Raw genomic sequence first — 54,508 nt, 5'->3', positions numbered from 1 at the left:
AAGCAGCTAGTTGGAGTATATAGTATTAACGGCTAAAAATTGTTTTTTGATTATAACCGTTAGATCTAGGGTGTTCAAAGGTCATTCTTATAAATAAGAGCAGTAACCTTTAACTAAATCACCCCTTCGCCTCAGGCGACTTCATCTTCTTCCCACTTCTTCTTTCTAGTTAACCTAATTTCGTGAGTATTTTTTCTTGTACAACTGATGAGTCTCATCTATAATATCTTATTCTGATCTTTTTTATAAAAGAAACTTTCTCTAATTTAGTATTTCTGTTTTGTGATTAACCAGGTTCTTAAATCTTCACCAGCTAGCATCTAAAGTAAATATTCTCTCTTCTTTGAGTCTTATATTGAATATTGTGTTCACATTTTTTCCATAAATGACCTATTACTAATTTGTTTTTGGTCTGGTATGTGAATAACTAGGTTCCTGAACCTTGATCAGCTAACATTAAGTGTAAGTTTGAACTCCTATTTTTCTCATGTTGAATATTGTGTTTTGATTTCACGATTATCCTCATGTGGCTGTCTGATTTTGGTTCTAATATCGTCGTATCTTCTTCTTTTTTATCTACTGATTCTCTTTTCTTATTGATAAATCAACAGAATGGACCCTGAAGCTGTTGTGAATGTGGCTGCTCCAATTGAACAAATTATCCCTCCAAACCCCAATGTTTCTGAAACTGTGAATGGACCTTCACCTGTTAAGGTTACCCTCAAGAGGAAGAGGACTTCTGATGTGTGGAAGATGTATGATTCTATTGATATACCTGATGGAGATAATATGGGTGCTTTGAAATCGGTTGCAAAGTGCAAAATTTGTGGAGAGATCAAAGACCCCAAATCTACCAATGGCACAAGCCACTTTTCAAGGCATACCAAGTCTTGTTCGAGGAAGCATAGAGTTGATTTGAGTCAGACAACAATTCTGCAATCTTCATCTGGTAGTATCTCTTCCTTTAAATTCAGTCAATTTAAATCTCGAAAAAATTTGATTAAGTTAATTATTTTAAGGGAATTACCATTTCAATTTGTTGAAGATCCTTTTTTTCAGTTTTTTGTGAACGATAGTTTTCATCCTGCCTTTTCTAAATTTTCAAGAGGAACAATTAGAAATGATGTCCTCAAATGTTTTAAGGAAGAAAAACTAAGTTTAAAAACTGTTTTGCAAAACTGTCCAGGAAAGATTAGCTTTACTTCAGATATTTGGCAATCAAATCAGAGTTTAAGTTATTTGTCTTTAACTGCTCATTATATAGACTCTAACTGGGTGTTACATAAAAGAATTATTGCATACTCTTTGCTTGATAAGTCTCATTCAGGTGAGAATATAGCTCAAATGATTTATGATAAAATTTCTACTGACTGGGGCTTATCTCAAAAAGTTTTCTATCTTTCCCTTGACAATGCAAGTGCGAACACAGTTTCGGTTGGTAAGTTGAAAGGTTTGCTCCCTACTCTGCCTTTGAATGGTGAATTATTTCATATACGTTGTTGTTGTCATATTTTGAACTTAGTTGTTCAAGATGGTCTAAAGGTAAATCAATTTAAGGAAATGCTACAACATATAAAAGGTAATTTGGAGTATATATTTGCATCTGGGACTCGATATGTGCAGTTTAAGAACCTTTGCCAATCAAAAGGTGTAAACCCGAAAAAACTACAATTAGATGTTAAACATAGGTGGAATTCTACCTACCTTATGTTGAAAGATGCATTGCCATATAAAAATGTCATTACCTCATTTCTGTCTGATAGAGCATGTCCTCATAACATAACTGATATGGATTGGTAGTATGCTGAAATGTTGTGTAATTTTTTATGTCCATTCTATGATGCCACTGTTTTCTTTTCGGGGATTGATTATGTGACTTCAAATCATGTTCTTGAATATTTAGTTCAAATTGGAACTGTTTTTAATGGATATCGTGATAATCCACTTTTTTCCGAGATAATTATTGTAATGGAGTCGAAGTTTGTGAAATATTGGGGCAATACACCATTACTGTTTTCAATTGCTTGCATCTTAGATCCTAGGATTAAATCCAAACTTGAATTTATCCTTGCTCAACTTGAGGCATGTTTTTTGTCTTCTGCCAAATGTATTACTTGTTCTGTTTCTCAAAGTGTAACTGCAACTAAGAAGTTAGAAGACTTGTTTAATGAATACAATGTTGTTTTAAATTCTCGTCGTGCAAATACAACTAGTGTACCTGACAACTCTAATTTGGTGTTCACTTTAGGTAGTAGTTCTTCCGAAGCAAGTAGTTCTTCTTCTAGTCGTGTTCAGTTTTGGGAAAATCTTGGTCGTCGTGGCAAGGATCTTGGTCTTATTGGTTCTGCACTTGGAGAACTTGCTCGTTTTTATTCTGAACCTGATCCCGTGGTCGACAACGTTGAGAAGTTTGACGTTTTGGGATGGTGGAAAGAGAATGAAAAACGATTTCCCACATTGTCTGCAATTGCTCGAGATGTATTGGCGGTGCCCGTTTCAACGGTTGCTTCTGAATCTGCATTTTCTTTAGGCAAAAGAGTTCTTGGTGATCATAGGAGTAGTCTAACTCCTGATATGTTAGAGTGCTCTGTTTTCTTGAAAGATCTATGGAAAGCTCAATTTAAAGACCTTCTTCTTGAAATTGATCCTCTTAATGATGACTTAACTCCTATTGAAGAGGTTGTGGATTCCATTGGGTGCTCCCAGCCTACTCATTTGACATAATTTCTCACAGGTTTGTCAATTTTAACATATTATGTCTTAGTATTTTACCTTCTCTATCATCTAAGTTTTAATATGTTTTTTGTCTTAATTACTGTTTGATCTTTTCTCTATTATTTTGCAGTTTTGGTGGGATGGTTATGGTGTTCATATGGTCCTTTTTATACTGCACTAATGCTCTGTGCTAACACCATCTTTTTGTGAATTCTAACTTTTGAAGTCTTTTGGATTGAACTTCTTCAACATATGATATACATGGAAGTTTGAAGAAGGAAACAAGATTACTTTCTGTCTTTTATATTTTTTTATGGATGTTTGGCAATGCAAGTTTGATTCATGGCTCATGTTACCACTTTTTATGCCATATCTAAACTGTTGAGGCCCTATGATGATGCTCTTTGTTTTTTGTTAAGGCTTGAAGGCAACCTTTTTGTAATTTTTGTTTGTTGTCTACATTCTGGACAAAAAGTTTATATCATCAATGAAGTCAAATTTTTAATTAAATTATCTTTAAATTATAATGTTACATGTTTGTACCCGTTACCCAGCCCGCCCGAGTTTATGAAAGACCGTCGCAATTAAGTGCCCGTGGCGGACTTTGAGCGAGATATTTCTACTCATGCCCGGCCCGAGCCCGCCCGTAAAGTCCGGTGGTTTTTACATTTTGTTACCCGGATTGCCCGGCCCGAGATCTAAGGTACCCGCGGGTACCCGAGCCCGGCCCGTTTCCCACCCCTAGTCCTACCAGATTATCAACTTCTCCAGGTGTTTGGTTGCCTTTGCTTTGCCCACAACGTTCATGCTACGAACAAAATGATCAACGAGCGAAACCGGACATATTTGGTGGCTACCCTGTCAGCAAAAAGGTCTACACCGCTTATGATCTCGAGAGCAAAACTCTATATGAATCACGAAATGTTCGCTTCTTTGAGGACAACTTTCCTTTTCCACAGCTTCTCTTGATTTTTCAGAATCACAGACTTACATCCCCTTTAATCTTCGTATTGTGGATGATCACATTGAATATCCCCTCCGACTTCTGCTTCACCTAACCTAGTCGTGCTTTCTCCGCAGTCTTCTGCGGGTTCCCTGCCACCTTCCCTTCCAACAGTGAAGCCCTAGACCTACCTTCCTCACCTACGTCCGTTTCAGTAGATTCTCCCACCTCTTCTATGTAGGTGGATAACCTACGCGATGATCCCGATTTGCATTCTTCTGCTTCTGCTTCCCCGCAGCCTGACTACTCGCTCCCTTTTGAGCAGGCTGATGAGTCGCTCCCTTCCGAGCAGATTCCTTCCCGTCCTGTTCGAGAACGACACCGCCAAGTTACTTGGCTGATTACATACTTGCAATATCCAAGTCTCACCCTTCACGGACTCCCCACCCATTAGTTGATTATATCACTTTTGAAAACTTTGATCCTCCTCATCTGGCCTTCCCCCACCTCCGTCATCACGACGGAGGAACCTAAATCTTACAAAATCGGCTCCTCTTCTCCAATCTAGCGTGATGCCATGTCAAAAGAAATTTCCACACTCGAGGCCAATAATACTTGGAATCTGATTCCCTTCCCTCTAGCACGCGACTTATTGGTTGTAAATGGTTTTAAAATCAAGTATCCTTTTGACGGTTCTACCGAACATCATAAAGCTCGCCTTATTGCAAAAGGCTTTACCTTAATAGAAGGTGTTGACTATCACGACACATTTGGCCCTGTAGCTAAAATGGTCATGATACATGTCTTATTATCCTTTACTTCCATTAAGGGATGACCCCTGCTTCAATTACACGTGAATAACGTTTTCCTACATTATGACTTGGACGAGGAGGTCTATATGATCATCCCACTCAGTTTCAGTAAAAGCGGTGATAATCGTGTTAATTTGTCGTTTGAACAAATCTCTTTACGATTTGAAGCAGGTCTTTCGTCAATGGTTTGCCAAATTTTTCTCTGGCTTACAAGATGAGGGCTTTGCCCCATCTTCCTTCGACCACTCTCTTTTATGTTATTTTCGTGGTTCGACTTCTATTTATATTCTTGTTTGTGTTGATGATATTATCATCACCGACAATAACCCTAAGGAAATTCATTCCCTTTGGCTCCGTCTAGAGAAACAATTTTCTCTTAAAAATCTAGGGAGCCTTCAATATTTCTTTGCCCTTGAGGTTTCCCGTTCTCCCAAGGGTGTTTTCCTATGTCAACGGAAGTACACCTTGGATATTCTACATGATTTGGGTCTCCTTGGTGCTAAACTTAGTTCATTTCCTATGGAACAACGCTTAACATTCCTACCTACTAACGGTACCCCTTTGGACGATCAGATTCTATATTTGTATATATATATAATATACCGTTTAAACCTAATGTTATTATATACTACATCTTGTTAATAATATAGTTTCATCTTTTCGACTTCAATTATTCTGTATTGAGTTCTTATAATTCATGAGAGAAGGTTATTTTCACACGTACTTAGAAAGTGAAGCAATAACATTTGAAAATGAATATAAACATAGAAGATAGATCAATTTGCGACGATGAAGGCCCATGATCCGAAACCCAGTCCTAACCGCCCGGACCGAGGAGACCCGACAACCGAGAAGAACCCGGTTCGGGCATACCCGGCCCGAAATACTAGTCGGGCGTGGGCGGGCTCGGGTAACCTTACCCGAGTTCCGACACGTTAGGCCCGCCCGATTCGCAACTGGTACCTGCCCGCCCGTTAGGCCCGTCCGATATCTCATCTGTAAAAGAGACCCAAAGTCCCAAACCCTTGTTCATTCTATTCTAACCTTAATGGTAGACTTCCAACAACCAACCTAAATCACCTCTCCGCCTTCATCCTACACAGAACCACCTCCAACCCTCACCTCCTCCATTATTCTTACACCATTTTCCACCATCACAAACCCTAAAGTTATTAACAACAAATCTTTAAACACAAGACAACCACCTCCACCAGTCACCTCCATCATCTTCAACAACGATTTATCTTCCATTCCCTCCATGACTCCATCAATACATCATCTTCAATAACCCTTACTTTATTTGGATGAAGATAATAAATGAAATCAAATCTATGTTTATGATCTATTTTTGAAACTTTTTTTGTTATGATTTATATTTTGAAACAGATCTGAAATAGATCTCTTTTTGTGTTATGATGTATATTGTGAAGCAGATCTGAAATAGGTATGTACTCTGAAACTTATCTAAAATGGATTTGATGGAAATATGTAACTTTTTTGTCATGATGATGGGTGTAAACTTGTTTAAACCAGACGAGATCTATATTCTGATCAGAATATGTAATTTTTTCAATGGTTGTGATGATGTAAACTTATACAATTTCTACATTGCTATTAAGTTATATTTCCTAACACAATTTCTCTATTTTTGCATATCAAAGTTGATGAAGGTTTTGATAGTTGGGACTTGAAGGGAGCCATATTTTGTAAATTAATTTTTTGTTTTATGTTTTTTATTTATACAATTTCTTTGTTTATTTTTTTTTTGTAAATTTTGTTTTATAATGTTAATTTGTAAATGAAATTAAGTTTATTAATTTATAGTATTTTTATTCAAAAAAAACCCGTGACCCGTCCGTCCGAGTCTGTTAGAGCCCGGTCGGGCTCTCGGGCAAATTCGGGCCGCAGGCACAAAATTATTCATATGTGTCCGGCCCGATCCACCCGATAGTCTGATTGGACAGTAGTACACTCTCGAGTCCGATCCGCCTGTACCCGCGAAAGTAAGAGCCTGAACCTGACCGAACCCGCCCGATTCCCACCCTACCCATGAGTGGTTACAACAAGATTAAATCTCACTGTTACAGAGAAGATATTAGGTCTCTATTATTCTTTTTTTGATAAACTATTACTCCAAATTTTCCACCAAAATCCTCTCTTACAACTCACTGTTACAGAAAAGTTATTAAATCTCTATTATTCGTTGGTGGCCAATACGTGGACAACCGTTTTTCTTATGTGGACAACTATCTTATGTGGACAACTAAAATAATTAAATTTATTATATGGGCATCAGTTTCTAAGGGGACAACTCTCTATTATTTTCACTCAAGTCATCTTAGAATTAAAAGTATTATTTTAACACCTCTCTCTTTTCTCCATAAACCCTAAGTAAGTTTGGCCTTCTTCTACTACTTCATCTTCATTATCAACCCAAAATTCTAGAGGGAGAATTTTTTTGGAAAAGATTATGACATCAAACAAAGGGAAGGGAATTGTTGAAGAATATCCCGAACCAGAAAGATCAGATCTAAAAACCCTAATATCTTTTAAACTTTTAAAACCTAGAAATCTAACATTTCAAAACCCTAGATTTTTTTTTACAAACAAGTAAAGTTGCTCGTGCTTCTTGGAAAATCGTCGAAACACGAGAGATCTTAACTTCTGACTTTTTGTAAAAAAAAAAAACTCCTGACTTGCCAATTTCGTAGATTTCCCACGAAAATTTGGCAAGACAGAAGGGAACTTGCCACGAAAATCTAGCATATTTTCGTGGATTTCTCACGAAATTCTCGGAATTTCTTCTTCACCTCAAATTTTGACCTTAAAATCGTTTTGTATTCTTTCAAACTACCCAAACGAAAATACAAAATAAAACTGAAAAAGTTAGAGTTTTACCTCATCAATGTAAGGTTTGATAAAAAACCATCTAGGGGTTTGATAAAAAGATAAAGAGAAGTAATAGAAACTATAGTTCACTAAAAAAACAAAAGGAAGTGGTAGAAACTATAGTTTACTAAAAAAAACAAGGGAAGTGGAGATTGATGAGTTTTTTCTTCTTCATCCATCTGGGGTTTGATAAAAAACAAAGAGAAGTGGTAGAACCTATAGTTTACTTTTAGTAGCAGTAAAAGAATAACTGAATAAGAATAAGACTAAAAAGGAAGAAGAACATGATGATGATGAAGAAGAAGAGAACTTAAGTTTTCAATTTTTAACTATTATTTTTGTTAATGGTCCACAAGTTAGTAACTGTTAGTATTTAATACTTTATAGAGTTGTCATCTTATTAAATCAAAGTCAACTAAGTCAAACATAATTAACTCGCACCAGACCCGAAAATAATTGTCCATATAAGAAAAACAGTTGTCCGCGTATTGGCCACCTATTCTTTTTGAGATACTAAACAAGATTAGAAGTTCAAAATGCCTAAATTTGTAAAAAGTAAATTATAATAAGGGTTATTTTCCAAATGACCCCCAACTTTGTGACCAGCTTCCTGCCTAGCCCCCTACTTTAGCAAATATTCCCATATGGCCCCCTTTTTCTGTTATCTTTAATTGTCCGTTACTCTCACTCCTCCACCTCATTTCTTCTCTCTGCCAAGTCACTTAAAATGCCACATCATCGTCTTCTCCGGTAGGGGTCGCCGACCGGCGACTTTCAAACATTAAAAAAAAAAAAAAAAATTCTCTCTCTCTAAAAAAAAAAATTTCCCTTTCTCTCTCTAGATCTGATTCATGGTGAACCTAGGGGTGGGAATTATACCCGACTACCCGATGCCTGCCATGGTTATCCGGGTCCGATAAGGGCCATAGGTGCCCGCGCCCGAAGACAGGTACTACCCCCCCAACCCGATGACTTTTCATGGGCGGGCTCGGGTAGAAAGTTCTGCCAGACACCCCGCCCATGCCCGAGCCCGTCACATTCACCCGATGGGTGTCTTTAGATACCCGCCATTTCTATGCCCATTATACACTAGGAATTCCAATGGTTGCCCACTTCATAGTATCCGTCAGATTTAGGGGGGAAAAAATCTTTTTTTTTTTTTTTATGTTTGAAGGTCGCCAGCCGGAAATTTGGCAGGCCGGCGACCCCTGCCGGAGAAGACGATGATGTGGCATTTTAAGTGACTTGGCAGAGAGAGGAAATGAGGTGGAGGAGTGAGAGTAATGGACAGTTAAAGATAACGGAGGCCGGCGACCCCTGCCGGAGAAGACGATGATGTGGCATTTTAAGTGACTTGGCAGAGAGAGGAAATGAGGTGGAGGAGTGAGAGTAATGGACAGTTAAAGATAACGGAAAAAGGGGGCCATATGGGAATATTTGCTAAAGTAGGGGGCTAGGCAGGAAGCTGGTCACAAAGTTGGGGGCCATTTGGGAAATAACCCTTACAATAAATCCTTTTTGTTGAAAAAGATATTTAAAGATGACGTTACTAGATTGATGTTTTAGTAGTCGTGACTGGATAAGAAGGGGAGTTGGCTGTTGGCCTTATAACCAACCTCCTTGATGATGCCCCAGCATACCAACTTATTCAATTCCCTCTCCTTCCCTTTCCATCACCAATGGCAGCAGCAACATCCACTCTCACTCTTAACCTATCCTTTTCTACTGCTGCTTCTTCTTCACAGCTCTTTAAACCTAAATACCAAATGCCTCCTACTCGGTATTCAGAATTGAACTCTAGTAATACCCAATTCCTTAGAAATTCCACCTTAACCAGTCCAAATTCACGGCAAAAGCAACCAAATTTGGCTATGGGTAGCGAAATGTTGGGAGATTTTGGAGCTAGAGATCCTTTTCCTGCAGAAATTGAGAGTGCTTTTGGAGATAAGGTATTAGGTAGCGGCAACACTGAGCACAAAATTCTGATTCCTAATATCTCTGCTCTCTCTCTTGCCGCCCTTCCAATTTCTCCTTCTCAGCCTCCCCTCACTCAACAAGAAGCTCAACAGCTGCTCAGAAAGGTAAAATTCTATATGTGAATATATATATGTGTGTGTGTGCGCGCGCGTATATTTTAGGCAGGGTTTGCCTCCCTCGTCAGAAAGGGAGATGAGCATGGTGGGTGTTGGTAGCATGTGGTAGCATGTAGGAGAGAGAGAGTGACCATAAAAGAAGGAGGGAGTATAGGGGCTCCGTCTAAGTTGGCCCGCCCTCACTCTTACCACCCGACGGATTAGACAGTCCGAGGACATTCAGACCGGCATAATTGGTGTTAAGTTTGAATAGCACTGAGGCACCCGAAAAGAATTTTAATTGTAAGGTCTTTAAAATTTGACCAGTCCGCGGCAATGCTAAATAGGGACGGGCCAAGAACAAAAAGATGGGAGGCCAATAGAGGCACCCAAAAGGAATTTGTATCCTGAGCCTGAGGTCTTTAAAATTTGACTGCCCTCAGATTTTATAAAGTTAATCGGGTCAAATTTGATTGACCAGATTCTTACAGAAGTCGTGGTACCTGTAACGAAATATTCCTTGCTCTAATGAAAGAAAACTTTAACTACTTGGGTCGGCAGTTTTTCTTATAATTACATTTTTGGCTAATTTTGCTACTTATAGATGATGCAAATTTTATGCAATTTTTAATTTATTTTCTATTATAAACTATAATTGCTGCTTGTGCTTGTATTGTTCTTGATAAACTGGATAACAACTGGCTAGTGCTTGTTTAGTGATTGTACTGAAATTCTTATTTTTTGTTTCTTTATCAATTCCATCAAATTCTAAATGTTATGGTCATTTGAGTCCACCTATGTCTAGATTGTATTTTCATGATGTTGCTCTATATCATGTACTCACGTTCATAGAGGTCTCTCTCTCTCGCATACACTTATAAGTTGTATCAGTGCACAAATAACAATGCAGTGCTAAAGCTGCGCAGGGTGCTTCCATAAGGCTAACAGTCGCACTCCAAGACATATGTGCCCCTATTTTTAGCTCAAGGTCTCTTCTGTCCAACTTTTATAATATTTAAGCATTTCGTTTCGTGTTCCATGTTTCACTGGATAACCAAATTTGATTGAACATGGAAAAGCACGATGACTTTGTTAGGATAATCCCACATTGGTTGTGGAAGGGGCAGGGGGTGTGTTAATAAGTGTGGGAGAAGTCTTACCTCTTGACCAAACTTTTTTTGAGCTATCTTTAGTGGTGAGAGCGGCCCAAGACCGAGTGACTGAGCTTCAACCATGTAAGGCTCCATGCTTTATCAATGCTTCAGGACCTCCTTTTAAATATAACAACCGTTTAGGCTTCGATTGCGTTGATCAATGTATCGATTCTTGAGCGTTTCTCAAACTTTTAAATGACCGACAAACCGAGTGACTGAACTTCAACCATGTCAGCTGATTCTCAAGCCCTTAACTTGGCGGGGTACCCCACTAAGTTGTTAATACAAATATGGGTTGTCTTTTTTACTTGCTTATTATTGAAATCTAAGAGTGAATATCATGACATATTTTAGAATCTGTAGATCTCAGATCCATCACTTATTCCATAGAAAAATCGAGTTGAACTTCTACTGATTTGGAATTCGCTCTAGCTGATACAACATTGCGTAGGAACTAAACTCTGTAGCTATTTCAAAAGCATTGTTGCTATGGTTGGTTCACAAAATAGGAAAGCTTTTGAGACATTCGTATAAAAAGAGCTTCTATATGGACCTATGCTTATTTGATTATCACAAAACTTTCATTTATGAGAAGGATCTCAATAGCCATATCACTTTTTGAAGTAAGAATATGTATCTCGTTTTGTAACCATTGGACCCGTAACATTTCATAAGTTGGTCTGAGCTACAGATCGAGTGCTAACATGAGAGTCCCCTTTGTTTATATCTCTTCTTTTAACTTCAATGCAGTCACTATTTTTCTTTTAATAATATGGAAATTTTTTGTTTATTTTCTCTATTCTGTCTGCATAATTTCCATCATAAGTTCTTCGATATATTTTCATGATTTCATGAAAAAACAGACATTAGCTCATAAAAATTCTTGTTGTCATTATTATCTTTGATAACTTTGTATTATCTGTAGGTTGTTGGTTGGCGTCTGGCAGATGATGCAGGGGTCCTTAAGCTTCAATGTTTATGGAAGTTGAGAAATTTTAAATGTGGAGTAGATCTGATCAATAGGATTTGTGAGGTTGCTGAGACTGCTGGTCATTACCCAAATTTGCATTTGGAGCAACCCAATCAAGTTAGAGCCGAACTATTGACTGCTTCCATTGGTAAGGAGAAGAATTTGAATAAAGGAAGAAGAAAGAAAATGCATGCACAATCTATTCGTTAAATTCTAAAATTGGATAACTTATGGAACTTGGATAATATTCTTACCAAACGAGCTATATTCTCAAAATTGTCGAGTAAACGTGCAGAGGCGCACTAGACACACTTCTTTTACGCATTAGTACTTCACTTTAAATTGATATGTGAACAGAAAGATCACCATAAACCTTCGGTAAGAGTAATGTCGTTTACTGAGTAACTTCCTTTATTGCTTTCTTAGTTCAATTCTTCTTTATTTTGCTTCCACATTTCTTACATTAGCACATCCTGACAGTAGCACAATACACCTGGAGCCCGAACTCAACACATTCCTCCAACAACATCTGACCTACATAACTTCAAGTTTCTAACGTTTTAATATTTTATTTATGCTTGATGTTATGGATAGTTGTTATTTTTAGAGGTCTTTAAGTTTCTTAAATTGAGTCAAAGTTGTAAGGTCCTCCCTATAAATAAGACCAAGAGGATTGAGTTAAAGGTAATTATTTGTAGAGTTGATAAATATAATTGTTAAATTAATTGAATGCTTATTACAATAGGAAAACTTGATACTACCATCACTTGTGAACTCCCGTATGGAGCTTCGACATAGGAGATCACATCACCACAAAAGTGTTTTCTTCTTACAGCCTTGCACCATCACCTAGTGTGGCTGTTCCATAGACAAACCTAATGATCAATCAACCTAGTTGAGAGACTACTGCGGGTCAGGGAGGACCATGTGACTACTAGGGACATCAGAAAGTAGAAGTATATTGAGACGAACATTTAGAACATGTAATAAGCATCTTGAGGGGTTCCACCCTATTCTGCATCAGCATAACGAGCCCACCGATAAACAGAACAAGAGCCAGGTAGACTGGATGCAGTCATGGGGTTTGAAATATGGTAAATTCAAGAACAATGTGTAAGTTCCTAGCGGAAGATGGAATTTCCAATAAGACATGATTGTAACTGGTCTAATTCTTCTTGTTTTGTGGGTGTGCAAGAGATTACAACCATCATGTTCGCAAAGATCTCTTGTATATTTCATTTATTCTCGTAAATGGTCTAATTCTTCTTGTTGCATGCCAATTTTCTTTTTGTTTTATCGGACAGAGTGTATGTAAGTCCGAAATTGAATCTTTTGTTAAAAGATTTATTTTGAAATTTGGTGCAGGTGGAGTGACTCTTAACGACTTCATTGTTGCTGCTAAAATAGATGAGATCAAGACATCTGATCTTGTTCCTAAGAAGAGAGTTTGGGCTTAGCTATCACTCCATGTGTATTGTCTTCCACTTCTCAGAAGCCATGGATTGTGAAGTAAGAGAGCTTTCTGCTTAGCTAAAACTCTACCAACACTAAGTTTGTTCTTCAGATGAATTCTCAGGCAATAAATATCTCTTTTTTTTGTCAGAAACAATTTTGAAAGTTTTAGTTGACTATTTGAAATGTTATTATCTTTTTGTAAGAAGTTAATATCACAATTTGTGTAAAGAATGCTATATCCATGGACGCAAGAAGAAAGGGACTTTAAAGCTACGGATATTCTGAGTCGTTTGGTACACTGTGTTTTTATATCTTAAATAGCTAGGATATGACATTCGGTAAAAATGTAATCTTCGTCGAGGCAGACCCTCGTAGGGACCTGTGGGGTCACGTGCCCCCACAGGTCCAAAGCTAATCTTCATTTGACGTAGAGGACGGACTAATAAAAGACGTTAACCGCTCATTATAACACCGACCAGTGGGGAGAGAGATTCTTACGCTTTGGAGGGCATGAGTTCGATTCCCTCTATCAACATTCATTTTTGTTTTTGGTTTTTTATGGCTATACATTTGTTTCTGCCCCCTAATTTGTAATCGATAACCGTTTGGTCCTTTTATTTCTCCCTTTTTGACTCTTTGTTTTCAAATTAGTTTCATTTCCAGTCCTTTTCTCTTTGTAAATTCATTGATGTTTTTCCCCTTAACTTTGTTATAGCATCTCTTTCGCTATATCATTATTACGGCTTCTTATTTTATTTCATTTTCTCATATATACATTCATTATATATATATATATCATTTCTATCTATTTTTTAAATTTAGTCACCTTTTTCTTTTCTTAACTTCTTTAAGAACGTAAATGGGGTGATAATTTTTCAAGACAGCGACTCTCATTCTATTGAAATAAAATTTACACATAAATTTTTCTAGAATTCGATTGTTTATAAAATTATTTATTTTTATTAAGACTATAGTCAGTGCAACTCACAAGTTAACGATACGAGTTGCTTGAAAGTGTAGGTAGAAGATACATAAATCAATTGCTTGAACATCATATTATATTACACAATTTTTTTGGATCTGCCACGGTTGGTATTATAACTATTACACAATATGCTTGTATCATTACATTAATTAAAAAATATATAAATATTAAAAAATAAAATAAAATAAGAAAAAAATTAATTTTTCATAAATACAAAGAACAAAATTTGAGAAACTTGAAACTTATGTAGTGGTGATAGTGCTCAATGGTGGTTGATGTGGCGTTAAAATGCCACATTTGGATCGCTTAACTTCGATGAGGTAGTTCTTTTCGTGTTTTATTTCTAACTATTTATAAGTTTTTCTTCGTAGGTACCTTATTTGGAGTTTGACGCTTCATTCGGAATAAAACGGAGCATTTATCACTTTTTTATCTCATGTGGAAGAGACCGGAAGGAAAGAGAGACCAGGGAGATTTTGGTAATTTTGGCAGAGATCAGAGGTTAAGTGGCAAGTAGAGTCGATGGATCTTGACTGATTGAGATGGATCTTTGACTGATTGAGATGGATCTTGATGTTTGTGGGTATCATCTCTGGAAACCCTCCACGAGACAGAACTCGTGCTCTTGCGAAAGCAAGAGAATCAACGGCTAATTGCATAGCTCAAGGCAATCGTGTTTACCCGCGTTAGTGGTCATTTTTATGGTCATGATCTTATGTGCTTCATTCTCATATCTCTTGTTGATCATAGGAGCATTTCTTACTTGTTTTGCTTCTGAGGCATAGTTTGTTCCAAGTTTGGGGATGGCGACGAGCTCGACATCAACTTGGAACCTGTTCATACACGAGTCTCGGTAGTAGTATCTCTTATCTCCTCCGGCTATGGTAATATCTTTCCATTCTTCTCTTCAAATTAATATGTCTTATCTTTTGGTGAGTATACGGTTGAAACATTGAGGACAATGTTAATTTTAAGTTTGGGGATGGGGTATGACTTTTAGCCATGACCATAGGGTTTCAAAAGACAAGAGGGTTCAATAATTCGACCAAATTTGAAAATTTTTGGGTAGATTTGATATGACTTTAGTGGTATGCTTAAGTATGTTGATGCATGTGTTTCAGTTTTGATGAATGTTATGCATGTTCTTAGTCTTTTTCATGAATGTCGAGTCCTTTAGCGTTTGTTGTCTGATCATGTGAGTAGCATCCTAAGGAAGAAGAAACATTTCTGAGGGACCTATACTAGTCATTAGTGGAGACTTAAACCCATGTGAGATATCAGAGCCTTTATATTGTTTTCGAGTGTACTCTTCTGCGCTAACTCCGAGTAGAATGAAGAGCTACTCAACCTCGTAACTTTTAAAAGAGCTTAGACGATCTCATGAGCTCAACTTTCTTAGCCACTAGGAGTGACATCAGGATAGCGACCTTACTCTTGTAGTCCATGAAACCCGATAATAGTGTCAACTTTAGGAAAACGGAAACTCCACCACCTAGTCATCATCTTACTCCCGAGAATGAAGGCATGATACTTATAGAAAGAAGAATGTGAAAGCAAAGTGTGAATGAAGAAAAAAGTTGTTTGTTGAGAATACTAGTGTTAGTATTTGTTTTGTTACGAAAAAAAAAAAGGAAAAAAAAAAAGGAAAAAAAAAGAAAAAAGAAAAAAAAAATTGAGTTTATGGGTTATTTGTGTTTTTTTTATGTGTAATTGTTGTGAGAATAAAGTATTCAAAGCAAAAAGCTAAGTTTAAAAGTTGTTTGAACGTTCTTTTTATTGAAGGCGCCGACATTCTCGGGATCTCATCACTTCCATCTCATTACTTGTATCCGTTGACCTTTAGGAAACATTGTTAGAGGGTAGATTGGGTGAGAAGGGTGAGTGAGCTTCCCCATTCCATTTTAGTGGTTATTTCCATTCTTTAGAGATCATTTCGTTCTAAAATTTGTTATCCTCATTTGTTTGGTATGTGTTGAGTTTCTCTTTATTCCATGCTCACACATTAGAGTGAACCGTATTATCTATTTTTGAGTGATTTCATGTTTAAGAGTGTATAACCGTGAGGCTAAAGTCGAGGCGAAATGTACTAAGATAGGAATCGAGGTTTTGCAACTTTAGACTTAGATGATGCTCATTATGATTGGACGCTTACATTTTAGGATGAGATTACTAGTGAGGAGACTTTTAACATTTATATGCGTTTATCGATTTTGATTTGCTTGTTTAGCATGCTTGAGGGTGTCATTTGTTGTCATTATCTTATTTACATCGATGTTGAACTCTTTTATGTCTTTGAAATCTTGAATTTTGTGGGTATATTCTCTGGAAACCCTCACGAGACGACACTCGTCCTCTAGGGGTAACCTAGGGGTTTAACGGCTTATTGCATACGCTAAATGCAATCGGGATTCCTCCGAAAGTGAGTTAGGATTTTACTTTGAGTTTGTTTGCTCGAGGACTAGCAAATTCTAAGTTTGGGCATGTTTGATGTGGCGTTAAAATGCCACATTTGGATCGCTTAACTTCGATGAGGTAGTTCTTTTCGTGTTTTATTTCTAACTATTTATAAGTTTTTCTTGGTAGGTACCTTATTTGGAGTTTGACGCTTCATTCGGAATAAAACGGAGCATTTATCACTTTTTTATCTCATGTGGAAGAGACCGGAAGGAAAGAGAGACCAGGGATATTTTGGTAATTTTGGCAGAGATCAGAGGTTAAGTGGCAAGTAGAGTCGATGGTGAATCCGGCGGCGAAAACGGAAGTCGAATCGGAGTTCGGGCGAAAAAGTTATGGAAGAAGGAAGTTGAGGGTCATTTTTGTCTTTTCTAAAAATTAGATGAAGTAGAGACAATTATGAAAGCACCCCTTGATTTCTAAATGGAACTCAAAACCCAAAGTCCAAGGAAGTGTAGGGATTTACACCCTTCTACTAGTGTTTATAGCGGAAATATGACTTCTAATGTCTACACTAGTATTCCCAGGATCACATGCAAAACTAGTAATTAATCTAATGGAGATAGTAGATTACCTTAATCGCTTTTCCCTCGAACTAGTTGAATTGATTGAAGAAGACCAAGAGCTTCAAGTGTAGCTCCTCTACTTGGGACACGAGCAATCAATTTGATCTCCCACCTTGTTGTATAGCTAGCACACCAATGGTGGTTGGAAGAAGAACTCCTTTCTTCTTGACTAGATAGATAGTTAATGGGAATTAGCTCACTTTCTCCTCTCTACTTGATGTGGTAGAGTAAGAAAGCTTAGAGAGAAATTCCACACCTTATTCTCTGCCCTAAGAGTGTTTATATAGAACCCTAATAAGAATCCACCTCCTTTTAGGTTTCCTAAAACACCCTTTAGAATAAGATTTAGGGAAATAGTCGAAAATAGCAACTATTGGTATTTTCTCAATTCCCAAGGAGGAGGTGCCCAAACACCACGAAAATTGGCAGATATAATGTTTATTATATCAGCAACTAACCCTCCAAAATTCAGCCCAATCCGAGTCCTAGAAGTACCCGAACCGGTCTAGGCCCAAAAACCCTGTTTTTGGCCTTTTTGTACTATCTTTGCCTAATTCCTTTTTAGGCCTATGAGATATGTTTATGGGACACTCCCATGATTATATCTCACTCCCACTAGTCATATCCTAGATCAATTTGTCACTCTTATGTGTAACCCGTTGTAGGATCCGATCGAAGTTAGCCGCGAATTACTTCGTAATTCGACGATCGTAGTTGGTCTCTAGCTACAACTCTACGATCCCTAAATCAATCGGACTTGATGATCTTCCACATCAATTGTCCTATCCGACAAATTGTTCGCATTGTCACCTTGGTCGAAGGACATCTCCTTCAACTCCTTCAGACTCCCACTTGGACTTAGAACAAGTGCAATGCCTCGATTCCCGTGTCAATTTAGTATCCCATCTGATACGTCACGTCATTCAGACTTTCTTGATATCCGAGTACAACTGTAAAAGACAAACGATTAACTTTAATCCGTTTGAGCGCGGCCACGCATTTTCAGTTGCTACTCATCAAGTGGCCTTGAGACACTTTGTACCTAATGTGATTAGGGTGACACAATCCATTCTTGCGCTCCCACTTAACTTCATGTCTATCCTGTCCTTCCCAGTATCCGTCTTTATAACCTCCTTTTACGGCGCGGCGTTTAACGGAACCAAAGTCGGGCATTCCTTACATAAGATGAGTGGAGCACTCATGTTTTGAGGAATCTCTCCAATTGTCTTTATGAGAAGTATTGACGTTCATCACGAATGATGTACTTCTGATTTGAGGGTTATCCAGTGTATAAACCTTTTACACACCCACGTAGTCGAATAGAATATACTATTCATATAGCCCATGAAACTGCGCTATCCCATCGACTCCCGTGCTAGTCTTCGTGAGTCATTGTTGTCCATGCAATGACCTGGACCAGGGATTTTTGATAATAATTATTCCAAGTTCACTTAATAGGGTTTCATTCATCAGATCACGTATCTGACAAACCTATTCGGAACGTTTTATTATCGATGGACTGTCGTTTAAACACTAAACCAAGTTTAGACGACTGGTGAAATAATTCTTATTATTTCTGATAACGAGAGTTGTAAATCTGAGCCTCTTCCGTAAAACTCCTTTTACCCACTCAGTTTTACTTGTCGAGGTTTAAAATTATACCTCATGCCTTAGACTGTGTATGAATCTCATACTATGTCTAAGGTGACAGTTTAGTTTGACTACCGTGGTAGTCGGTTTTAAACTTTGCTTATTATCAATTAATTTGAAGATTACTATCTTCAACCTTGATAATATCTAGTAATCTTTACTAGAGTTAAGGCCTTTAATTCTTTGTGTAGTATTTGCAACAGTTCCCGGCTTAAAACACTTTTAGCCTACTTTCCTTCCATGTCTGGAAGTTTGCTACGATGACATGTTCAACTTTGTACTACTTCATCCTTTAACCTTCTAGGATGTACTAAGTAGTGTTTCGGTTTTCCAATCCGAATTCGGATGTTTAAATGCTAATCATGTCCAACATGATTGACTTTATGTTTTCGAACATAAATGTCTCTCTCATGCGTGCTAGCTCATCGGTGTCTTTTAGACTCCGAGTTTTACAACGCCCTCTGTCATGAGTTTTTGGGTCGAAATTCTTTTAGACTTTCCGAGTCTTAGATTTTCTGTTTCGGATCTCAAGCATCTCAGCGTACTGAGTCTCTCTAATCCTATCATCCTTTTGATCTATGCTTATAGATCTTCAGATGCCCAAAATGGCATTTTATCCTTTTGTGTGTGGTCCTTTATTGAGTCAGTTCGTTACTGTTATACAACACCTTATGTCGTACTCAATCTTTTGTATGTACTCTGCATACGGACCCGGAAGGTTTGTTTACTCCCACTTACCTTCTTGAAACTCGTGATTCAAGATTTTCTTCATTCTCCAGGAATCAAATTTCTCTGATTGCCTTTTGAATCGAAGATTCTAACTCTTGCATGCTTTTAATCCGTCGATAGATTTCTGAAGCATGCTTGTGGACATAACTTGATTGGAAGAATCTTTATTCTTCTTGTCTCGTTTCGGGAAACACGAATGTTTCCATCCTTCTCAGTTTTCTATTTTGGAAAACCAATTTAGGTCTTTTGTTGACTTAAATTATCAAGCTTCATGTCTTGACGAGATATGGATTCCACGATGATTTTGGCTTCTAGCCAAAATCTAGAGTCAGTTTCCGTTTCTGCGCAGGTCTTTTATCTCTTCAGAAATAACCTTTATTTTCTGTGTCTTTGAGATTTGACCTTTTAGGGCTTTTGAACAACAATTTGGAATTTTCTCAACTACTTTGAGATGTTCCTTTAGAGACACTTTCACTTGTTTTGAGAGTTCTCCGGCGAATGACATTCGCTTTTGTGCGGTGGGTTTATAAGATCATATCTTTAACCTTTCCTTTTCCAAGGAGTCGCAGTTTGTTGCTCTTGGTCGAATTTAATCGACTTGTACAAGTTTCATGATTGTTCTTCATGACCCTCCATGATTTTTCTCATGATCGAATTAAATCGACTTGTACTTTTCTCCCACTTATTCTTTTAATAATTAGTGTTTTCTCCCAGACTACTAGGTGTGCTAATTATTAGAAGAATACTATCATGAGCAACAAACACTTTGTTCTCTTGATTAGTTATGGAAGAAGCCCAAATTTCTTTTAAAAGAAATTGCGTCAGATATTAGCTAGTTTTGTAATGCTTTTACAAGCTTAGCTGTTAGACGGAATTTTGGTAGTTTTGTGAGAAGCTATGTCTAGACTAAATGGATTTTGGAGGATAGAGTTTGATTCGTGTTCTTCATCTTAATCCTTTTGGACACTCCAAATATGGATAGGTTAGAAGTACGTTTGAAGATCAATCTCTGTTTTTGACTCAAGGCTTTCTTTCTTGTCAGTTTGATTCATGTTTTGGTTATAGTGGACTTGTTGTCCTCATCCCTTTCGATTGGGATGAACCTATCTTATAGGTTTTTGACCAAGTTTAGAATCTTTTGGTATAGTTTGTTAAACTTAGCACTTATTAACATCTCAATTTAGAAATAAAATTCTTTATTGATTCTCCATAATACTTAGTACAGAGATGATGTTAAAAAATTAGAAAAACGATTAATCTAGAATAGTGCCTAAAGTAGACTTCGATCCCTTTCAGCATCCTTAGCAGTCGAGGCTTCTGCTCCCTCTTGGATCTTGTCTTCCTTAGCCAAATACTCAGTTCCCAGCTGCGCCTTTACATTCACAATGAAAGGGCAATTTTAGGTATTACATACCATAATTTGGGAATTTTACAGTATTTGATAAGTTAACTGTTTATACCTGAATTGGAAGCTACTGTTCCATTCTTTTTGTCCTCCAAGAACTTAGGGCAGTTTCTTTTCCAGTGGCCTATGCTACTGCAGTAGAAACATCTTGACGTAGATTGAATACCTTTGTTTTGAGGTTTAGCAATACGTTTGCCTTTTCCTTTTAACGCGGGTTTCTTCTTCTGCCTCTTGTTCTCTTGAGCCACAAGAATCTTATTCTTTGGCTCCAAGTCCATTGTTAGTCGTTCTGCTGCCTGAAGCATTGCATCAAGTTCCTCTAAAGGCTTGTTCCATCCATTCATCGCATATTCCATCTTAAATAGATTGAACCCTTCATGAAGTGAATAGAGGATCATGTCATTAGCCGCCGATTGGCTAACAGGAGAACCCAGCTCTTCTAGTTTAGCAAAGAGTTCTATCATTTGCCGAACATGAGGACATACTGGTTTTCCTTTCTCGAGGCGCAGACGCAATAATTTACTGGTTGCATCAAACCTCTCCACTCTCGCTTTGCTTCGGATTGAATCCTCAGTTTTCAGAGTGATGGAGGGGACTTCCATGTTCAGAGGTTTCTCGTTAAGAGTAGCCTCCATGGCTGATAACAACCGAGAAGTCATTGATTCTGGTTCTGCCCTCTTTTGATCATCCTCTTGATGCTCTGTTTCTTTAGCAGTCAGAAAATCCAATTTTGAAAATGGATAGTCTGAGACATTTAGCTTGTTTTTAAACTCTCCATCCATTATTTGAAGTATCTCCCGATTCCTTCCTTCATGGATGTTTTCGTTTAACACCTTCCTTAGGTACGTTCCAAGGTCGAACATGTTTCCTTGTGTCATCTTTAAAACTACATAAAGTAATGGCAAAGTTTTAAAACTCGTTATCGTTTTGAAAAACATTAGTTTTCCCACATTATTCAATAAAAATCGTCCCCGATTGAATAAGTGATTCCAAGACCCAGTTCTTCGAAGTAAAGCGGACGAAGGCCCTACCCTTTGACTCCGTCGTTCCGGGTGAGTGAACTACTTCACTGATCATACCTTATGACTCTTGGTTGATAGATTTCATTAATGAATGACTAATCTATCCTTTTGCCTCGAGTATCCAAGACTCTCTTGCTGATCTCGTTGAGTAGAACCATTTAGACGTGTAGGCCTCTTCTATAGGCCTACCCGCATTGTCCCAAGGTAGAGGAGGTACTCTGCGAAGGCCGACCCACCTTCCTCGAACAAGGGCGCAACGAGTGTCTTAATCTGGATAGGCGATTACTCAAGATTACTTTTGGGGACTTTTACGCTAGTCTGGCGTTTGTTATAGTGAACTATTTAGCCTAACTAACATCCACGACATAAAGCGTAAATAAGTAAGTAAATGCGCGCGAGAAAGTAAATCAAGCAGACATGGATCCTAGTATGGCCCCTAACCTAGAAGATCTAATCTCCCTTGATTTTCTTCTTGTTTCGCCTTTTGGTTCGTCTTGGATCGCCATCTTTGAACCTCCATTGATTTCTCCCACTCGCCTTTGGATTTCATCCTCGAGTTTCTTCAATGGACTCATAGACCCTAAACTCTAATTACAAGACTCTAACGATTCGCAGATCGTATAAACTTGAAATTAAAATTAATTACAAAGCATGCACCCATCCGTGCTTAAAACAAGAATAAGGAAATAAATCTATGGCCATACTAGTTTCCCGCATTCACATCACATGCAATCATATAATATATCAAGGCTAAGAATTATATATGCATGATTATCTTGGGAGATACTTTTGTTGACATCACATGTCACATTGCGGACCTTAAGTCTAAATTCGAAGAATTCAACTAATGGTGCTTTCCGGTTTTATGTTTTATGATTAAAATCATCTTTTAGAAAAACTCCGTTTTGGGCTCGAGAAAGCCCGAGTCAATTTCGGAAAAAATATTGGTTCGATTCTTAATGATTTCATAAATCAATTTAAAGAGAAATCCGTTTTGGGCTCTTGGATGGCCCGGATTGATTTTGGAATTATTTGGTTGGAATCGGAAAAAAATTTTGGCAAAAACTCCCACTCGAATGATGGTCCCTTTTCGTGGTCCGAAAAGCCTCGAAAAAGCCCGGGACAAGTCCTAGACAAGTCCCGGCCCAAGCCCAAAAAGGGCTCGGACAAGGTCCGGACATAGCACGGCCCATAGGGCCGGCATGTCCTGGCCGAGGCCTATCAAGGCCTGGTCTCGTCCTGGCCGGAGCCAGGACGCTAGTCCATGTACCAGACGCGTTCTAGACGTGTCTGGTACTGGACCGGACCAGCACTAGGTGTCTCGGATTAGTCCGAGACACCCAGAACCTCCCAGACGCGTCTCCAAGACGCGTTTGGTCGAGTGCTCTGGACGCGTCCTAGACGCGTCCAGGAAGCTCCTTCGCAGCTGCTGGTCGCGTCTTCAAGACGCGTCCTTAGTAGCTGCTCTGGACGCGTCTTCAAGACGCGTCCAGAAGCTTCTGTCGCAGCTGCTGGTCGCGTCTTCAAGACGCGTCTCAGCAGCTGCTCTGGACGCGTCCAGAGGACGCATCCAGGAGCTTCTGGTCCGGCCAGGAAGCTTCCTGGCCGGACACTAGGGTTTTTCAAAACCCTAGTTTCCAAAAAGAAATTTTTTTTTTTTTTCTTATGCAACTTTAAGTTGCTATTTTCCAATTTTAAAACTTTTCTTAAATTTTTGAAATTCCTTTTAGAACACTTCTAAAATTTTTCAAAACTTTTAGAAACTTTTTAAATTTTTCCAAATCTGTTTTGAGAGTTTCCCAAACTCAAAACTACTCTTTTTAGAACACTTCTAAAATTCCAAATCTTTGTTTTTCAAAAGTTTCCAAAATTTAAAAAACAACTCTTAATCAAACCAATTTTGGATCAAAATCTAGGTTTTTGAAATTTTTCAAAGAACAATTTTGAAATCAATTTGAAAAATCTTTGAATCCAATTCATAATTAATCAAATTTTATGTTTAAAACCTTTTTAAATATAACTATCAATCATAATCAAGCATGGATTAGTTTGAAATTCAATGAAATTGAGTCTTTTAAAACACTTTTAATCATCAATTTGATTCTCAATTTGAAAATTTATTGAATCCCATCAAATTATGAGTTTAAAATACTTTTTAAAAACATCTTTTAAAATACTTTTATAAACTCAATTTTCAAACTATTAAGCATATTAATTAGTTCGATTCTTAGCAAAAACTAGTTAATGGCAAGAGGCTCTGACGCCACTGTAGGGATTTACACCCTTCTACTAGTGTTTATAGCGGAAATATGACATCTAATGTCTACACTAGTATTCCCAGGATCACATGCAAAACTAGTAATTAATCTAATGGAGATAGTAGATTACCTTAATCGCTTTTCCCTCGAACTAGTTGAATTGATTGAAGAAGACCAAGAGCTTCAAGTGTAGCTCCTCTACTTGGGACACGAGCAATCAATTTGATCTCCCACCTTGTTGTATAGCTAGCACACCAATGGTGGTTGGAAGAAGAACTCCTTTCTTCTTGACTAGATAGATAGTTAATGGGAATTAGCTCACTTTCTCCTCTCTACTTGATGTGGTAGAGTAAGAAAGCTTAGAGAGAAATTCCACACCTTATTCTCTGCCCTAAGAGTGTTTATATAGAACCCTAATAAGAATCCACCTCCTTTTAGGTTTCCTAAAACACCCTTTAGAATAAGATTTAGGGAAATAGTCGAAAATAGCAACTATTGGTATTTTCTCAATTCCCAAGGAGGAGGTGCCCAAACACCACGAAAATTGGCAGATATAATGTTTATTATATCAGCAACTAACCCTCCAAAATTCAGCCCAATCCGAGTCCTAGAAGTACCCGAACCGGTCTAGGCCCAAAAACCCTGTTTTTGGCCTTTTTGTACTATCTTTGCCTAATTCCTTTTTAGGCCTATGAGATATGTTTATGGGACACTCCCATGATTATATCTCACTCCCACTAGTCATATCCTAGATCAATTTGTCACTCTTATGTGTAACCCGTTGTAGGATCCGATCGAAGTTAGCCGCGAATTACTTCGTAATTCGACGATCGTAGTTGGTCTCTAGCTACAACTCTACGATCCCTAAATCAATCGGACTTGATGATCTTCCACATCAATTGTCCTATCCGACAAATTGTTCGCATTGTCACCTTGGTCGAAGGACAACTCCTTCAACTCCTTCAGGAAGAAGACCAAAGAGACATTTTATGAGCACCTCAATTCAAGTCAAAGACTAATTACGTAGTCAAAGTAAAGTCAAGTCAAGGGTTTCAATTTAGTAGAGAAACACTAAAAAAAAAAAAAAGAATAAGGCTGATTGGGGGTCTTCATCTTCTTCAATTAGAAATTAGGGTTTAGAACTGAGAGAGAGAGAAAGGGGGAAAGAGAAGGACAAAAAAGGGTGGTTGCCGGCCAAAGCCTTGGCCGGCACGGCTGAACTCGACACGGGAAGATCTGCTCGGGATTCCTTCAACCGCTCGAGACGCCGGCGACAAAGAGGACAGCAGCAGCTCGTCTTCAAGCTAGGAGAAGTTGCTGGTCGGGATTTCAAACTCGGGATTCTTAGGAACCAGCTCGTCGGAAACCCACCAGCCACACGGGACAGCAGCTCAGGTTCTCCATTGGAGTAGCTCGGGACAACAACTCAGCAGCTCGGTTTCCCTCATCAGCACGAGTTTACATCATCAACAGCTCGGGAAACCGACCGGCAGTAGCTTGGTCGGATCTAGGGTTTTTGCTACTAACCAGAGCTTTCAAGGGTTTTCCGGCAATAATCTTTGGCCGGAAATCTTAGGGTTATACTTGGGAACCTATTGCCTTGATTATCCTTGTGTTTGATTGAGTTTTTGAGTTAATATATCTAGAGAGAGAAAGCTTAAGTGAAGCTTTCATGGTGGATTTTTCTTAAGGAAGAAGATGATACTGGCTGATAAGGGGAGGTCAAGTTCTGCTGAGAGGACACCCATTTTATACTGTTAAGAGGACCCCTGCATTCTGTTACAGGGAGATCGACAGTACTTCAACACATATATTTCTCGTCGATCTTAGTCTCGCGCCTCATCGGAATAGGGAGATTCTCACCCTAACTCGTGTCTTTCTTTGTTTTCTTCCCATTTATTATTTGTATTGCCATGTCTAGCTAGCTTTTGTAGTCGGATACTCGTGATACATGTTTTGATGTGACAAGAGTTTTATTGCTTTTAATGATAAAATCTTCCGGATTTTTAGACCGTTCATGGACTGGAATCTGAGTTAAACCAAGAGTTCGTTGACCCATCCAAGTAAATGGGTGAAGTTAACTTACTTTTTATGCTTATAGATCATTAGTACTAGTCACTATCGACTTTGTGGATCGAAGTATCCTCCTCAGTCGATTCTTGCTCGACCATTTTTCCCGAATCACTCTCACCTCTCACTTTTAGATTAGATCGTTTTATTTGTTTATTTATTATAAATCAATCAAAATCCCAATTATCATCTTTTCATTTTAGTCTGAGTTAGTGGTTGACACCTAGACCGGTGAGCTAGACTTTCTCGATATTCTTATTACCTTCTTATCTTCGTGGATCGATCCCGGTCTTACCGGGTTATTACTTGACGCCCATATACTTGCGGGTGGAGACCTTTTAGGGTAACCTTTTAGGCCCATCAGTGGTGGACGTGTTATGGTGGTGCTTAGTGGTGACAGAGTTATGGTAGTGATGGTGGTGGTAGAATTGAGGGGTGTTGGTGGTTAGGGGGTAAAGTTGCAACGACGGTAGTGAAATGGTGTTGGTGGAGGTGGTATAGTGTGGCGGTGGAATGGTCAATTTGTGGCGATGGTGGTGAAGTGGTTGTGGAATGGTAATGGTGGTGATGGAGTTGCGCCGAAAGTGGTATGGAAGTAAAGTGTTCGTGATGGTGGTGGAATGATGGCAGAGGTGGTGGGGCGATGGTCAAAGGACTGGTGGATGTTTATTGATGGTGACAAAAAAAGATAAATATTTTATTTGAAAGGATGAGAGAGAAAATTGATTTAGAATATTTCCGTTATTCCTATTTAATGACCGAAATCACGCTAGAAATATGGAAGAGTGAGATTTGATTTGCTTTCCAAAACTGAAACGATGAGAGAAAAAGTTGATTTGGAAAATATCCGTTTTTCCTATTTAAATCCCGAAATCGCGCTACAAATAAGCTGTACGAATCTCAGTTCGACATCTTTTAAAAAAGCAGCGAGAAATCAACATGAGATATGGACGGAAATCTTTTGTATTTAGTAAGGTTTTTTATGTCCGAAGTGCTAAAGGACTAAAAACCCATTTTATGAGAAGATTGGACCCTAAATTTATTTTGAACACTATTTTGTGCCTTATACCAATGCACCCTTATGAAGGTGCATTACAAATAAAGTAACAAAACTAATGCCACTCACTATCATCTAAAATTGTTCCTACAAGACTTAGACCTTTAGGGATCCCAAATCAATGAAGAAAAAGTTAAAAAATGGTAAAGTAGTTACTAATATTATGTATCGCGATCAGTGCCTGATTTGAGATCAAAACTGCAAATTATACATTAGACTTCAAAATTAAAATGTTATCTTTAATTATCAATCAGGCTATTTGTATTTTATTTTTTCCAAACTTACCCCATAATAAAATCTCTCTTTCTCTATCTAAAACTCAATGACTATCTCATTCTCTCTGTCTATACTCAGCGACCCTCTCTTGACTCATCATCTTCCTCTCATTCTCTTTAAACTCAATCGATTTACGATTTATCTTCTTTTTCACTGACTCGTCATCTTCCTCTCTCTTGAGCAAAGGGCCAGTAGGGCGTGTAAGAATGATGTAGAATTCAGTCCATGAACTTTTCACTACTCATCAAAGACCACTGTATAGGCTGATCACTCGCTAGTCAGGGTCAGGTTGTCTATCGTTGCATCCAAGATCTCCTCACTAGTGTCATCCAGCTCATGAGTCTCACAAAGGTCGCAACCGTGCCAATGTACGCTCCTAACCCCGATGACAAACCCTCATCCCAAAAAGAATGGCCATAGATTTGATTTTGTGGATTCAATAATATTGTGTTTTTTCAAAACAACACGATTATAGAAACCTCATACATCAATTGGCTTGTGTGTCTCCCCAAACCTTAACAGTTGTTGATACGGTCCCCGCTTTACACACTTCACACAGGTACGGGGTTTTGTTCTTGAAGAAAGCTCCATCGAGCACCCCCAAAAGGTCTCGACTTACCAAACTTGAGCGTACACTTATAGCCCAGACTCCAAACACTCTCTTAAGCGATGTGGGACTATCACAACTTGTATACATATTCACAACGAAACACAATATGCTACGACTATCTCTACCAAACTTCGATTCAAAATTTTGAGAGTGAATGCACTACGCTGGACAACATTCACTTCTCTACCATCCTTTGGGTCTTATGGAAAATGCGTTGTGATCATTGTTTTCAGCATAAAATTAATAATCTCCAGAAAATTATTAAAATGATAGAAAATTTTTCGAAAATAAACAAAAAACAAGTAATGAAAAAACATAAAACCAGAGATAGATGGCAGCCGCCTTCAAGTGAATTTATGAAGATTAATGTTGATGCTTCCTTTTTAAATTTAACATCCAATGTGGGAATCAGTTTAATATCTCATGATGTAGAGGCAAAATTCATTGAAGCTCAGGTCAAATCTACTAGAGCTAGAAACAGCGAAGAAAGTGAAGCAATGGCGATCCTCTTAGGTATGGAATGGCAAAAGTCAAGAATCACAATTCAATAATCATAGAAAGCGACAATATCAACTTGATCAAACACCTCCGAAACAGACATCATTCCATTCACTGGCAATCCTTGATCCACATCAGAAAAATCAGAGAAAGATGTAGAGCCTTTGAAGTGGTTCATTTCCATCACACAAAGAGAGAAGCAAATTTGCAAGCTGACAAATTAGCTAGATAGGCAAGGAAGCACAATCAAAGCAAAGGGTGGCATAGTATGCCTCGTATTTTAGTTAATATGTACTGTAATAACGCTCTTATCCATTAATGTTATTCCAGTTCAACCAAAAAAAAAAAAAAGAATGCACTACGGTGGAGCAAGACCACCCAAGTCTACAAAACAAAATTGTGACAGAATGATGAAGATATAGTAACGTAGGTATTGTTCACCTACATCTAAAGTAGGTTAAGCTAATAAAAATGAGACAGGTTAAAAAAAGGAAAGTGAATCGCGGGAATATACAGTCACTTTTATAAGGAATATTTCTGTCTTCTTTAAGACACTGATTCTGTTCATCGATCCCCAACACTCACAGACAGAAATGGTCGAACCAATGAATCACTCCTCCACTTCTTCTTCTTCATCATCATCATTTTTCTCAAACCTATGTTCTTCTGCTCTGAGAGTCAAATCAATTGATTCATTTCCCTCTTCAGACAACACTCGTCTCCTAACTTCTTCTTCTTCCTCATCTGATGGTCTAGTTCGTCATCTTGGCCTTTTCCAACTTATTCTTCTCGGTATCGGTGCTTCCATTGGTGCTGGTATCTTTGTCGTCACCGGTGCCGTAGCTCGTTCTGCCGGACCTGGTTTGTATTTTTCACTCTCCTTAATCATTTTATCTTTTGATTTCTATATTCCTCAACTTTCAGTTGTCAAATTGCTATTATTATCTTCGATTTCTCTCTGTTTAATTTTTAAACCTAGTTTTACCTAAGCTTGAATTTGTACTGAATTTTGTTATGTACGAGTATACTGCCATTATGTGTTTGGAGTAAGCAAAAAAGGGAATGTTACAATGAATTAGTTTCTTTCAAGTGAAAAAAACGAGGTTTTGAGGTTGGGAAAATCTCCACAAGTTGACAAAAGAAAAGCCCTCAAAGAATTGATTTTACAAGATGAATGAATCATTTGGAAGCATAACTAGGTCTAAAAAGGCAATGGGGACATTTATTATAACACCAGGATTAACGAATTATCTACTTAACAACACTGTCTTAGAAAATTCGTTGATTGAATTCTTCAGAATTGCAGTTGGGTTACTGAACCATCATCTACTGACTCTTGTTTCAGGTGTCACGATTAGTTTTATTCTTGCTGGAGCAGCATGTGTGCTCAATGCGTTGTGTTACGCGGAACTGTCTTCTCGTTTTCCTGCTGTTGTTGGAGGAGCGTACTTATATTGTTACTCAGCTTTCAATGAGTTAACTGCTTTTCTCGTTTTCACACAGTTAATGCTTGATTACCATATTGGAGCAGCTAGCATAGCACGAAGTTTAGCAAGCTACGTGGTGACACTACTAGAGCTCGTTCCCGTGTTTAGGGATCATATCCCAAATTGGGTTGGACATGGGGGTAAACAGTTTTTAGGAGGAACCTTGTCAATCAACTTATTAGCTCCGTTTCTGTTGTTGCTCTTGACAATAATTTTATGCCGAGGTGTTGGGGAATCATCTTTTTTTAACTCGTTGATGACTGCCACTAAGGTGGGTACTTGTAGTTGCTTGAAACCTTGTCAATCGACAAAGAGGTTATGGTTTTCTTATTAACTCTTTTTGAATCTCTAGATTAGATTTTTAGTATATTATATAGGACTTGGAAAAAAACTTGAACTACTTGTTTTTTGTTTGTTAACCACTTGTTTACTTGCTACGTAGTTAATTGTTTCCTAGAAGCTTGTTTACTTCTTTTAATGCTTAAGTTGTGTTCTTCAGATTTTGTGAAAGAGAGGTTACTCCAAACTGTCTCAAGCATATGCTTCGGATCATGATCTCATCAAAGGAAACCTCCTCGAGGCTAAGCCTAACAATTGTGTTTAAACATCACAGGTAGTTATTGTCCTTGTCGTCATCATAGCTGGATCGTTTAAAGTTGATGTGGACAACTGGCACCCTTTTGCACCGCACGGTTATAAAGCTATTATAACTGGGTCAACTGTAGTATTTTTTGCGTATGTTGGATTCGATGCAGTGGCTAACTCAGCAGAAGAATCTAAACGGCCTCAGGTGTCTGAAGACTTTCAACTTATATTTGTTTCTTTTTGGTGTTAGATTACTTAATTTATGTTTGGACACTAAATATCTCAAAATTGCTCAACTTCATCTCAGAGGGATTTACCGATTGGCATTCTTGGGAGCCTTCTCGTATGTGCAATGTTATATATCGGTGTCTGCTTAGTGATCACGGGCATGGTACCTTACCACCTCCTTGGTGAAGAGGCTCCTCTGGCTGAAGCGTTCAAATCGAAAAATATGAAGTTTGTATCTATCTTGATTAGCATAGGTGCTGTTGTTGGACTTACAACTACGCTTCTAGTTGGCTTATATGTTCAGGTAAACCTTTCAGATTCCACATAATTGACACTCCATTGTTATAAATGTTGTCCAATAATCGGGTATTGATAGTCATTTGTCATGAGCAGTCTCGGTTATATCTTGGCCTCGGGAGGGATGGTTTACTTCCTTCTGTATTTGCAAAAGTGCACCCTACTCGTCATACACCTGTTCATTCTCAAATTTGGGTTGGTCTTGTCGCTGGTGTCTTGGCCGGGCTATTTAATGTGCATATATTATCGCATATTCTTTCCGTTGGCTCCTTGGTAAGTATAGTGCAACTTTTTTTTTCTAAACACGCTACGACTCTTGGCCATCTCGTGTGATTCTCTTTTATTATGGCCATTGGTCGTAACTTCGTACAATTTTTTTTTGCTTCATGTTAACAGAGGGAAAGACTTGACTTGTTTTACAGATAGGATATTCTGTCGTTGCAGCCTGTGTTGTAACCCTTCGGTTGAAGGATAGGACAACACATCAAGTTTCTGCAAGGTGGCTAACCACTTATCGGGAAGGAGTCATTTGCCTCGTCGTAGTTGCATTATGTGGATTTACTACTGGACTTTCTTATCGCTATAATGCAGGACTTGCCTTAACAATTGTAGCTGCACTATTAGCAATCTTATCGGCTATTGCTCTTCAGTTCCGTCAGGTAAGTATTTCTCTATTTGGAGACTCTTTCCTCTGTTTCTTGTAACTCCCTCCAGACCAACACCTTATGCTTCTTAAACTTAATCTCCTTGACCAGCTGATACTGAGTAGTGACAACTATATTGAAGCTCTTTGGCTTTTATTTGGCATCAGACTCCAATTGGGCAGTAAAAGATTGTCTTGTGCAGAGAATTACAAATAAGATTACATAATAAAGCAAACAAATCTACCTCTGGATTGTCATGAAATCATCCTATATGTGTCAAAATTCTGTAATACATCATGTTGAACTCCAACCTAAATAGAATCACTTATCCACCCTCTTGATAAACTTTGAGATGATGTCCTCTTATGAACAACATAAAGACGAGAATAAGAGAAGAACTGCGATCTAGTAAAAGAAAGCATTCTTGCATAAACATAAAATTCAACTAAGAAAAGGGGGACAAAAGGACAAGATGGTGGAAGTGATGATGGAGAGTAACAAGTCAACTAGCCTAAAAACTCATCTTGGTTCTCCAATTATTCGTGAGCCCTTACTTATGGACCCATTTGCTTGTAATTGTGTGTGATGAAGTAAATTAAGAATAAAAAAGTCCTCGTTTTACTACTACAAAAGGTCCAATAAAAATAAGTTTCCGTTTGAATAAACCTTCAATTAACACTTCAAAATAAGTTTTAGTATGTTTTGGAGTCGTTTGAATGGAGTTTTCTATACAAAAGTACGAATTTCAGGTTAGAGTTTCGAGTGAATGTTAATTTTTTTCAGCAGCAGTGAAGTTATTTTGAAGTGTTAATTGAAGGTTTATTCAATTGTTTGTAGGTTTATTTTGTGTTCTTGTTCTTTGATTAGATTGTAAACCATTGTAGTTGTTTCCGCCTACTTGTGTACATCGTTGCAAGTGGCTTTGGGGTTTCATGACACCTAAGGGTATTAGAAACATGAAGAAACTAAGCAAGTTGAACTCATGAATGATCTCGTGCAACAAGCCCACGATGTAATTGTAAAGAGTTATGAGCGTTGTTCTATCTTGTTTATGGCACTCCTTTATAATGAGGGCACATATGTATGTAGAGTTATTCTTTTGACAAGAATTATTTTGACCTGATAATGTGTGTGTGTGTGTATATATATATATATATATATATATATATATATATATATATATTCAAGGCCGAACAGTTGCAATAGTGCTTCACTCCTAGTTTATAGTAAACCTAGCCTCCGATTTCGAGTTTAACAGCTTAGTTCTTTGGATACTTTTCTAATTTGCCAGTACATAATTTCTCAGGTATACTTGACTCCATCAGGATTTTCTTGTCCAGGGGTTCCCATTTTGCCAGCTGTCTGTATCTTCTTTAATATTTTTTTGTTTGCTCAGGTTTGATTCTCAACAATCTGTTGCACTAATTGTTTTCTTACCTATTTTTGGCATGGGTTTATATTGTTGGAGAACAAACATCCTATTAATTTTCAGATAACTTGAGAATGAAAAGGGAAAATGTTGTTGTAAAACTTTATATAGAACTATAGAGAAGATATATTTGACCTAAAAACAAGTGGTTCTTTGCAGCTTCACTATGAGGCCTGGTACAGATTTGTTGTGCTCAGCATTATTGCTATTGGCGTTTATGCATTTTATGGACAGTATCATGCCGATCCTACAGGTTTGAATCACACAGTACATTTTCATTGGATTCCTATTGAAGAATATTGATAGTTTTACATATCTAAGTGGGAAAGATTTTTTTTTTTTTTGAGAAATCGACTACGATCTACGTTAGTCGTTACAAGGCATTGATACATCATGCAGATGTGATGAGCACGATAACCGCCTAATTTAAACCATAATGAAAGAGGCCTAAAGCTCGACAACATGAACCACCGAGACTCCATCCCACGACCTCATGGGCTTAAGAGGGGTGTCCAACCGTTGCACCAAAGGGTGGTGGACAAGTGAGAATGATTTATATGCCTATTCGTTCACTTGAGGTTATTGTGGAATGTTAGTGCTCTGAATTGACGTGTGCATACCCCTCATGTATTTTTTTGCGGTGAACATTTCTTATGCAGGGAAATTGTTTACTTGCCAAAAATGCTGTCAAATAGTTTCCTGCGAAAGCTGCTTTAGACGGATTGTAACATGTACTGTAGGATTAGTTCAAAGCAATCGCCATTATTCCTGAAGCTTTCTTGATCTTTGAACTTCTTCTTAGTCTCATGTTTTCAAATGAACCTTCTTCATATTCACCTAATTCCAATTGGATTTTCTGCCCTAACAAAGATATACTGTTGAACTCTTGTGTTTTAAAAAGTCTCTCTTTTTGGATTCCTTGGTATAGAGCTTCAGCTTTTGTATCTCTTTGTTCCTGGACTACTAATATCTGCTTTAAATCCCTCTTCATGTGCAAGTGTTTGTTCCTTCGAAATCCATATAGTCACTTTTCCAGCAAATGGGAATATAGCCTTTCATCACATGGACGTGTATCGCAACAGTTTTCTACTCCTATCTGATCAGTAGGAAACGGACTGATAATTAAAGAATTTAGAAGTCATAGTTATCCTGGCCTTTCGGGTTTGTTTAATTTGGCCCTTTATGGTTCTCGTCTTGGCTGTCTTGGCTGTTATGTATCCATGATGTAATGTTGATCAAATGACATTTTGATGTAATGATCATTTAAAGGTATGACTTTTCTTTATTATCCCTCCATAACATTAAACAGTTTTTTTCCTTTCTGTGCAGGAGGAAGGAAGAAAAATGAAGCAAATCAGGAGTAAGTTAAATGTTCTACCTATTTATCTTCTCATGATTTTTTTTTTTCTTTTCCTATTTCCTTACTACCTCTGAACCTGGCTCCTAATGTCTACAGGCTGACTGATGGAGTGTAACGCCATCCCTCCGTGTGAAGCTAGTCATAGCAGTTGTATGATTTGGGAACAGCTGACTCTGAGTAGTTAACACAAGTTTCAGTATAACATTGAACCAGTAAGATAGATGTTAGGTATAAAGTTTGGTACTAAATTTCTTGGAAGATGGTGGTTTAGTGGTTACTAAAGTAATTATTTTGTAGAATATTATAGAATTACATGATTACCATATGGGGAATTCTATAGGCAATGTCTAAAGTTGTTAAAGACAATGTATTTTTCACTCAAAGACTTGGTCAAAACAAGTTGACTAAGTATGGTTAGAGGCAATGCCCATTTTCCTTCTTCTCAAATTTTTCCCGACAGACCATCTTAACTCAAAAAGGAAAACTTCTCTTCTTCCTCCTTAATACGAAATATCAAATTTCAGACTAAAAAACAAACCCCTCTTCTACTTGTCGAGTTTCTAGACAATTAAAATACCCACTTAACAAATCGTGATGAGGTGGTTATGTTTTTTCTCTATTCGAACATATGGAGTTCTCTCACAGACAATTAAAATACCCACATAACAAATCGTGATGGACAAATGTTTTTTAGCAAGTGGAAGTGCTAATGAATCATGGCCAGATGGACAAATGTTGCCAACCTCAAACCCAAGAGTTTTCAGTTCTACAGAATTAAAGAGGGCAACTGAAAATTTCAGACCCGATGTACATGGATGAGGTTGTGGAAAAGTTAATAAGGGTTACGTGGATGGGGAGACCCATTTACCTTCAAAGTTCGGCACTAGTATAGTTGTTGTCAAAAAATTAAAGTCAGAGAGCATCCAAAGGTTTCAATTGTGACATGTAAACCTTATTAAAGTCTGTTTTTCCATCCACCCCCAATGGTATAGAGATAGAAGAGGAGAAGAAGAATTGACAAGAACTTTTTTGTTTGAGTTAAGGTCATCGGCCAGCAATCTTCGGTCGATGACTTTTCGCTAAAAAAGAAGAAAGATGGGAATTGCCTATCTATTTGTGGCATTGCTTTTAGCGAAATTTCCTTTAACAACTTTGGGCATTTCTTTTTCCTGAAATTGCAACTTCAATCAGTGGCACTGGCACATTATACATTTAGAGTCAAACAATACATTTGTTAAGAAGGATTGGTAAAGCCAACAAATTATTTGTTTGTGTATAATCGCATAGGTAATAATGTCTAATAGATTTGGTACATCTTGTTGAAGTATTTAGGATGATCTTTCTTGTTTGAAGGTCAGCATACTATAAGGGGTGTTGCTCCGTGTTTCGAACACTTGACATAGAGGGTGGAAACGAAACCAACTTAGTAGCCATTCAAAGGTTATTTACTGCATAGGATTATCTAGTAATTTTTGTTTTAGGGTCTGACATACATCTCTCAGAGTCCTCTAATTCATTTTCTGCCTTTCGATATTACCGAATTTAACCCCAAAAGATTTAATTTAACCTGTCATAACACATCCACAAATGAATTTACATCAGGGCACTCTCATGAATAAAGATAGTGTGAACTATAATACTAGTTTCAAAAAGAAAACGAAGCAAGATGACATATAAATATGGCAGATGATCCATCATAACAGGCTAACGGCAGATGGGTGAAGTAAAGACTTCGCTGGTATTCCTTCATTTGTTTAATTGTCAGGAATAAGGTGATCACTGTGAAGGAAAAGCTTTCTTCTTACAATTATCTGAAAACATGGTAAACTAGTACTCCATTGGGGTTGGTAGGGATGGAAGGAGCCAACTAAGAAATCCAAGTCGAGTTTCACCATATAATCTCTTAGACGAATATTCGATCAACATATTCCAGAGTTCCCCGACTGTCCATCCGTGTGATGATATCCATTCGCTCACCTGTCCAACCACCACCCAACACCATCAATAACTAAGAATCAAAGAGTGAAACCAACCCAACACATGCCCAAAAAAAACTCAGATGGTTCATTTCCCGAGAGAGCGAGAGAATTTTAGATTCAGCCGACGAATTAACAGAAAAAGTACCTGATCTAAACTCTGGAGAGCCTCCTCTCCAAACGTGCAGTACAGAACAGAAGGTCTCAATGCCTGGAAAAAAAATTAGATCTTGGGCTCAGCTCACCAATAATGACACGCAAAAACAGGGCCTGGGCTATATATTTGGATTAGGCTCAGCCTACCCACAAGATCTGAATTTTTTTCTGATAATCTTATTGTTCATATGATTCTGTAACCACACTACCTACCATGGATTCCATTCTTCCTATTTGTTAGGTAAATAATTGCTTTTACTTCGATAAACAAAGAAGAAAAGAGTAGACTATCATTTTCTGGGCAGTTGTTGAAGATAGACGACGGAGCACAGAAGATGATATTATTACAAATTTACAATATAACTTGACTGCAGTAAGGATAGGAGGAGAATAAAATCACCTGAGAAGCAGCAAGCCACTGAATTATAGCCTTGAGTTCAGGGTCTCCCCCAAAGCCACCACAACCCCAATTCCCTGTTACTATACCAATGTCATCTTGGGAATGTGAATGCTGAGTGATATTCCCGTTATGAGATTTTCCAACCAATTCAGCCCAATTTTCACCTCCTTGAGGTGAACTGGAAGTGGATGCATGTTCATGCAACTATAGAAAAAGGTAAGTAAATCAGAGAATCTGCTAAATCTCAAAAAAGAAAGAAGAAGCATACAAGAACAGACTTCATCGACATTACAGTGACAGAGATCGAGAAAATCAGAAGAATTTTTTTTCTCAAACAACATCTAGGTAACTTGTAATATTCATTGGGTACAAGATTAGCTCAAGCTTCATACCTCAAGATCATTTTTGGCCTTACTATCGGGGAATTCAGAATCCCAATTAAGACTATCTCTGCAACATTCCTCTTGAATTTTAATTTGGTGGCGCTCATATTTTGATGGATCAAAGAATCCACAGAACGCCTTATTGGTTTCCCTGTTGTAACCGAACATTTAGACTCAGTAATCTAACAAATGAAGTTAAACATTAGATTACTGCGTCAATCAAATTAGACGACGAACGATCCAAACAAAGAGAAATATAGTGACTGATTAATTTGCATAGAGAAAATTTTGAGTAACTATATCTTTTTATCCAATAATTGGCCACGGGAATAAATTTCTTATGTTTCTCTCAACCAATGTAAACATATAATTTTATCGTGAGTGTCAAGTATTAATCATACCGAAGTATGTATTCAACTCCATACTGTTTCAGCCTCGGATTACACAATGCGTCTATTGCAACTATCCTCGTTTTCCGTCTTCCCATGCAATCTACTAACTTTTTATCCAAATAGTCACCCGAAAAACGGAATGAGGCGGCATATCTACAAATAGCAAAGATGAAGTCTATGTGTAAGCAATTGACTTTTGAATACTCAAGATAAGTAGTAATTTTGTTTCCCTCTATAGTTAGTAATATGAACTCACCCAGTATAAGTTGAATATCTTTCAGCACCAACAATTTCAATAGCCTCGTTGTCTTCCATTGCAGGCAGAAAAAGCATTCCAATCACCAATTCAGGATTGATCATGAAACGGATCTCTTCCTACAGCAGATGTAATATAAACTAGTAGAAGTACGGATGAAAATGCTCAATTGTTGGAAAATTCTTCAATTACCAAGTAAAGAAAAGGGACCTGATACGGGTGAACCATGAGAAAAAAAAGAACTAAAGAATTTCGGCTAAAATAGAGAACCTCTTAATTCCTTAAAAGGTAACACATTTTGAAAAAACTCCCACCATCCTAAACAATATAAATGCTAAACTTAATCAACACTTATTATACTAAATTATTGTTACTGGATGACATCTTGGAACATGTTTTATAGATTTAGGTGCAACCTAAATTGCAATTTGGATTTGGACATCAAACTTCAATGTTGAGAATCAGTTCTTGTTGCTGGGATCTTGGAGAATGAAAAAACTTAGGGGGCTAACATGCCATCCTCATGATGCTCATAAAGTAGAGATATGTGGGATAGAGAAAAGAGCACAACAGAATTCTTTATCCGAGTTAAAACTTATGTTTTTGTGCTTCTAGAAAAGTTATTTTAAACGGAACCTGAGAGCATACCTGTAGACAACCTCTACTAAGAGCACCACCGCCGATATATTTGTTGGCGAAATCTACTTCAAGACCTTCACCTAGCTGATCTTCTATCAAGCCTGATCGTGATACCTAGAAAGAAGAAAACCACCGAAAGAAGTAATTTTAAATTACTTGCACTAAATAATAAAGGATGCATTTGAATTATTTGTCAAATGATTGTGACTAGTAATTCACAACTTTGGGACTTGTACTTTATTACCTCAAAATGGTTAAGGGAAACTTTAGATTGACTCCAGAAATCAGTTTTAGGATAAGAAACCCATAGAGGAGTATGTTTCAGAGGAAGAACCTTCCGTTCAAACGAGACAACGTGGGTTGGCGTGCATGAAGATATTCTTTCGAAATAGTGAATGAGGCACCTTATTTTGTGTTCCTGGTTTTGCCTATAGCTAGAACAGAGGCTCCTGAAGGCAAACAAAAATCAAAAGCTCATCTCGTAGATGAAGGAACTAAATAAAGAAAAGAAGTTCCACTCACTAGCTACAAACCCATAGAGATGGAATTAAAATATAAGATGCAAACAATATTCATGACAGGATATACGATAGAGGCTGTGATGCTGTATATTAGCTGCAAAATTGATTAAACTAGCTTTTTTTACTATTAAGTAGGAAACCGTCTACAATAACTGATCACTAATTCCAAGAAATTATTTATAAATCCTAAAGATTGCTCGCACTTCAATTTTTGAGTCCAAGAGTACATAGATGTGATTTAGTGTGATAAGGGCGACTAAAGTACATAACTAGCTGGTTTTATTGCTCATGTTTAGAAACAACTATTGCATTAGAAATGGTAAAATGACCTGCATCCTGTTGGTACTTTCAACACATTTTCTCTCCCAAACGAGTGAATTTTTTTATTTTGACAAAAACAACAGAAAAATCTTCTTCAGGTTCACTCTTATGTATTATACAAATGTTTTGAAGAAAATAAAAAAAAGGTAAGAGAAATTTAATATTCCCGACTTCTGAGATTTGTCAGTTTTGCAAAAATTTACAGTAAGAGAGAGAGAGAGATCTGATTGGTATTCTCCAGATAAGTTTGAATGTAAGCGAGGTTTTTTTTATTCAATTTCAGCTTATAGATATCTTTTTATACTGTGTGATATTCATCAGCGAAAACATGTATTTTTGCATCATAATTTGTAAGTGAAAGAACGTATGGTAATATATGAAAAGGAACTCCACTTAACAACAACAACGAACCATGACAAGAAAGACATGTCATATAGGTTTACCCATACCTCAATGGTCAACCATTATGACGAAAGATAGTTCAAACAATCATAAGAGTGTAGCTGAAGTTGACATACGCAAACAAATGATCAAAGTTGATAGCTGGAAGATGTTTGGCACCTCTATTGATGACGGGAAACAAACAAAAGAAAGAGCACGCAAGAAGAGCACCGATCAACTCCTGCAAAGAATAGAACTCATCTCTTTAAAATCATCATAAGCAACAGCAAACCATGTTTAGTAAAGCTGCGTTTCACTTTCCCCTTATGCAATTGGGATTGTGACTCCATTTCGGCTAAGGCTGAGACCAGACCCAAATGAGTTACTCCCAAGTAAATTTAAACTACTGACTCGCTATATTTACTACTATGCCCGCCATGACCGATTCATTATATCCAACTCAAATTTAAACTACTGACTCGCTATATTTACTACTATGCCCGCCATACATTTTACTAAACCTTCTCTCTTCATTGATCCAAGAAAAAACATTGATCCAAAAAATAATATAATTATAGGTACATATTACTTTTGTAAGGCGTTAGCAAAAGGGACCTAACTCGCCCATAGGGCAAGGTGGAAACCTAGTTTTAAACAATACAATGAAGTGAAATTAAGAAAAGGGAATGATGACTCTGGGATGACGTATGATGCAAATAAATAAGCTTAAAGGAGAGTACCCTGCTATCTACTTTATCTCTTCTAAGTACATGATGTTTGTCTTTATATCTCTTCAGTGCTATAAAAATGAGTACTTATCTATTTTGACCTTACATAAAATATTTAAATGTTTTTAGCAATCCATTCTAATTCCTTAAGCTTATGATTAAGCTTATGATTGTAATTAAAAAACATAGGGTTTATGAATACTCGGATGTGACAGTTGAAAACATACATTGCAAAAAAATAATGTTTATGATGGAAATAAGGATCAATTAGCATCATGGAGTTGAGAGATTTTGTGATTAGTGGAGGAGGTGTGACGGGAAGAATCAAGAGGAATGGCTTAGGTGAAGGGGGAGTGATGAACGGGATGAGTTTGCGTTGGAGCCATAAGGAAGTTTGTATTTATCAGAAGAATTTATTGAGGTGTTAGTTTTTAGTTAAATATTGGTCGTTGTCAAATTATATGGACTATTATGTATTTCTTTTAGCATCTATAAAAAGCAAAAAAATAAGATCCAGATCACTTAAGAGTGATTTTCACTTCTTAAATGGAAAAAAACGACCTAAATTTAATAAGTATAAACCGCTTAATAATTGCAAAAACGAAACACCCTCTAAGGATTTGAAGCGTCTCCAATGTAGAACTCAAAAAAATCTCTAATCGTCCTATGTGTCAAGTCTCAATGCAAATTCTCTATCCTAGATGGCACCATTGAGATCCTGTATTCAAAAGACATCTCCAAAGCAACCCTCTAAAACTTAAAATTACGTAGGTGTCATTTCCATGATGGGTAGTTTTCTTTTTGAATATCCACTGGACAATTGATGTCTTTAAGAAGAATCTAAAATATGGAGTTTCTTCCTGAGAAATCTTAGGATTAAATGATGCCGCATCAAATGCAAAAAAAAAAAAACGATGCCGCATCAAATGCAAAAAAAAAAAAACGATGCCGCATCAAATGCAAAAAAAGAAAAACGATGCCGCATCATGACCCAAATTGAGTCTTGATATGTTCTTAGAGTATCAACTAAGTAGGAGTTGTGATCACTAACAGATTAGTTTAAAGAACTCTCATCCATGCCTAAATACAACTATACAAGTATATATAAAAGTGAAGTACCTGAGAAAGAAACACAATGCCTGATTCCTGTTGATCCAATAAACGAAGACTAGTCTTGATTCTGGGATAACCTTCCTTTCTTCCAGCAAGAATGTCATCAGCATCCATATAATGGGTTTCTAGCAGAGAAGGTAATTTTAGTAATAAAGTGGCTAATGATGGAAGAACCTCTCTGAACCATTTCCTCGATTCAACACGAGACATCAACTGTGGAGAAACGAAATAAAATCAGATAATATGTCAATAAAAAAAAATAGTTCGATCAATCACTAGGGTTTAGGAATTGTGGGTACCTCATCGAAGAAAAGAGAGTAACCTTCTGAAGCAGAGGAAGCAATACGTTCAGATGAGGAGGAGAAACCGAGAGAATCTCTGAGATCAGAAATGGCGAGGAAGAGAATTTCTCCGGAGTCAACCCTGCTGTGATCGGGTCCTCTCGACAGAGATTTAAGAGCTTCCATTATCTGAATAGGCCATTGTAGTGACGGAGACCCAGTATTCTTCACCACAGGCAGAAATGGAATGATAGACATGAGATCATCTTCCATCATCTCTCTCTCTCTTTCTCTCTCTCTCTCTCTTCTCTTCTCCCTTCCGATTGCATAAGATATTGAATTGTCAATCCGTCCGAACAAAATTTTTTTCTTCCAAAATGATGTTAGACCAAGCGAGGGTGGGAATCGGACCGTACGTCCATAGACAATCCCCAGACCTGACGGACTGTCCACGGACAATCCCCCTATCAGACAAGATGATTCGGACACCCAAGCCTCTTGACCGTCACAACAACTAGACGGACTCGAACGGACACTTCACAAAATTTGTGTATCCATTGCCCGTACAGCCCCGCCAAAAAAGTCGGCATTGTGGGTTCCGAACAACCGGACATTGGGCAAAAAATTGGCACAACCCAAGCACATGTCAAAGTGCCCATAACTAGACAGTATTTTTGGAACTTGGCTCATGCTTACTAGTATTAGCTAGAGAGGAGGTTTGATTTATTTATACTCCCCAAACCTCCACCAAATGTTTGGGTTACCAGTGTGGGACTAATTGGGCGTCCCGATGCCAATTTCCTTTGCTCAAATGCTCAACCTCCCACATGACTGAATGACTGTTGGCCTACTCGTTCCTTTAATTTTTCACAACTTTATGTTCCCACACAGCGACACTACATTACAAACACCCACAACATGTATATAATAAAACACAAAGTTTTGTGTAGATTGAGACAAATCGAAAGACAAATCTAGCCGTTCGTTACGATTTTGATACGATCCTCACTCTTTGATCTATTACCTACCCTAAAAACGACAAATTTGTTGACCCAGTGAATGCAAGAAAGTGAATAAAACCCATAAATTTGGGATCAGATATATGGTCAAACTTCATCATCTAAGTTTGTGTGTTATCTCTTTCCTCTCCCAATCTCTTCGCGCCAGTTGCATTCTTTTCCTCATCTCTAGAGATGTTATAATCTCTTCATTATCTCTTATTCAAAACAGAAAAATCATCACTGGGTGTTAAGAAATCTCTTCCTTATCTCTTCATGGCAAAAATCATTCCCCCAGATCTTCCTCGCAGACATTGCTCCCCCAATTTCAAAATCTTCATGGCGGAACATAGGGGAGTGAAAAAATCAAACGAAGATCTCAAGGTTCGATCTTCGACTTCCCTAGAAGAAATCATCTCTAAATCTTCAGCAAAGATCTCAAGGTAAGTAATCTTATTTTTAAATCTTCTTGGCAGAAATCTCTCCCCAATTTCTTTAGAGATTTTAATTTCTAAATTTTCATTCTAAATCTTCATGGCGGAATGATTTTGGGTGGTGGTTGGATCTTCAACTTCATGGAGGAGTGAAGAAATCAAACTTCGATCATCAACTTCAATTTCAAGGTTCGATCTTCAATTTCAATTTCTAAGTCTTCATGGCAGAATCTTCACAAAAGAAATCATCTCCCAAATCTTCAGCAAATATCTCTAGGTAAGAAACCACTCCCCCATTTTTCGTCTGTCTCTCTATAAATCTGCGTAAATCACTCCCCAATTTTTTTCTCCATCTTCAACTTCAATCTTTGGGAGTTAATTATCAGGTAAGATATATAGTAGCCATAAGTGTTTGTATAAGAATGTCTACTTATTTTTTTTAATCTGAGAAATGACCTAGCTTTGTTATAAGCGTTTGTATAAGAATGACTACTTGTATTCTTTGATTATCTCAGGTCACCTGTAATCTAGATTTCCTTGTAAGCCCAACTCTCTATATCGAAATTTTTCATCACAATCATCTTAGAACGGTTAAGAAGATGTGAATCAATAAAGTTTTGATCTTTTCAACAAAAAGAAGAGTTTTGATCTTTTTGAATCAAGGAACACAATTTCTTACAAACAGTCTTAAAACGAAGAAGGGTTTTCACTGGGAGTCTGTTTAGTACCTCAAATATCAACCAAACATCACTTGATGAAGAAAAAAGATCGAATTTCTTAAAAAAAAAGGCCTCTTCAATTTGTCTAGTAATCATTCTTCACCTTCCCTATCCCCTAAAAGTATTAAAACTGAAATTCATCATCACAATTCATGAATTTGGGATTGTTGCATAATCCCAAATTCAATAATCCCAAATTCAATAATTAGGCTATAAATAATGTAGTTGGGTTTTAGGCCATAGTTAGTTGGCCTTTAGGTCATAATTTAGTTGGGCTTTAGGCATGTTCTTGTTAAATTTGGTAGTATCGTGCTTATCACATCTTTGATGTATCAAAGCCATTGTAATGACTAACGTACATCGTAGTCAATTTCCAAAAATATCACCACAACTCCTGAAAGCAGATAAGAAAACACGGAGAACATTTGAGCAAAAAACACCAAATTCCTCTCAATTAAATAAAATCGATGGAATTTGGAGATGAAAACATACGACTTTTGCCTTAATAAACAAAATTCATCAACGATTAAACAAAATTCATCAATGATTATATCTATATGAACGAACATACCCTAGTTAGAAGATAAACACAGCGAGAGACTGCTGAACGATCCAACAACTTGAAGTTCAGGAAAGAGAGGGTTTCTGGTTTGTACTATTTAAATTTACATAAACGAGGGAGGAGTTGAAGAGAGAGAGAGAGAGAGAGAGAGAGAGGAGAATGGAGGATGATGTCTTTTTGCCGTAACTATCAACGGTTCCGATTCAATTCTAGAGCAAAAAAACACATCCAACGACTCAATTTTATCTTTAGAATCATTCCATTTTGCTCCCTGGTTTCTGATTAGCTTCCTCTTTGATCCCTATAAAATAGGGTGGGAATCGGACAGGTACTGGCGTCCACGGGTAGTTTTTCTTCGGGCTTTGGCGGTTGCGGTAGTTAAAGGGTTATAGGGGTATCTAATACACCTAATTGTCTAGTGTTGTTAGCGGAATCTCAAACATCTCTATGTTTAACACTAGTTTCCAGGATCTATACATGAACATATCAATGAACTAGAATGGAAAGAAGATTACCTCTTAATCGGCCATCTCCGATGCTCGGCCCGAGATGCACTTGTGCATCACAGTTGCGTCCCAGACGCATCTGTGCACGAACGGCACGGGTATCCTGCACAGGATGCCTTCTGGACGCATCCAGATGCGTCCTAGACGCTTTTGGATGCTCCAGTCGCATCCCAGGCACGTCTGGAAGCTTCCAGTCGCATCCTAGATGCGTCCGGTCGCTCCAGACGCATTCTGGATGCGTCTGGACCTCTGTCCAGTGTCCCGGTCCAAGACCGAGACTTAATAGGTTCCCTCGAGCGCGTCCTAGACGCGTCAGGGATGTCTGAGATGCGTCTGTCTCGGACTCCTATTCCGTCTCGGACTGGGATATCCCAGACGCGTCTCACGCGCTGGGACGTCCGAGACCCGAGAGTCGTCCTAGACGCTCTGGGATGTCCGAGACCCGAGAGTCTCGGACTCCTAGTGCAGCTCGGACTAGGATTCCCGGTCCTTCACGGACTGGGATTTCTAGTCCATGTCCCACCCGGTCTCGGACGCGTCCTGGACGCGTCCTGGACGCATCCTGGCCGGTTCGGCCAGCTGGGTTTCCAAAAATTTTGGAAACCCTAGTGTTCCAACTGATTTCTTTTTTGTTTTTCACTGTTCCAGCTGCTGTTAGGTACTGTTTTTGACAAATTCATCAACCAATCTTCATGCTTTTGATGATTTTTATTAAAAAACTTAAAACCTAAAGCTTGTTTATGAAAACCCTTTTCATAAAAGGGATATTTAGTGTTTGGGTCAAGGATAAGTACCGGTTTTAGTGTTTAGGTCACAAGTTTGTCCGTTATAGGGTCTGGGTCACGGACTAACAGTTGACCCCTTGACTAATGACGATAGCTAACTACCGTCATTAGTCAACATGGTCAATAGTTAGTCCGTGACCCAGACCCAAAAGCCGGTATTTATCCTTGACTTAAACACTAAACACGAGCTGATGTGAGCCGTTCTAAGTCCCATTTGTTGCTGCCATGAAAACTGAGTTAGTCCCTTGAAATCCCAAACTCGAGGGTGCTTCCATGAACGTCCAAGCTGCTGCCACCTTCCATGAGTCGAGCTCAACTCCTTCCCGTGTCGGCGTAAGCATTGGCCGGTCGGCCAAGCTTTTGCCGGTCATCTCTCTCTCTCTCTTTCCCTCTTTTCAAGCTCTCTTAAACCCTAACTCTCAAGAACCCTGGAAAACCCCCAACTTCAGAAAACCCTAGCTTTTCCCCCCTTTTCATAATAAAAGGTGAAGATCTGTTCATTTACTCATCTAACAACTTTCGATACAATTGCCATGGATTCACATCTAAAAAACAAGGTAAAATCAGATCTAGAATCTTTTATTAAATTAAAACAATTTTATCATCGATTACGTCTTGTTTGGAAACAAAGCTATCTTCTTCGGTCTTCCATAAACTGGAAAATCATCATTCGTTTCCGCCATGGCTAAATTCCAGAACTACGATATCTACGATATAAATATATCAAATGTTACTGATGATTCTGACCTAAAAATGCTTCTTCTTCAAACAACAAAACGATTAGTTATTTTTATTAAAGATTTAGATCTATATTTGAATGAGAAATCAACATCTATAAGTTTATCAGGAATTTTGAATTTCATGGACAAAATTTTCTCTACTTGGTTGAAGAAAGAATCATGGTGATTACTATGAACAACAAAGACCAAATTGATCCATCAATTTTAAGACCTGAAAGAATTGATGTTCAAATCCTTTTTGTGATTTTAATGCGTTCAAATTTATTTCCGTCTTTGGAACGGCTCACAACAACGCTATTTAGTGTTTGGGTCAAGGATAAGTACCGACTTTAGGGTCTGGGTCACGGACTAACCATTGACCCGTTGACTAATGACGCTAGTTAACTGCGTCACTAGTCAACGTGGTCAATGGTTAGTCCGTGACCCAGACCCTATAACGGACAAACTTGTGACCTAAACACTAAAACCAGTACTTATCCTTGACCCAAACGCTAAATATCCCTTCATAAAACTATGTTTTTAGTGTTTTAGGTCATTGAATCACATTCAAAACCCTAATTGATCTAATCAAAATATGCATGAATATCCATTCAAACACCATTAACACTACTATCTAGTTGTTCAAGTTTGAATCTAATTCGTCTAGTCAAAGATAGTTCATGCAAACGGCTCGTGATGTCACGGAAGGGTTATAGGGGTATTTAATACACTTAATTGTCTAGTGTTGTTAGCGGAATCTCAAAATCTCTATGTTTAACACTAGTTTCCAGTATGTAGACATGAACATATCAATGAACTAGAATGGAAAGAAGATTACCTCTTAATCGCTTTCCCACGAACTAAATCCCGACCAGTATTCGGAAGATAAGAGCTCCAAGTGTAGCTCCTCTACTTGAGACACCGAGTATATAACTTGAACTCCCTCCTTTCAGTCAGCTAGGACCTTCTTGAAGGTTGAGATGAAGAACTCCTTCTCTTGACTAGATACTTAAGAAAACTCCTTTTTTTTCTCTCTCTCTGAGATGTAAATTCTAAAACTCTTTCAGTTGACAGTTTCTCTGTGAGAGTTGCCTCTCCTTTCTGTCTTTCAGTAGTTGTCGTTACACTTTAGGTTGTCTAATTAGGTATATATAGAAATCCCTAGAAAGGTATTAGACCCAAACTAGGATTCCTAAAACTAGTTATAAGGTAACTTCCAAAATTACCCTCTTTAGGGTTCCCTTGAGTGGCCGGCCAAGGAAGCCCATAAACATAGCCCTTTATGGGCTTCCTTGGCCGGCCCACTTAGGGCCTAACCGGCCATGTAATGGCCGGCCCCTTGCCTTGGTCGGCCATCACATGGCCGGCCCACCTAAAGCCTTTCCGGGCCTCCCTTTCGGGTCCGGACATGTTTATCTTTCTTCGGACTTCTCCGAACTAATTGGACTTACCAATAATGGATCCAATCCACTTATTTGCCATTCTCTTTCTAGTCAATTCTCTCCGTTCAAATCATTACTCTTATGTGTAACCCTTGTAGGATCCGGTCTATGTTAGCCGCGGATTACCGAAGTTATCCGACGATCGTAGTTGGCTTCTAGCTAAGCATTACGACCCCTAATTGGACCAGAATAATGATCTTCCGAGTAAGGTCATTAAGATCCTATTCGCCAAATCGTACGCATTGCAACCTTGGTCGAAGGACACTCCTTCGGAAGGATACCATTCCTTCAGACCGAGGCAATATATCCTTCAGTGTCCCACTTGTACTTAGAACAAGTGCAATGCTCGATTCCTATGTTTTTTCGTATCTCATCTGATATGTCATATATATCAGACTCTCTTGATCCCGAGAACAACTTCCAATTCAAACGATTAACTCTTAATCCGTTTGAGAACGTCCATGCATTTTTCAGTTGTTTCTCATCAAGTGGCCCGGAGATACTTTGTCCTGATTTTACTCAGGAAAACATATTCCATTCTTGTACTCCCACTCAATTTCCTGACTATCGTGTCTCCCCCAGTAATCCGTCTTTATAACCTCCTTTTACGGCACGGCGTTTGACGGTACCAAAGTTCAACATTCCTTCCATAAACTGACGAGTACTCATGTTTTGAGGAATCTCTCCAATTTGCTTAAATGAGAGTTATGACAGCTCACAACTTCAACTCTCGAAGTACTCCAATTTGGTGGGTTTCCAGTGTATCATCTATACACCCATGAAGTTGACCTTTGAATACTCCTATTCCTATAGCCCAACAAACAGGGCTATCTTGTCAATAACTCATGCTAGTCTTCTTAAGTCATTTTTGTCCAATTAATGACCCGGACTAGGGATAGTATGATGGTGGGCTTCCACGTTCACTTAGTAGGGTTTCTTTCATTAGATCACGTATCCAATAAACCTACTTGGAACACTCCATCATTTTGGACTGGCGTCTAAATTCTAAACCATAATTTAGATGACGAAATAAACTAATTTTATTTTGGATAACAAGAGTCTGTAAAATTTGAGCACCCGCGTGAACCCCTTCACGTTCTCAATTTTACAAGTCTTCTTAGGATACTTATACCTTGATCCTAATCCCTTAGATTCGTGCATCTCCATGATCGTCCTAAGGTGACAGTTTAGTTTCACTTTCACTTCGCTTTGTCATTATCTTGCTTTCGAACGCCTTCGTAAGCTTTTATGATAATGTCAGTTTCTCCCACTGAAATCAGTACTTCCCAAGTTCTAATTTTATTTTCTTATCTAGTAGAGTTAGTAACGACTCCCAGCATGAAAAACTTTTTTCCATCTGTTTGCCCTTCCTAAAAGATTCCTATCTTTATTTTCGGAAGATTACTTTTATGACTTTCTTCAACCTTCTGACTTGTATGGGTGCCGACATCTTTTGTACTCCAAGTATTTCTCAGATGTTCGGGTAAACAACAATCATCTCATGATCGTTCTTATGTTTTCAAACATAAGTGTCTCTCTCGTGTTTGTTTTCGCTTATCAGAATTTCCAAGTTCCGAATTTGCTTTACAGTTTATCACGGGAGATGGGTAGAATCTCTCTCTAAGAGATCTTCTATTCAGATCTCTTCAAAACTCCTTTTCAACGAGTTTTTATCATCTTTTGATTATCGCCATAGACTTCGATGCCCATATCTAGTTTATCCTCGTTTATTGTCCTTTCGAGTATGTCTCCTACATACAGGACTTGAAACTAGCTTGTTTCACTCCCACTTACTTTCTTGTCTAACAAGACTTAACCATTCTTACTCTTATCTCTTTGAATTTCTGGTCCAATTTCAGAGTAGTTCTGCTATAGTTTGTTTGAATCTTCCCAAGACTCGTGGGGGTTGTTAAGCAAATTTGACAAACTTCCTTAACTCCTTAAGAAGTTTCTAGGCGATTGGTCCCTTATTCTCAAGGAGACATCCCTAGTAAGGCGAGTAACTCCTTACTCCCTTTTGTTGCTCTTATCGAATATTTTCCTCCCACTTGTCTTAATTGAAGGACCATTCCTTTCATTTAAGACACCATCGAGAGCAACAATCCCATTGTGTTTCGATGATTTGTGAGAAAACCCCGTTCTTCCTTTTGAAGAACTTTTGTCTATCATGTTGTAGACATTTGAATAAATGACTAGTTTTTAGTACTCCTTCTAAAAAATCCATATCCGTATGGACTCAATTATTCACTATAGCTTATTTTAGGTTTTAGCAGGTTGGCAGATTCGTATTAGACTTTTATGCTTTTGAAAGATTGATGACTTTCAAACTTAAGATCTCATCATATTCTTTAGTCACTTCGACCCATTTCTTGATTTAGGATTTGTTTCCAAAACTTTTCCAAAATCTAGTTCTTAGTCCATTCTAGTCACATTAATCGTAGGTTTTATGTCTAACATGAGTTCCTACGATTAATTGACCTCTGCTTTGTCATAAGAGATCTTGTCAAATTTATTTGTCCAAATCATGATTAACTATTGTTGAGAGATACGTGACCAAACAACTTTAGTTTCATTCATGTTCTTTCAAGTTTATTTGACTAGATTAGAATGACTAAGTCGGATCGCTTGGTATAATTCTTTAAAAGTTAAATATGCTCTTTTAAGAACATCATAAAATACCAAATATTTTATTCACTCCCATAATCTCATTACAGAGTCAATTATCTAAAAGAAAAAGAATACTAAAACTGATTTAAAGTACTGCCTATTGAGTCTATGATCCTTCTTGAGCTTTTCCAACAACTCTTGCTCTTCAATAAATACTCAGCTCCCACTTGCTCCTGTCATTCATAATGATAAGAGTCTTTTAGGTATCACATACCTTGGGGAAATAGTATTTAATTGAATCAGCTTTTAATAATATTTACCTTGTCTGAAACTTTCAGTTTTGTCGTTTAATTCTTCCAAGTATCGCGGGCAATCTCTTATCCGGATATGAGATGTACTACCGCATACTAGACATCTTTTGTTACGAAGGATGGTTCTGGGTTTTGGCACCTTTTTGCCCATTCTTTTGCCAGATCGTCTCCTTCTTCTAACGTCTTCCGTTCCCGTATTTTCATTCTCCTGAACACTTAGAATTTCTTCTGCAGTTTCAGGTGTGCTGATCTTTCTTTCAGCTACTTCCAGAATTGCGAGCAGACTTTCAAAGGAAACCTGGCCAAACTTATCTTCAAAGTCTGTTACTACATCCTGATAACTTTCATCTGGTGAATTCAGGATGAGGTCAACCGCCATTACGACTGGCATGGGAGATCCCAACTTTCATCTGGTGAATTCAGGATGAGGTCAACCGCCATTACGACTGGCATGGGAGATCCCATTCATTCCATGTCTTTGAAGTGATCAATCATCTCCAAAACATGGTGACGAATGGATTTCCCTTTCTCCAGTCGTTTTCCCAGTGTCACCATTGTGATTCTAAATCTCTCCATTCGACATTGTGTTCCAAACACGTCTGAGTCTTCGAATGATGGTGTATGCTTCCATGTCAACGAACATATCTTGATATTTCCTTTCCATGGACATTAGCATTAAAACGGTTACTGGCGCTGACTCCCTTCAAATATCGTCTACTTGCTTACGCTCTTCATCAGAAGAGGTTTCTGAAAGCACGGTGATTGGAGTGTCCAATACTTCTGCTCTTGCTCCAAGAACTTTCTCAGATTTCTTTCCCATTGAACAAAGTTGGTATCATTCAACTTCTCAAGTACGGTATAGAGGTTGAAGATGTTCTTGTTTGTCATAATTAAACTACATGTAAGAAATGCGAAAGTGATTAAACTTGTTATCCTGGCAATTTTCTTAATTTGCCTATATTATTCTATATTTGTTGTCCCCTAAGAATAATATAATTCCAAGATCCCATTCCTTCGAAATTAAGCGTACTTTGGCACTGCCCTTAATTCGTCGTCCTGGGTGAGTAACTTCTTACTGATCATACTCCTATGATTCTTGGTTAACGAATTTAACATTTAAATGTTAAATCGTCCTTTAGCCCCAAAATCCAAAACCCTTTTGCTGACTCGTTGAGAATAACCATTTAGACATGTAGACCTTTTCATAGATCTACCGGTATTGTCCCGAGGTAAAGATGGCACCCTACTTTGGCATGACCCACCATCGATGAACAAGGGCTCAACAGGTGTCTTAATCTGGGTAAGATTGACTCAAAATTCTTTTTGGGACTTATTACGTAATTTATCAAGTTGCGTTACTGTGAACTCTATCATAACCAATCATGATTTATTACGTAAAAGTTTATGTGGGTTTGCGTAATGATTTGTTAAATCTTAGTATTACCCCTTAAAAGATCTCATCTTTTAAGTTTATTTTTTGTTCGCCTATGGTTCGTTTGGATTCATATCCAAGAACCTCTATTGACTACTCCCACTTGAATCATGATCTCATCATTCGGTTCGTCAATAGATTCTAAGACCCTATACTCTAAGTATTATTAGGCCACAACCACTTGTGCTTAAAAACAAGAAACGATAATCTTATCTAAAGGTATACTATTCTACGCAATCACACACATCCATGCATACAATAATATGACATTCATAGTAAACAAAGTATGTATCCTAGATTCGTTTCTAGGTTTGCTATGTCTCGTATAGCTAATTGTGGGAATATGTGATATCTCTATGTCTAATGGGGTCTAAAGTTTGTTTTCACAAAACTCAAACTAGAAGCACCTTATGTTTCTTCCTTAATTGTTTTCTAAATCAATATAAGGAAAAACTCCGTTCGGGGTCTCCTCTAACCCGGGTCAATGTCGGAAAAATATGCTTGGAACCGGGAGAAAAAGTCTGAAAAACTCCCACTAAGGTCAAAGCCCAAAAGCCCTCGAGTCATACTCAAAAAGACCTAAGTCAACCCTGATCAAAGTCCTTTGACTGGTCTCGGGTCAACCCTTGACTTAGCCTAGTCAAGGTCCGGACCATGAGACATCACATTCCTGTCGTGCTCAGTCTCTCGGGCAGATGCGTCCTAGCCTAGCTAGACGCTTCTATCCTAGGACAGACCATAGGCATCTCGGGTGAGATGTCTAGGATGCGTCCTGAACGCGGCCTAGACGCGTCCAGACCATCGGGTCAGGCATATGTCCTCTCGGATGCTCAGTCCGAGAGGTGTTGGAACATTCAGACGCGTCATATACGTGTCTCGGGCTGGGACAGCACATCGGCCATCTCGGATGCTCGGTCCGAGATGCACTTGTGCATCACAGTTGCGTCCCAGACGCTTCTGTGCACGGACGGCACAGGTATCCTGCACGGGATGCCTTCTGGACGCGTCCAGATGCATCCTAGACGCTTTTGGATGCTCCGGTCGCATCCCAGGCACGTCTGGAAGCTTCCAGTCGCATCCTAGATGCGTCCGGTTGCTCCAGACGCATTCTGGATGCGTCTGGACCTCTGTCCAATGTCCCGGTCCTAGACCGAGACTTAATAGGTGTAGGGGTTTACTAAGGTATCTCATACACCTAATTGTCTAGTGTTGGTAGCGGAATCTCAAACGTCTCTATGTTTAACACTAGTTTCCAGGATCTATACATGAACATACCAATGAACTAGATTGGAAAGATGATTACCTCTTAATCGCTTTCCCACGAACTAAATCCCGACCACTATTCGGAAGATAAGAGCTCCAAGTGTAGCTCCTCTACTTGAGACACCGAGTAATGACTTGAACTCCCTCCTTTCAGTCAGCTAGGACCTTCTTTAAGGTTGAGATGAAGAACTCCTTCTTCTTGACTAGATACTTGAGAAAACTCCTTTTCTCTCTCTCTCTCTGAGATGTATATTCTGAAACTCTTTCAGTTAACCCTCAAACCCTTGAGAATTATGTTTCTCTTCTGGCTCTCTCTCTAGGATGTATAATCAGGTATATATAGAAATCCCTAGAAGAGGTATTAGACTCAAACTAGGATTCCTAAAAGCTAATTATAAAGCAACACCCAAAATACCCTCTTTAGGGTTACTTGAAGTGGCCGGCCAACATAGCCTTTTATGGGCTTCCTTGGCCAGCCCACTTAGGGCCTAACCGGCGATCACATGGCCGGCGATCACATGGCCGGCGCTTTTGCCTAGGTCGGCCATCACATGGCCGGCCCA

General features: G+C 38.2%; 3 protein-coding genes across 5 annotated transcripts; 2 read left to right on the top strand and 1 right to left on the bottom strand.

The window, feature by feature from the left end:
* Positions 1–8,891: 8,891 nt before the first annotated feature.
* On the top strand, positions 8,892–13,161 carry LOC147557730 (Transcriptional coactivator/pterin dehydratase). The gene is made up of 3 exons (XM_086659336.1): positions 8,892–9,440; positions 11,511–11,703; positions 12,921–13,161. Exons 1-3 carry the CDS (start codon positions 9,039–9,041, stop codon positions 13,010–13,012), a joined length of 687 nt encoding a protein of 228 aa, XP_086515462.1. The 5' UTR covers positions 8,892–9,038; the 3' UTR covers positions 13,013–13,161.
* A 15,849-nt stretch (positions 13,162–29,010) lies between these two features.
* LOC147557729 (cationic amino acid transporter 9, chloroplastic-like) lies at positions 29,011–35,067 on the top strand. 2 transcript variants are annotated; one of them, XM_086659332.1, is made up of 10 exons: positions 29,011–29,451; positions 29,936–30,348; positions 30,691–30,867; positions 30,970–31,194; positions 31,284–31,460; positions 31,610–31,846; positions 33,138–33,227; positions 33,420–33,513; positions 34,590–34,620; positions 34,717–35,067. In XM_086659332.1, exons 1-10 carry the CDS (start codon positions 29,184–29,186, stop codon positions 34,733–34,735), a joined length of 1,731 nt encoding a protein of 576 aa, XP_086515458.1. In that variant the 5' UTR covers positions 29,011–29,183; the 3' UTR covers positions 34,736–35,067. The 2 variants fall into 2 exon arrangements, with proteins under 2 accessions (XP_086515458.1, XP_086515459.1); XM_086659333.1 differs by lacking the exon at positions 33,138–33,227 and having other exon boundaries at positions 29,094–29,451.
* Positions 35,068–36,161: 1,094 nt separating this feature from the next.
* Positions 36,162–42,864, bottom strand: LOC147557728 (poly(ADP-ribose) glycohydrolase 1-like). 2 transcript variants are annotated; one of them, XR_015234179.1, is made up of 12 exons: positions 42,186–42,864; positions 41,893–42,099; positions 40,183–40,286; positions 39,067–39,271; positions 38,832–38,936; positions 38,184–38,302; positions 37,937–38,080; positions 37,545–37,686; positions 37,153–37,356; positions 36,745–36,807; positions 36,292–36,597; positions 36,162–36,187 (listed from the first exon to the last, which is right to left on the bottom strand). XR_015234179.1 is itself a non-coding variant. In XM_086659331.1 (11 exons), exons 1-11 carry the CDS (start codon positions 42,441–42,443, stop codon positions 36,448–36,450), a joined length of 1,701 nt encoding a protein of 566 aa, XP_086515457.1. In that variant the 5' UTR covers positions 42,444–42,864; the 3' UTR covers positions 36,162–36,447. The 2 variants fall into 2 exon arrangements, 1 of the variants encoding a protein (XP_086515457.1); XM_086659331.1 differs by having other exon boundaries at positions 36,162–36,597.
* Positions 42,865–54,508: the final 11,644 nt, after the last annotated feature.

Source organism: Eschscholzia californica, unplaced genomic scaffold (genome assembly GCF_041429995.1).
Source record: "Eschscholzia californica isolate CP2 unplaced genomic scaffold, dmEscCali1.0.p SCAF_2, whole genome shotgun sequence".
Lineage (NCBI taxonomy): Eukaryota > Viridiplantae > Streptophyta > Magnoliopsida > Ranunculales > Papaveraceae > Eschscholzia > Eschscholzia californica.
The sequence above is the reverse complement of the archived record's forward strand: the minus strand, read 5'-3'. Positions and strand labels throughout refer to the sequence as shown.

Excerpts from the sequence above, each read along its gene's own strand:
- LOC147557730 (XM_086659336.1), top strand. The coding sequence starts at position 9,039 with ATGGCAGCAGCAACATCCACTCTCACTCTTAACCTATCCTTTTCTACT. Across the intron at positions 9,441-11,510 it reads CTCAACAGCTGCTCAGAAAG|GTTGTTGGTTGGCGTCTGGC; the intron begins GTAAAATTCTAT and ends TATTATCTGTAG. Across the intron at positions 11,704-12,920 it reads ACTATTGACTGCTTCCATTG|GTGGAGTGACTCTTAACGAC; the intron begins GTAAGGAGAAGA and ends AATTTGGTGCAG.
- LOC147557729 (XM_086659332.1), top strand. The coding sequence starts at position 29,184 with ATGGTCGAACCAATGAATCACTCCTCCACTTCTTCTTCTTCATCATCA. Across the intron at positions 30,868-30,969 it reads AAGAATCTAAACGGCCTCAG|AGGGATTTACCGATTGGCAT; the intron begins GTGTCTGAAGAC and ends ACTTCATCTCAG. Across the intron at positions 31,847-33,137 it reads TTGCTCTTCAGTTCCGTCAG|GTATACTTGACTCCATCAGG; the intron begins GTAAGTATTTCT and ends ATAATTTCTCAG.
- LOC147557728 (XM_086659331.1), bottom strand. The coding sequence starts at position 42,443 with ATGATGGAAGATGATCTCATGTCTATCATTCCATTTCTGCCTGTGGTG. Across the intron at positions 40,287-41,892 it reads GCATTGTGTTTCTTTCTCAG|GAGTTGATCGGTGCTCTTCT; the intron begins GTACTTCACTTT and ends TATTCTTTGCAG. Across the intron at positions 37,357-37,544 it reads AGGCCAAAAATGATCTTGAG|TTGCATGAACATGCATCCAC; the intron begins GTATGAAGCTTG and ends CTTTTTCTATAG.